At 41.6% G+C, this 72,089-nt stretch overlaps 2 protein-coding genes across 5 annotated transcripts; one reads left to right on the top strand and one right to left on the bottom strand.

The window, feature by feature from the left end:
* Positions 1-32,375: 32,375 nt before the first annotated feature.
* LOC145050425 (Bromo-adjacent homology (BAH) domain-containing protein) lies at positions 32,376-35,578 on the top strand. The gene is made up of 5 exons (XM_078998682.1): positions 32,376-32,639; positions 33,388-33,730; positions 34,580-34,648; positions 34,906-35,041; positions 35,369-35,578. The coding sequence occupies exons 1-5, from the start codon at positions 32,567-32,569 to the stop codon at positions 35,393-35,395; spliced, it is 648 nt and encodes a 215-aa protein (XP_078854808.1). The 5' UTR covers positions 32,376-32,566; the 3' UTR covers positions 35,396-35,578.
* A 419-nt stretch (positions 35,579-35,997) lies between these two features.
* Positions 35,998-41,723, bottom strand: LOC145050407 (protein STRUBBELIG-RECEPTOR FAMILY 8-like). 4 transcript variants are annotated; one of them, XM_078998664.1, is made up of 16 exons: positions 41,389-41,722; positions 40,780-40,912; positions 40,389-40,460; positions 40,080-40,145; positions 39,919-39,990; positions 39,771-39,842; positions 39,447-39,518; positions 39,293-39,358; positions 39,146-39,211; positions 38,746-39,047; positions 38,162-38,385; positions 37,774-38,045; positions 37,305-37,440; positions 36,677-36,819; positions 36,429-36,585; positions 35,998-36,305 (listed from the first exon to the last, which is right to left on the bottom strand). In XM_078998664.1, exons 1-16 carry the CDS (start codon positions 41,486-41,488, stop codon positions 36,162-36,164), a joined length of 2,097 nt encoding a protein of 698 aa, XP_078854790.1. In that variant the 5' UTR covers positions 41,489-41,722; the 3' UTR covers positions 35,998-36,161. The 4 variants fall into 4 exon arrangements, with proteins under 4 accessions (XP_078854790.1, XP_078854799.1, XP_078854794.1 ...); XM_078998673.1 differs by having other exon boundaries at positions 40,780-40,865; XM_078998668.1 differs by lacking the exon at positions 39,293-39,358 and having other exon boundaries at positions 41,389-41,723.
* Between the last annotated feature and the right edge of the window lie 30,366 nt (positions 41,724-72,089).

Genomic DNA, 72,089 nt, shown 5'->3' with positions numbered 1-72,089 from the left:
GGCGTACCATCATCTTCTCAGTTCCGAGAGACCTTGAAAGAGCTACGATTGCCGGTCGGTTCCTGAAGTACTGAAGTTATAGTTATCAGACTTATCCAAGTGGGAGACTGTTGGATAAGGTGTCTAAGTCCATAACTATTTCGGGTCAGTACTTGACCCGACCCGGCATGATCCATTTCGGTTGCATGGCACCATGCAATTGGATAGACTAAATGAGAGTAATAACACTTGGAGATTATTAATATATTATAAGTTCTAATATATTAGTAATATTATTTGATTAGTTTGATGAAGAATTAATTAAGTGATCAAAGTATAACTAATTAAATATATGGGTTGATTATGTAAATCATTCATATCTTGTATAGTGGGCTAAGAGGCTCCATGGATTATCAAGTTGGGTTCCACCCATAGGATGATCCATGGATGCTTCATGGGAGTTACAAACCCATGGGTCATGGAAATGAAGAGTCATGACACATTAGGGTTTACATGGTGTAACCCTAGATGTGTCAACACTATATAAGAGTCCCATTCTCCACAAAATCACACAAATAAGAAACTAGAGGGCTTGGCCGATTTTAAGAAGTTTGTATTCTCTCAAAAGTCTTTCCAAGATCATTTGGTGTTGTGTGAAGCATTTGAGGCATCACACTTGGGGTGCTAGGCTCACAAGGTTTCAAGGAACATAAGCTACAATAAGGTAAGTTATTCTATCTTTCATTCTAGTTAAAATTGTTCCCCATGTATGCTAGATAGGAATATAACCTTGGAAATTCAACTTTGCATGATAATTAGACAAACATAGATCCAAGGTTATTAGGGTTGCATGTACACTTAGGAAGTGTTAGAATGCTCAAAACCCATCAACCCCATGTACCCTGATTCCTCCGCGACTACAATCATGCAGTACGCTAAGCGTACTCTTAAGTACCCCCATTGTACTTAAGGTACCAATTATGAAAAATTATCATTCCTTAGGGTTTTCAAGGCATGCCAGAATTTTGGATGTTACACATATGGGCCCAAAACAAGTCCAAGTCCATCAGGGGTGCGTACGTCATGCGTACCACCATGATACGCGCAGTGTACGGGGCTTCTGCACATTACGTGTGGCGCTCTTTATGCAATGTCGAACGTAGGAACAGATTGACCACTCTTTCCATTAAGTGCTTATTACTCGATGTTTTAACGTCCCAAAATCAGATCTGAGCACATCTTAACGACCTAGGTCATAAAGTTGGCAACTTTATGACCTTGCATGCTATGAAGGACCTCAAAAGCTAATTTCTCACTCTAAAACCTTAAGTAAGAGCTCTCAAATCATGCATGGAGTCTTAGCACCCACCAAGCTAGTACCTTTATGCACTTAGCATGCTTACAAAGCTCAGATATGGACATCTCAGTCTCTGGAGTTGCTTCACATCCTAGAGAAGGTCTAGATCCAACTAAAGGGGCAAAATGGAAACCCTAACTAGATCTAAAAAACAAGATGGAAAGGTCACGACTTTATACCTCCAGAAGCCTTCCAAGGTGAACTAAGTGCAGAATCTTGAAACTCCAAGCCACTCCAAGCTTGCTAAGGATCTCCTTCTTCTTGAATGAACTCGACAAAGACCACAAAACCCTCCCCTTAGGCTCAAACTCTTTCTCATAATGATTCTAAGGTGATGAGGGACGAAAATGAGGCTCTAGGGGCGAATAAGGTTGGGTCCAAAGGATTAGAGGTGTTTAAATAGGTGGCAAGACCGCACATTAGAGTTTTGGTCCTCTGTTGCGTACGACCTGCGTATCTTTTGCGTATGCCCCGTGTACGTACAGTTCCTTCGCGATCCTTCCATCTTAGTACACTAAGTGTACCCTTAGGTACGCCCAGCGTACCCAAAGGAAACCATTAGCTAATTAGTTCCATTTTGAGGGTTTAAAATTAATACCTAACTAGGAGTGTTACAACTCTCCCCCACTTGAACTAGACTTCGTCCTTGAAGTCCGTAGCTGAAAACAGATCGGGATAATGCTCCCGCATCTCCTCTTCTGGCTCCCACGTCCATTCGGAGCCCTTCCGGTGCTGCTATTGTACCTTTACCAACTTTACATCTTTTTTGCGAAGACCCTTCGTGTTCCTATCTAAGATGGCGACTGGCATTTTGACATAATTCAAGCTCCCATCCACCTAAATGTCGTCCAAGGAAACAACTGCAGTCTCGTCCGCAACACACTTCCAAAGCTGAGACACATGGAAGGTGTTGTGAATATGACTAAGTTCCTCTGGTAGCACTAAATGATATGCCACTTTGCCCAATCGGGCTATATGAGGCATCCCCATTTTTCACGGCCAGAAAAGACCAATTTTGTTTATGCTTTATAAAAATCAGAGTACTTCTCTTCATAAAAATGTTGCGGAATTTGTTCCCTGATAAACATGTTAAATACGTTATCAAAACATTTTCGAAGAAACGTATTTTATTCATTTTAAAACGTTTGGGATGTCATCGTCAATACAAAAACATAAGCATAAACAGAACTTACATTTATTTACACTAGTGATCTACATCTCTTTACTCTCTCAGTGTAATGTGACTTCATAAAAACACCTGTGATATAAATAAACTGAGTGGGTCAGGTTGGGAAACCTGGTGAGTACATAGGGTTTTCAACCCACAATAATATAATTATTATGTTTAATCGTCAAACAGTTAACCCAATTACCCCTCCCCTTTATCTTCTTTACTCTTAAGGGTTTTCCCTAAGAATCAGCTACTCCTCGTTAATTCATTCCTAAGGATCATCCTAAGGAATCGGCACGAAATCCATCGTTGCCAGGGTTTACTCAATGGGCACTAAATCTATAGCTGCCAGTGTCTGCTCAACAGGCACTAAATCCATAACTGCCAAGGCTATTTCGTTTATCGACAGTATCCACTCGCAATACGTGTCAATGGGTTTTTAGAGTACACCGGTGAGCACATCGTTCACAACACCTACAGGTTGCGAGCCTGCTAGTGTTCCACTGGACTGTCTAGAATAATTTGTGGTTTTCATCCATACTTTGCTGAATGACGAGGCCATCATTTGGGAAAAACGCTTCTCACATCGTCCACCTCTCAACTCATCATCCAACTCATACTCTATCTATTACATCTACCCATGTTTTACCCCAACATTATCGTAGATATAAAATACATATACAGTGTAAATCATTAAAAACATGTATAAAATCGTTCATCTAGCATAGACAGCAAGTACTCAGATAATATGCACACATAGCACGTAATTTATATAAAATACTTCATATCTATGTGTAAGATGAAAGTAACTATGCACTCACTTGATAAAGTGATGACTTGGTACCCGGACAGCACTTCGTTACTGTTAAAACAATTTCCCTCGGACAAAACCTAGTATCATTACTACTAGAGTTTAGTCTAACGACAACCGCGACAAATTAATTGTCTAGCTATTATTATTATTATATAAGCGTTAAATAACACTCAATATAACTCATAATAATAGCCCAAATAATTATTTGAAGGACCTAATAACATTACTATAATTATTTGAAAGCTATATTAAAAATTGCGTAAGCGTAGCTCACTTACAACGGATTTTAAAGAAAACCGGGCTTTGTTGGAGCAGCATTTCTGAGCCGAAAGGCTCTTTTCTCGGGGCTTCGGGAGCCTCGGGGCTTCCTTCGGGTGCTAGGGGGTTTACCTAGGCTTTTAGGGGGGTTAGGGGGCTAGATAGAGAGTCTAGAGAGAGAAAGAATAGTTTTGGAAGGTGTGAAGAATGAAGGAACCCGACACCTCTATTTATAGGCTGAATTCCTGATGGACTCGCCGAGTCAGTGCCACTTGTCGTCACCTGATGGCTTTTCTCGGGGAGACAGCCTTGGCCCATATTCATCCACGTCACCCCTTTTGCAGCAGCACCCTGCCGACTTCTCACTGACTCGCCGAGTCAGTGCCACGTGTCGTCACCTGATGGCTTTTCTTGGGGAGAAAGCCTTGGCCAATATTCAGCCACGTCACCCCTTTTGCAGCAACACCCTGCTGATTTCTAAACCCCGTAACTTTTGCATACAAGATCCGTTTTCGATGTTCCTTTTTTCCACGCATAGGTAAAATCAATATCTACAACTTTCATTTAGACTCCATCGGCTAATTCTCGACCGATCTTAAATTTAACCGTAGGATGCGTTTAGACTGTTAAATGACCGCGAAGAATTCGTAACTCCTTCTTACGGACTCTGTTTTCGTCTATATTTTTACCGTTGAGTTCCTATTAATGAGATCTTCAACTCTCATTTAGGTCACGTAAGCCAAAAACCACTCGAACTAAAATTCGAGTTTCGGTTCGTGCACTGCTAAGCCGAATCTTCGAAAAATCATAACTTCCTCATACGAAATCAGATTTGGGCGTTCTTTTTATGGACACTCTCAGTTTAATGTATTCTACGACTTCTGTTTGGATCGCTAAGGCTAAATCACGCTCTATCGTAAATTCACTATTTACGCTTCCTGGTATCGTGTCGGTGCCGTCACAAAACTTCGACGGGTCATAACTTCTTCGTTATAACTCAGATTTTGGTGTTCTTTATATGTACGGAAACCTTGTGACATATTCTACAACTTGGTTAAGATTATTTATTCTAAATAATCTTTTGTCAAAAAGTCGTTTTCGACCCCTATTGCCTCTAAATTGACAAGCCCGGATCTGCGGGCGTTACACTATAATCCTAAACGGGCCTATGAACCGAGGCCCCAACTTGCCCCTCTTAAGAAACCTGATAATCCCTTTCCAGGGTAACACCTTCAGCAGTACAAAATCCCCCATCTGAAACTCAAGATCTGAGTGCCATCGGTCAGCATAACTTTTCTGACGGCTTTGTACAACTCGCAACCGGTCGCGCACCTGCTGAATCAAGTCGGTGGTCTTGAGCACCACCTCCGTGCTCCCCATGACTCGATGCTCAACCTCGTCCCAACACACCGGGGTCCTGAACCTCCGTCCATATAACATCTCGAATGCAGTTCGGTCGATACTGGCATGATAACGGTTATTTTATGAAAACTCAGCTAGTGGGAGGTACGTATCCCAACTCCCTCCAAAATCTAGCACATACGCTCACAGCGTGTCCTTCAGTGTCTAGATCGTTCTCTCACTCTGACCATCATTCTGAGGGTGATATGCTGTGCTGAAATGCAGCTGAGTACCCAGTTCCTCGTGGAATTTTTTCCAAAACCTGGATGTAAACCGAACATCCCTATCCAAAATCACCGACACTGGCACCCCGTGCCTAGCCACCACTTCTCGAACATAGATGTCTACCAACTTTTCTATGGATATACTCTCGGAGATCGAAATGAAGTGGGCACTCTTCATCAGTCTGTCCATGATGACCCATATGGCCTCTACTCCCCTCGCCGTCCTCGATAGCTTCGTAATAAAGTCCATAGTGATCTCTTCTCACTTCCACATGGGAATGGGTAACAGCTGAACCTTGCCATGAGGTCACTGATGCTCGACCTTGACCTTCCTTCAGGTCAAGCACCGCTCCACAAACCAGGCGATCTCCCGCTTCATGCAGGGCCACCAATAAATCAGCCTCAAGTCCCTATACATTTTTGTTGCACCTAGATGTATAGAAAACTTGGACTTGTAGGCCTCCTCTAATAACCTCTACCTCACACCTCCTGATACCGGCACCCATACTCGGCCACATTGCGTCAATAGGTCGCGGCTATCCTTCACAAACAAAGGATACTGCCCCCGAATTTTCTCCATTTTCCAATTCTCTGTCTACGCTCCCTCAACCTGGGCCTCTCTGATCATGTCCAACATAGGCAAAATTACAGTCACCCTCATACAAATATCGCTAATCGGGGACCCCGCCGCCTTGTGGCTTAATGCATTGGCCACCACGTTGGCCTTCCCTGGATGGTATAAGATTTTGCAATAATAATCCTTCAAAACATCCAACCATCTCCTCTGCCGCATATTGAGGTTCTGCTGATCCATCAAATACTTTAGACTTTTGTGATCGATATAAATGGTGAACTGCACACCATACAAATAGTGCCTCCAAATCTTGAGGGCGAACACCACCGCCCCCAGCTCCAAGTCATGTGTGGGGTAATTCACCTCATGAGGCTTCAACTGCCTTGAGGCGTAGGAAATCACATGCCCCTGTTGCATCAACACTGCACCCAACCCTGAAATCGATGCATCACAATACACCACTAAATCATCCAACCCCTCACGTAGTACTAGAATCAGAGCCTCGCATAACCTCCGTCTCAGGGTCTCAAACGCCATCTACTGATCCTCATCCCACCGAAAGGTCACATTCTTCTTGGTCAAGCGGGTCAATGGCACAACAATCTTGGAGAAATCCTGGATAAATCTCTGATAGTAGCTCGCTAAACCCAAGAAGCTACGAATTTCTGAGGCATTCCTCGGTACCTCCCATCGCATCACAGCCTCCACCTTGGCTGGGTCAACCAAAATTCTTTTCTGATTGATGACATGCCCTAAAAACTGCACTTCCCACAGCCAGAAATCACATTTGGAGAACTTCGCATAAAGCTTCTCCGCCCTCAGGGTCTCCAATACCTCCCTCAAATGTTGATCGTGCTGCTCCTTGGTCTTAGAGTAGACCAGAATATCATAAAAAAACGATCACTGGCCGATCCAACATCGGCCTACACACCCAGTTCATGAGGTCCATGAACACTGACGGGGCCTTGGTGAGCCCAAACGACATCACCACAAACTCATAATGCCAATATCTAGTCCTGAAAGTCGTCTTCGGTACATCTTCCTCCTGAATCCTTATCTGATGATACCCGGACCGAAGATCGATCTTGGAGAACCAAGACGCACCCTACAGCTAATCAAATAAATCATCGATCCTTGGCAAAGGATATCGGTTCTTCACTGTTACTTTGTTCATCTCCTTATAATCAATGCACATCCTGTGTGATCCATCATTCTTTTTCATGAAAAGGATCGGTGCTCCCCATGGAGAACTATTCGGACGGATGAACCCTTAGTCTAGCAGCTCCTGGAGTTGCATAGATAACTCCGGCATCTCAGGTGGTGTCAACCGATACGGTGCCTTGGCTATCGGAGTCACGCTTGGCACTAAATCAATGTGAAACTCCACCTGTCTCTCCAGAGGTAGTCGTGGCAACTCTTTAGAAAAAACATCTCGGAAATCCTATACCACCGGCATACTACTCACATCTGACACGGTCTCTACTCTCTCGTCCAAAACATAAGCCAAAAATCCCATGCAACCCTGCTGCAAAAACCTCCTAGCCCTCGCAGCCGAACAGAGGGTCGGTCCCTGCGAGACCCTCTCACCGTGAATAATCAGTTCTCCCCCCGTTGGGGTTCGAACTCGGACCAACTGATGCTCACAATCAATCATGGCCCCGTTGGCCCCTAACCAGTCCATCCCAACAATCACCTTCAATCCTCGCAACGTTATGGGGACTAAATCAACATGAAACCTCTCGCCATGCACATTCAGGAAACAATCCTGATATACCCTCGTACCACTCACGGTGCGATCATCTGCAATCTCCACCTCAATCGGGGTATCCATGGTCCCCGGCACGTCCCAGAATTTTTTGCTAAGCACAAGGGGCATGAAAGATCGGGTAGCACCCGAATCAAACAAAACATGTACCGACATACCATTGACCAAAAAGTTCCCTATACAGCATAATACATACATATATATAAGCATTTCAAATAAATAAATATAAAGCTGAGAATAATGTACACATACCAGCCACAACATCTGGCGCGGCCCGAGCCTCCTCGGTAGTCAGCTGAAACGCGCGGCTCTTCACCGCTGTGGCTTCCGCCTTTGTAGGGCGGCCGTCAGTGATCCTCGGTATGGCGGGCGCAGGTGCCACCACTGCTCCTCCTCCTCCCTGAAACCTAAGACAGTCAGCCTTTTTATGGCCAGTCTGGTTGCAGTGAAAGCATATCAGGCCATTCTTGGGGCAATCCCTACTCACGTGGCCCTGCTACCCACAAGAGTAACTCCCAATATCCCAGCTGTCTGACACGCCCCACCATGAAATCTCCCACACTTGGCACACCGGCCTCAGCCCTGCTAGCCCCTACTCAATGAATCTGAGGTCTTAGGCTTTTTAGCCTGTCCTACCGTTATCTGTGCCTGCTTGGCCTTCTGCTTGGTGTAGGAATCCAACTCCATATCCCCCTCACGGGCCTTCTCCATCATCTCATTTAGGGTTTTTCACCATGTAAAGCTCAAAAATTCCCGAATATCATCCCTCAGCATGGAATGATATCGGGTACGTATCATCTCCTCATTAGTGGCATACTGTAGGATCAACAAGGCTTGCTCTCGAAACTTGGCGGTCATCTCCGCCTCAGTCTCAGTGATCTGCTGCAAATCATGAAACTCTCGTACTAGCCGTTGCACCTAAGTGGGTGGTGCAAACTCTGAATCAAATCGTCGTACAAACTCGGCCCATGTCATTTCAGCCCCTCCGGCTGGGTCCACCTGGCTAGTAACCTCACCCCACCAATCTCGGTCTCTATCCCTCAGCATGAAAGAAGCAAACCCAACCTTTACTGAATCCAGGCAGGAACTCGTGCTCTAGGTGTTTTCGATATCTGCCACCCAGCATCGGCTGACAATGGGGTCCCTGACCCGGAAAAACTCCAGCGCCCCACATGCCTTGAACTCCCGAAACGAGGGAGTTCGGGTCCCGACCCGACCTACCGCTAGCTCAGCCCTAAAGGATCTAAGTCTCTCCTCCATAATATCCATAATGCCTTCCTTGACCTTCCTAAAAATGATTGGGGCCGCATCAAGGATGCCCCTGGTTACCTCGGCTGCAATGAGCTCGCACAACCTCTCATCGATGACATCAGTAGTGTCTCCTGACCCTGCCCCGGATCCAGACCCCGATCCTGATCCCCCTACTCCAAATTGTGTCACCACCATGCTGGACTGAAATATCACAAATTACAATGATTAGGATTTCCATATAAGGGGCCTTCACACACCGGTCCTCCTCGAAGTTATCAGATCTAGCAGTGCTTCGGGTACAGGTCCTGTGCTTCCAGTAGTACGGGCCTAATATGTAACATCCCGTTTTAAATAGACTAATTAAAATAATAAACTCGGGACCTCGAGAAGTAATCTTATTATTATTTTATATTATTATAGCTCAAAATCGAATAATTAGTGGGGTGTTGGTTTCGGGAAGCCAAATGACAAGAACTAAATCTCCGAGGGTTAAACTGAAATTTTAGTATTTATTTTGTAAAGATTTTCAGTAGTCAGGGGGTGTTTGGTATCATTTAGACTTAAAATAAAAGGATCTTGGATGGCTAAGGAAAAAAGGGGTAAATTATGTGCCTAAGTTGAAAATAATTAGTCATGGAGGAGCCATATGGTAAGTATTCGGACTTGATAGGTAATGATTTTCAAAAGGGAGGGTTTAGATTGTAAATTAAGGACTTGATTTGGAAGAAAAAAGGAGAATGATGGACCATTTGCGCCATTATAAGCCAACCTTTTCATGAGGCGGGTATATAACCTCACCAACCGGTAACCTTAACCCTAAACCTCTAAACACCAGTCGCCATCTCCTTCTTCATTCCTGGTAGCCGCCTCCACCATTGAAGCCACCTCAGCTGTTGTTGGCATTGCTGAGTCCGAAAGCCATCGTTCCACCTTGCTGCTATCGTCGATGTCGTTTCAAATGAGTACAGAAGTCGAGAAGTGTTGGAGCATCCAACGACGTTGCTGCTCCAAACTGCCGACGAGAAGACATTGAGGAAATGTCCCAGTCTCTGCTGCCATCTGTCGTCGTTGTTTCTGTTGCGGCGGAAGAGGAAAATCGACGGTGGGACGTCGAGTATGAGGAGGGGTTGGCCATGGCCGCCATTAACTGATGTTGTTGCCCGCTGTTTCGTTTAATGCCATCTACCGCCATGGCTGTCGCCACTGCCAGTTTTCTTGTGTTGCAGCCTTATGCCACCAGGTGGGTGGCTATGTTTATTTGGTGTATTTCATCGAGGGTTGCTGTTGCTATTTGTTCTTTTAGCTCGTTATTATCGGCCGGAAGTGTAAGGGACCACCATCGCCGCCAGCCATGGTGGCTGCCACCACCAACCACCACAACGGTGGCTCTGTGTGTGTGTGTGTGTTTAGTTAGCGTGTGTGTGTGTAGCTTAGTGTGTGTTTGTGTGTGTTTGTTTTTGGTGTTGTAAACTGTAATTAGTGACTAAATAACAATAAAAACTTAAAAAACCCACCACCGTAAGGTGGTGGCTGCCGCCACCGGCTGCCGTGTCGGGTGGCGGTGTGATTTAATTGCTTTTGGACCTTGTTTGGGATGATTGGACAGGATGGGCCAAATGAAACCCTAGTGGGCCCAATGAAGCCCCAAAGTGACCTTAAGCCCAGCCAATTGATTAATGGGCTAATATTGGGTAGGAAACCTTAATTAGGGTTTGGAAAACCCTGATGGCTTACAACCCTAATTTTTGAGAATTAATCGAGACCTGCACGTGAATTAATTATTAAACCTAAAACATTAAATTATAAGCATTGGAAAATTAACTTAAGGCAATAATGGACTTGATGAATTAAGTCCTTAATGGATTAAGTCCTTAATTGGTTAACTGAGAAACAATTAACCCTGATCGTCATTTTATGAGAAACCCTAATTTTACTTGGGTTTATTGTTGGGCATTCTTTTGGGCCTTGATGATTAGATTACTAACAGACCATCAAGACCAAGCAAATGGACTAGAATAATTAATGGGTTTTAGGATAAGGCCCATATGAGAGACTTGGGCCCAATTTGGAAAATTGGGCTATAGATGGGCAAAATTGGGCCTTTCTGATTATGTGATACTAGGCCTTAAGGAAAGACAATTTAGACGTCTGGGCCCAATTTGGAAAATTGTGCCACATGTTGGGCTTTGGCCCATTACTTGACTTTTGGGCTTTTGGTGTGTGAGTTGCACCTTGGGCTTGGAACCCAATTATTAATTGGGTGTTGTTTGATGTTGACAGTTTGGGAAGCTGTCAACCAGCAGTTGGAGTTTTATCCACAGGAGTTTTATCACATAGGGTCTAAGGCACCAATGTCGACCCTTTATGGATTGTATTCGGATTATTGTATGTTATGCTTACTGATTTACATCCTGGTAGTTAGGATGGTGATATGCTATGCTTTAGTGACCCGGTTGGGTCGGCATCATGGTATATAGGACGATGCTATGGTAGTAACCTGTTAGGTCGATATCCTGGTTATGGATTGTTGCTATGCTTTGTGATCTATTAGATTGGTTTCACTGTTATATATATATATATATATATATATATATATATATATATATATATATATATATATATATATATATATATATATATATATATATATATACACACATGCTGGTGTTATATGATATCTATGTGCACATGATTGTCCTGGTTATAGGATGATGCTATCTATGTTAGTGATCGGTTAGGTCTATATCCCAGTTATTGGGATGTTGCAATGATTAGTGGTTTGTTAGATCGATTTGACTGTTATATGATATGTGCTAGCGTATGATATTTATGTGCACGTGTTTGTTTGATTGGGGGTTGGGTTTAGGCGGTCCTGCTTTGTGTTGTAGGCCAACATACCCGGTGAGCGGTCCGGATAGGCTGTAGGCCCTGCGAGGCGGTCCAGTCAGGCCGAAGGCTCGATAGCGATCCAGATATGTTGTAGGCCCTGCGAGGCGGTCCAGTCAGGCTGAAGGCTCATTATGCATGTTGTTCTATATTTGTTATATGATATGGCTATATTTGTATGGCGTTGGTATTTTGGGGAAACTCACTAAGCTTTGGTCTTATAGTTGTTGATTTTATTTCAAGTATTTCTGATGATCGTGGGAAGGCGAAGGCGTGATCGTGCTCCTCCTCGTATTTTCATGATTGATTCTGGGTATACTCTGATGCTTAAACTATTTTGAAAACAAACTGTAATAACTTAATGGTTTTAAATGTTTTAAAAAGTTTTAATTTGGCTTGAATTTTATGGGTGTTACAAGTTGGTATCAAAGCCTTGGTTTGAGTGAATTGGAGGAACATTCGTGTGAATCCAGTCTCAAATCAAGGAAAGATTTTCAAAATGATTTTAAATGGTTTTCAAAATAAGTAAAAGAGGATGTGAAGTGTACGATCATCTGAAAACAGTAAGTAGAGTGCAAAATACCATACAGTTAATTGATATTGTGATATGTTAGAGCAACATGCTAGTACTAGGCTATGAATCTTCAGGAATCGCATGATAGAATTGCCTGAGTACATGATGCCTGCTAGCCTAGAATTTTCCTTATATGAGATTGACATCATTACTGTAGGTGCTTGTGTATGCATCACGGCTGTATATAATTAAGATCTTATAGCCTGAGAATGTTTGATTTAGCCTTATGTTCTATTCTTATTGATTAGGGCTTAGGGTAGGATTGAATATTCGAAAGTCTATAGAGTCCAGCGTTATGTATCGCTAGTTTAACATCCCAAAAATACAGGCCAAAAATTTCATTTTTAAATATGTCATTATAAAACCAACAGTGTAATAAAACATCTGTAATATCATGTCATGTCAAAACCAAAGTAGAAACAATCAAACATGTTATCATAAAACAATATCAGAGTGTAATCCCAAAGATCTCATGTGCGGAAAACCATAGTGTGATGCGTTGTGATCAAGCCGACTCATTTCCTTTAAAATGAGTACCTGAAACCAAAACTGTAAACCGTAAGCACGAAGCTTAGTGAGTTCCCCCATCATACCACATACCACATAACACCGTCGATATCTCACGACCGGTATCTGCCATCGGTATCTTTCAACCGGTAACCGGGGACTATTTCACCCTTACCACTATCACATAATAATATGTCATAAGCATATTGATGCTCAGCCCCCCCCCCCCAGTAAAAGGGCACCGAATTCTTGGTCAGTCGGGTCAAAAGGAAGCTCAATCTCAAAGAATTCCCATATAAATCTTCGGTAATAACCCGCTAGACCCAGGGAACTCCGAATCTCTGATGGAGAACCCAGAATCTCCCACTGCATCACGGCCTCTATCTTGGCCGGATCAGCTAGAATACCCTTTTGGTTGACAAGGTGCCCAAGAGATCGCACTTTGCGCAACCAAAACTCACATTTGGAGAACTTTATAAAAAGTATCTCCCCCACTTAGATCTGACTAAGTCTTCACAGTGCATGAGAATGGTAGGATTCCCAATCCTTCTCGCTTTCTAATATCCCACTGATGACAACCCGTGCCTGCCAATGCTAGCGTTTAATCACCGATTAAACCTTGAGATCTCCGACCCTCAGAAATCTTGATGAGTACTCTTGAAATCTGATCCAGTCTGACACCTCAATCCATCTCACATGCTGTCAATTGAAGACCTTAATCTTCACTCTAACTGACGAGTCCTCATTTCCACTTCCAATCTCATAGTACCACTAAACACTAACTCTACTGGAGAACTATCGCTCCAACCCTGACCGAGGATCTTCCAACAATACTCCTGCAAAGATCTCAACAAAGATCCGGAATGATAACGGTACACGTGGAACCCACTCTGCAAGGTACGTCCCTCTGTGGGTTCATGAAGGACCTTTCGGCATGCTGGATGGCATATATGATCCTTGATAACCCAAACACTAGCAGAAAACCAACCTGAGATCTAACTTACCCAAACTCGTTCACAATCCCAAAGCGATACGTATTCCCTTCATCCATTTATTAGTAGTAGAATATGACATACCCACAACATATGGAGGAATACTGATCACCCTCAACTGTCATGATCAACCCTGCCACACCCGTAGCAGCCTAAACCCTTGGAGTGACAAACTCCCTTGTGCACTTTCCTATACGTGTTGCACTGACTCCGGCCCTGCTGGCCTTTCACCCGATGATCAGAAGTCATGGATCTCTTCCCAGGACCCTCTACTATACGCACCTGGCACAACCGTCTCTTTCCAGGGTGCTCCAAATCGATCTCGCATCTCTAACTTCCTGGGAATCATATCTTTCAAGGTCTGACACCCTGCCACGCTCACTAACTCACTTGCCAATGGCTAAGCTACAACAACTAGAACATCCTTTGTCCCTAAATTGGGTCACAAACTTCTCCCCGAAGCTTCTCAGATTCTCCAAGACTCTCACTGATTTGAGTATGGATCATGTGCTTTCAGTAGTACGGGCCCAATACCACCTTCCACACCTATCCATACTTTCCTCAGCAATCCTCCTGAATCCTCTAAGTCACCTCCTCAAACTGGTACACCCAAGTCTCACTGAGCCTGACTACTAACTCACTGAAACATATCCCAGGCCTTCCTAGGTTTCGTACTCACCCAGTCCTCAGCTGTTGAAAGATTCCCAGTAATGTCAACTAGCTACCTCATGAATATAGCCACTCACGATTTAGCATATTCACTTAGTAGCTAGCTCACATTACCAAGAGTCCCTTAAAGCACAAAGCAAGAAGCATTCAGACAATGGGAAATCTAACCAACACATTCCAATCAAATCAGTTTATCATCCTATCAGGAATCTATACTAGCATGTAACTCCAAAGGCTCATACAATCAGGCATAACCTAAACAGGCTATCCTATCACTGACTGATCATTACTATCATGCAGCTCAACAAGCACATACCGCAGGCATATAAGGCATCTTCCTAGATCCTTAGCCCTAATATAGCATGCAGTCTCATCATCATATCATATCATATCATATCATAACATAACATGTATGGGTATCTTGGGGAAAACTTACTTGAGCTCGGTTGATTGCACACATCACACACCTTGTCCTTTTCAAAGTTCTTTTCTCATTTAAAAATTTTTTCGAACTTCTTTTAAAAAAAGAGGGTTTTACTTATGAAAATTTTCATACCAAGTCCTTAGTTTGAGTTCAGACACACCCAGGAGTGTGCCTGAATCCCTCAAACCAAGGCTCTGATACCAACTTGTAACATCCTAAAAATATAGGCCAAAACTTTCATTTTTAAATACGTCATTATAAAACCAACAGTGTAATAAAACATCTGTAATATCATGTCATGTCAAAACCAAAGTAGAAACAATCAAACATGTTATCAGAAAACAATATCAGAGTGTAATCCCAAAGATCTCATGTGCGGAAAACCATAGTGTGATGCGCTGCGATCAAGCCGACTCCTTTCCTTTAAAATGAGTACATGAAACCAAAACTGTAAACCGTAAGCACGAAGCTTAGTGAGTTCCCCCATCATACCACATACCACATAACACCATCGATATCTCTCGACCGGTATCTGCCATCGGTATCTTTCAACCGGTAACCGGGGACTATTTCACCCCTACCACTATCACATAATAATATGTCATAAGCATATTGATCACATACTAACATCATGAACATGCTGATCACATACTAACATATCATAAACAGACAGATAAGCATTACGTGGGTTCTGTATACCCCTTCAGTATCTTTCAACCGGTAACTGGCATCGGTATCTTTCAACCGGTATCTGCCATCTGTATATTTCAACCAGTAACCAGGGACTATTTCACACCTTACAACTATCACATAATAAGATATCATAACGCTAGGCATGCATGGGTACTATCTTACCCTTCAGTATCTTTCAACCGGTAACTAGGGGCTATATCACCCCTACCACTACTAACATATATGTTATAGCGTTCTAGCACATAAAGCATATCAGATAACAACACACCAGATAATTATCACAAAGACAATCATCTAACAAACAACTCCTACTAGTGGGCTGGCATTGTGGCCGTAGACTCACTCCTACTGGAAGGTAACTCACCTCACACTGCTGAAGTCCCGTAGACACAATCCCACACTACTGTAGTTCTGCAGACTCAACCCCAGCTGCTGGATGACAGGTTCCCGAACTGTCAATACCAAAATAACACCCAATTAATAATTGGGTCCCAACACATAACCATAATACATACTTGGATAATTACTAAATTACCCCAATCTTGGCCTATTCAAGCCCAAGGCCCAATCCATAGGCCCAAAGTGAACTAAGAATCAAAGCCCAGCACATGGCCTAATTTTCCAAATTGGGCCCAAACCTTTATAAGGTCTTACCATAAGGCCCAACCAAAAGTCCAGTCGAACATTTGACCTTCTAATGGCCCAATGTCATGTGATCATTAAGGACCAAACCATGGCCCATTTATGACCCAATTTTCCAAATTGGGCCCAACTCCTCATATAAGCCTTACCTCAAAGCCCATTAATTATTCTAGTCCATTTGCTTGATCTTGGATGGACCATTTAACAACCCAATCATCAGGCCCAATAATAAACCTAAGTGAAATTAGGGTTTCACATAAAATGACGATTAGGGTTAAGTTTCCTACTTAACCCATTAAGGACTTAATCCTTTAAGGACTTAATCCAATAAGTCCACTGACGCTTAGATTAATCTTGTCAATGATTGTTATTTAATATCCCTAGTTATTAAATAATTCCCGTGTGTCCTGATTAATTTCCCAAAATTAGGGTTTTGATTGCATTAGGGTTTTTCAAACCCTAATTAGGGTTTCCAACCCAAGTACTGGCCCATTTATTAATTTGTTGTACTTTTAGGTTATTTAGGGCTTTATTGGGCCTATCAAGCCCACTAGAATGTCATCAAGCCCATTAGGGTCTTATTGGGTCAATTAGAGTCCAGACTCATTAGGGTTTTCACTAAGCCCATTTGGCTCATTGGGCCCATTAGGCTAACAAGGCCCATTAGGGTTTCAAGCATCCCCAATCGAGTCAACTCACAAGACAAGCACACCGCCACCCGACACGGCGGCCGGTGGCGGCGGGAGGCGGCAGCCACCACCTCACGGTGGTGGTTAAGGTTTCTTTCTCATTATTCCATTTTCTTTTACAATTTACAATGAAATACCAAAACTCACACACACCCTAACTAACGTAAACACACATACATGGTGGCACAAGGTGGCAGCCACCACCTCACGGTGGTGGTGGTGGCCATTCTCGGTTTTTCGGCCAAATAACACCACACCTAACAACAGTGGTTGGCGGCGACAGAATTGGGAGGCGGCAGCTGCAACGGTTTTGTGATGGCAATCACCACCCTTCTAGGGGTGGCAGTGGTTTTTGGTGGTTCCCAGTCAAACAGCCACACCACACGAATCTGAAACATCAGCGTCCTTGAACCCACGAGACACGAACTCGGCCACCTCTCGGGTGGCATACGATGACTGAAGCAGCAACGCGTTGCACAGGCGGCGGCGACGGACCTGTGACAACGTAACAGAAGAAGAACGAGGAAGGAAAGGGAGTCACAACTCCCACTGGTGAACGGAAACAGCAACAACTCACGTCCCCCAACTGCCCACGACCCCGATGACCAAGGAGCAGTCTTCGTCGGCAAAGGAAGGAGTGCATTGGCGGCGTTTTCTGGTGGTTCTTGGCGAATGAAATGGATATGTCGTTCTCACCAACGGAATGTAACAACGGCGGTTCACAGCCTCAACGCCGGTGATGCAACAGCGGAGATGGTGGCGACCGGAGGTGAAGGAGTGGGAGTGGCGGCCGGTGGTTAGGGGATATAAGATGGAGAGATGGCGGCTGCTGAGAGCCGCTAGGGTTAGGGTTAAAACCGGGGGTGATGGGTTTATATACCCCGATCCCCCAAACTTGTTTCCATAATGGCAAGTTCAGCCCCTCTTTTCCATTTTCTTTAAAAATGTGATCCAATATTTACACTTTCAACCCAATTAATGGAGATTCCTTACAATTTAAGTCCTATAAATTATCAAACAGCCCCCAATATCTTAATTACGACATAATCAGCCCTTCCACCTCATTTCCTATTAAACTAAATTCAAATAATTACCACGGAGCCCCTGTCTTCATAAATATTTATAAAATGAGTCCCAAACTCACGCTTTTAATCCCCGACTTCTAAAAATGTGGCAATTAACTCCTCGAACCCAACACCCTGCATATATAATTATTTATTTTAGGCTAACATTCGTTCATTAACTTATTTATTTAACTAATAAATAAACGGGTGTTACAGCTAGCATACATTAGTGCAACATGGTTGGTGGAAATTTCATGGATGGGTAGGTTGTGTGGGGTCGTGAGGCCGGTTACGAGATATTTAGCATTCCTCTAGGGGTGAGGATCGAGCGCTCGACATGTTTATGTATATTGTTAGGGTGTTGTGGTGATACTTGAGACAAATATGGGTAGGTGTGGAAGGTAGTATGGGCCCGTACTACTAAAAGCACAGGACCCATACGCGTATCAAGGAAGTCACAACCCCTAAGGTTTAGTTGTGAGTTGGCCCCCTATCGTTATATGGAGTATTAGAGATCTTTCTGGTGTCTTACCAGAATGGTGGTTACGAGATGTCTAGATTGTTAGAGGACCGTGTCAGTGAGACCATCTGGGAGGAGGTGATCGAGTTTGTCTGGGGATAGTTACCGGAGATGTGTGGGTCTATTAAGACTGCCGTGGTTGAGTATTTTGACGAGCACTATGCAGCCATTGTTGAGACGGCTGCCGCAACAGCTTCAACAACTGTAACGTCGACAGGAGGACGAGCCAGTCGAGCTTTCTAGTATCGGGACTTCGATAATGCGAAGCCCCGACCTTCGGTAGGGTTTAGGACCTGGTTATAGCCATGAGGTGGCCATATGATGTGGAGGGATGTTGCTTCACATGTTCATGTCCTACTGACCAGAAGTTCAGGCACGTTCTGAACCTGCTGAGGTTCGAGGCAAAGAAATGGTAGGAACTTGTTACTAGGACGTATTTGATGAGCAGAGGGCTGCAGTTATTTGGGATCAGGAAGATTATCTGTACTCGTTATATTTCCGTGGGTTAAGTAGGAGATGCTAGTACATGAGTTTCTAGATTTTAGGCTCGGGGGTTTGCTCGAGGCCGAAATGAGAGTCGTGTGGACTCCGGAAAGGAGTGATTACTATGTTCAGCTGGGGTTTTACAGCTGGAAGTGGAATGGTTAATTGATGGATTAGATTGTCATTTTGTAGGTCAAGGACTGTGTCCTCTCAGTTTTTCAAGCTCAAAAGAGTGAGCAGACTTGTGACCCCATGATCAGGTTGTATTACAGCTCGGGGTTAGTTGGTTGTAGGGATAGACAACATTATTTCAGCGCCGGTGAGCGCAGGTGGATCAATGTGGCATAAGTGTGTTGTGTGGTCCGGTTCACCTTGGATCTCTTGTATCGGGTGGTAAGGATTGGTTGTGCGATCTATTGTACTTTTGGGATTGTAGACTATGTCTCGGGAATAGTTGTAGCCCGATTTAGGGCAAAGGTTGTTTGCAGTTTAGTTGTGGATGATTGAGCTGTTGAGTGAGACAAGGTGCGAGGCCCTGAATGATATGATTTCTAGAGCTGAGAGTGGGAGGATTGTTGGAACGCTTTGGGAAGAAGGGTATTATGTGGGAGGTCTGCGGACAGGTTCCCACAAGATGGTTATTTAACATTGGCAGGATTCGGTGGTTTTAGTAACCGTTATTGGCTGGCGAGGGAAAGCGCCAAGGGGAGTAGCTCTTTGTTGAGACATTAGTTGGAGCATCTATTTTTGGTCTTCAAGATTTGGGTGTGGGATCATTAGAGCTTTAGGGACGTTTGGTTTCCCTGGGATTCAAGAAGTGCTCATCTAGTTATTAGAAGCATGTGATCATTCAGGATTGGCTAGTAAAGAAGTACTACCTGGAAAGGTCTGGTTGTCATTAGATCGATCGTTGGAAGTAAAAAGGATTGGGAAGTCTCAAATTTCCATGTATTGTGAAGACTTAGTTGAATCTAAGTGGGGAAGAATCATACTGAAATGCATAAGAAGGATCGGTTTTGAAATTGGGATAAGTTTTGCATCGTTGTCAAGAAAGAAGACACCCCACGTGGTTGTTTGGTTTAAGGGTTGTGTGAGTTGGGAGTTTGGTAAAACTCCCCAGTATGTGAATCACATCTTCTCGGTGCTTGATAACAGAAATTGGGAAATCAGGTTAGGATTCTAGCCACGCATTGAGTTTAGTTGTATGTTAGGTCGAGTGCGTGTTCGACCGATATGGGAAGTGTTGTAAGACTGTGGGGGTAGCCGTAGCATTCACTAGCGATTAGATAGTGTGAGAGGTGTTGTAAGTCTGCGGGTGTAGCCGTAGCATTCACAAGGTTAGCTGATGGTACTTGAGTGATCTAAGTTTGTGGGTGTAGACACAGCCTTCACTTGGTTGGTAGATAACATGAGCACGTTATTAGGACGTGGAAGGGTTTATGGGTTTCCCCAGAGGGATTAGATCTGGTTAAGCCAACGATAAGACTGTAGGAACGTCACTACAGTTAAGAGGTCAAGGAAGCAAGGAATTGCTTAAGGTCGTTTAAGATATAAGTCTACCATTGGTCAGGTAGCAATCACTTTTAGCCTTGGATTTGGTGACGTCAGGATTTGATGCATGGGTCCGATTGGTTGGATCAGGAAGTTGTTAGAGTCGCAGTGGCATGATAACTAGTGACAACTAGTTCCAAGGAAGGATTTCGTTTGGAAGTCGTGTGAGGCAACTATGTGGGAGTCCTTTAGCTCCGCGACCGGGCCGGAGCCCGGTGTTTCAGATTAGTGTTACTTGGTTGTGACGAATCATAGGATTTTGGAAGAGATGCTAGGATAGGTCCTTGGATTTCAAGTTATTCGTTCCCCGAGTTATGTATATAGCGGTATTCCAATCTAGGGTATTGCATCGTAAGGATGACCGGACCCTACGATTGAGTGGAACTGACGTGTTTGGTATTCTAACCCGAGGGTTGATTGGACCAAAAATGTGTGTGATACGAGGGTATTCCATCCTGGGGATGACTGGACCCGTCGTAGGCATGCCTAGTATTCTGGCCCAATGTTGATTCGGCCAGGTATGAGTATTTGTGCTTATGAGCCGGTTATTATATGTATGTGGGTCGAGAACTAAAGGAAACTTTGTCTTGTTGATCCAGAAGGGGTTCATCTCCTAGTTTCCATCCCGTTGTTCATTATCTGGGAATTAGTTATCGAAACGAGTTTATCTTTAAGGAGTATCTAATCTCTGTCAAGAAGAGAATTAGAAATTGTAGTGTGGAATTTGTGATTCTGTTTTTGGGTGAGGACCCCATGTTATTAGCGGTTGAGTGGCCAATTGGGAGATAAGTGTAATAAATTCAAAAATAATGATCTAGTATGGGCAATTTGTCAGGGTGTCAGACCATCTTGAGACTTCAGAATTTAGATTGAGTAAATGTGATCATATATTAGAACCCTACGAGAGTTGGTTACGGTTGCCTTGGAAAGGATAGAGTTATGCTCGTGATTATATCCATGTAGTTCGAGTTGTTCGGCGTGTAAGGAATGATAAGAAATGATTTCGGGGACGAAATCAAATTTAAGTGGGGTAGAGCTGTAACATCCTGTTTTAAATAGACTAATTAAAATAATAAACTCAGGACCCCGAGAAGTAATCTTATTATTATTTTATATTATTATAGCTCAAAATCGAATAATTAGTGGGGTGTTGGTTTTGGGAAGCCAAATGACAAGAATTAAATCTCCGAGGGTTAAAGTGAAATTTTAGGATTTATTTTGTAAAGATTTTCAGTAGTCAGGGGGTGTTTGGTATCATTTGGACTTAAAATAAAAGGATCTTGGACGGCTGTGGCAAAAAGGGTAAATTATGTGCCTAAGTTGAAAATAATTAGTCATGGAGGGGCCATATGGTAAGTATTCAGACTTGATAGGTAATGATTTTCAAAAGGGAGGGTTTAGATTGTAAATTAAGGACGAAGAAAAAAGGAGAATGAGGGACCATTTGCGTCATTATGAGCCAACCTTTTCATGAGGCGGGTATATAACCTCACTAACCGGTAACCCTAACCCTAAACCTCTAGCCTCCATCTCCTTTTTCATTCCCGGTAGCCACCTCCACCATTAAAGCCTCCTCATCTGCTGTTGGCATCGCCGAGTCCGGCAACCATCGTTCCATCTTGCTGCTGTCGTCGACGTTGTTTCAGACGAGTAGAGAAGCCGAGAAGCGCTGGAGCATCCAGCGACGTTGCTGCTCCAAACTGCCGACAAGGAGACGTTGAGGAAATGTCCCAGTCTCCGCTGCCATCTGTCGTCGTTGTTTCTGTTGCAAAAGAAGAGGAAAATCGACGATGGGACGTCGAGTGTGAGGAGGGGTTGTCCATGGCCGCCGTTAACTGATGATGTTGCCCGCTGTTTCGTTCAACGCCATCTGCCGACATGGCTATCGCTGCTGCCAGTTTTCTTGTGCTGCTGCCTTATGCCACCAGGTGGGTGGCTACGTTCGTTTGGTGTATTTCATTGAGGGTTGTTGTTTATATTTGTTTTTTTTAGCTTGTTATTGTTGGCCGGAAGTGTAAGGGACCACAATGGCCGCCAGCCATGGTGGCTGCCACCATCTATCACCACCAGCCACCACAAGGGTGGTTGTGTGTGTGTTTAATTAGTGTGTGTTTGGTTTTGGTGTTGTAAACTATAATCAGTGACAGAATAATAATAAAAACTCAAAAAAAAACCCACCACCGTGAGGTGGTGGCTACCGCCACCGTGTCGGGTGGCGGTGTGCTTTGATTGCTTTTGGACCTCGTTTGGGATGATTGGACAGGATGGGCCAAATGAAACCCTAGTGGGCCCAATGAAGCCCAAAGTGACCTAAAGCCCAACCAATTGATTAATGGCCTAATATTGGGTAGGAAACCTTAATTAGGGTTTGGAAAACCCTAAGGGATTACACCCCTAATTTTTGAGAATTAATCGAGACCCGCACGTGAATTAATTATTAAACCTAAAACATTAAATTATAAGCATTGGCAAATTAAGCTAAGACAATAATGGACTTAATGAATTAAGTCCTTAATGGATTAAGTCCTTAATGGGTTAAGTGAGAAACACTTAACCCTGATCGTCATTTTATGAGAAACCCTAATTTTACTTGGGTTTATTATTGGGCCTTCTTTTGGGCCTTGATGATTAGATTATTAATGGGCCATCAAGATCAAGCAAATGAACTAGAATAATTAATAGGTTTTAGGATAAGGCCCATGTGAGATACTTGAGCCCAATTTGGAAAATTGGGCCATAGATGGGCCATAATTGGGCCTTTGTGATTATGTGATACTGGGCCTTAAGGAAAGACCATTTAGAGGTATGGGCCCAATTTGGAAAATTGGGCCACATGTTGGGCTTTGGCCCATTACTTGACTTTTGGGCTTTTGGTGTGTGAGTTGGACCTTGGGCTTGGAACCCAATTATTAATTAGGTGTTGTTTGATGTTGATAGTTCAGGAAGCTGTCAACCAGCAGTTGGAGTTTTATCCGCGGGACTTCAACAGTGCCAGGTGAGTTATCCTCACTATATCAATAGGGTCTAAGGCACCAATGCCGGCCCTTTATGGATTGTATTCGGATTATTGCATGTTATGCTTACTGATTTACATCCTGGTAGTTAGGATGGTGATATGCTATGCTTTAGTGAGCCGGTTGGGTCGGCATCCTGGTATATATGATGATGCTATGGTAGTGACCTGTTAGGTCGATATCCTGGTTATGGATTGTTGTTATGCTTTGAGATCTGTTAGATCGGTTTGACTGTTTTATATATACATGATGGTGTTATATGATATCTATGTGTACTTGATTGTCCTGGTTATAGGATGATGCTATTTAAGTGATCGGTTAGGTCTGTATCCCAGCTATTGGGATGTTGCAATGATTAGAGATTTGTTAGATCGGTTTGACTGTTATATGATATGTGCTAGTGTATGATATTTATGTGTACATGTTTGTTTGATTGGGGGTTGGGTTGAGGCGGTCCTGCTTTGTGCTGTAGGCCAACATACCCGGTGAGCGGTCCGAATAGGCTGTAGGCCCTACGAGGCGGTCCAGATAGGTTGTAGGCCCTGTGAGGCGGTCCAGTCAGGATGAAGGCTCATTATGCATGTTGTTCTATATTTGTTATATGATATGGCTATATTTGTATGACGTTGGTATTTTGGGAAAACTCACTAAGCTTTGGGCTTACAGTTGTTGATTTTATTTCAGGTATTTCTGATGATCGCGGGAAGGCGAAGGCGTGATCGTGCACCTCCTCATATTTTCATGATTGATTCCGGGGATACTCTGATGCTTAAACTATTTTGAAAACAAATTGTAATAACTTAATGGTTTTAAATGATTTAAAAAGTTTTAATTTGGCTTGAATTTTATGGTTGTTACACAATACTACCTTCTACACCTACCAGTACCTTTCCCAACTGCTCTACCTGATAGCTCCAATTCATCCCATAACCAAACATAATCCACAATTCCCGAGTACATCGACCTCAGGCTGTCTTAGGATTCATTCTACTTATATCAGTCAAACCAATCATGACAGGTTGCCTTTATGCATGCAATTTGTACACATAAAAAGGATCAAATAGACTTTCGAATAAAAGACTCTACCCTAGAACCACAACCAAACAAGGAACAGGAAATAAGGCCAAATCAATCATTCTGAGGCTATAAGCTCCTAACCGTATACAATTTTAAAATCATACACATAGCAAGTTCCATATAATCAACAAAGCTCAAATATCAGTATAACATGGCTAACATGTTGGGGAACTACTTACTTGGCTCTGCTGATCGCGCGCGTTGCACTCTCATCTTTCACTTCCTTTTGAAAAAAAAAATTTAAGTTACTTTTGAAAACAATTTTGCCATTTCCTTAGTTTGAGTCCTGACACACCTGAGAGTGTGTCTGAATGCCTCAAACCAAGGCTCTGATACCAACTTGTAACGACCCAAATTTTTAAAGAAAATTTTCACTTTTTAATTAATATAACATAACTGCTTAAACCATAAAATTCCAACATAATTGTTTTCAAATCATCGATTCATTACAACTTGTTCAAATCATCAAAGTGTCCCAAATCCTAACAATTAAAGAGAGCGCTAGAGTGCACGTCGTGCCATCACGCCTTGCCCTTGCCCTTGGGCTCAGATGTACCTGAAACAATCAAAAACATGTAAGTGAAATACTTAGTGAGTTCCCTAGAGCATATCACACACCACACATACACATATCCTGTTAGCTAGTTAAAGCTACACACATATCACATAAACCATGCATACATAAAATCTGTAATAGTGTCATGGGCTACCCCTCATGGTCTTTACCTAGGACTACCATGGGCTCCCCCACATGGTCTTACATCCAATGCCATGTGCTACTCCACATGGTCTTTACTTAGGACTGCCACGGGCTACCCCACGTGGTCTTACATCCAATGCCACAGGCTCCCCCGGGGTCTTCATGAAAAACCTACAATCACATATCACATCAATACACATAAGGACTAACACATGTAACATAATCACATAATAAGCCGGCCTTGGTGCCTAAGACCCATAGGTATGGTAAGAAGACTCACCTCCAACTGTTGAGTACAATAGCTGCTCTCTTAACAGTCCGAAACCACTAGTGCTGAACAATAACAATATTAACCCAAGATTAGATTTTGATCATGGCCAAACTGAAAACTCAACCCCAAAGTCCTTTCCTAATGGTCCAAGAGTCTTCCTTGGCTAATGGGCCCCAAGGTCCATGTTCAAAATTTATTAATGGGCCACATGGCCTATTAAGGCACAACTATAATACTTCTAGCCCAAGACTGATCAGTTGGCCCATTAACTCGAATTGTGGTCAGGCCCAATAGATAGATTAAGGTCCAAAATGCTTATGGGCCCAAAACAAGTCCAAGTCCATCAGGGGTGCGTACGCTATGCGTACCACCATGGTACGCACAGCGTACCGGGCTTATGCACATTACGCGCGACGTTCTCTATGATGCGCCCAACGTAGGAACATATTAAGCACTCTTTCCATTAAGTGCTTATTACTTGATGGTTCAACGTCCCAAAATCATATATGAACACATCTTAACGACCTAGGTCATAAAGTTGGCAACTTTATGACCTTGCATGCTATCAAGGACATCAAAACCTCATTTCTCACTCTAAGACCTTAAGTAAGATCTCTCAAATCATGCATGGAGTCTTAGCACCCACCAAGCTCGTAACTTTATGCACTTAGCATGCTTACAAAGCTCGGATCTGGACATCTTGTTGGGGCATGTAAATGCTCCACAAATAATGAGTGATAGTTAGGTTATATTTTCCCTTTATTGTATTTATCGTGTAAATACTCTCCCTCCTATATAAAGGGAGAGTTGGTCATTTTTTAAAATAAGCTAGCTCATTTTCTTTTTCTAAGTTAGAGTTACACTTCTCAAATGTAATTCTAGAGAGAGAGAAAGTTGGTGGGTTCTCCCCACCTAGGGAGAGTTTCTCTCCCACCATGTTCTTCATGAAATACATTAATATTCTCTCTTGTTCTTACCTTTTTCTTAAGAACTCATATTATGTTCTTCGTGTTCATACTTCCAAAAACACGATTAATCTCGAGATATTTTTCTTCCGCATTGACCGTTCGTTATAAAAATGGGTCTCTACAATTGGTATCAGAGCCGTACCTTGAAGATCTCACGATTAGTTCAAGGGAACGACTCTCGTTCGGTGATTATCTTGTGATTTTTCCATGTTTCTACAAGAAAAAAATTTCGGGTTGCAAACTGGAATTTTTTTTTATGAAGTTCTTTCTTAGTTCTATCTTTTGGGTGATTCTATCTCAATAAAATAAATTGTTGTTGCTGCTGCTCGTTCTATTATTGCTGGAAAAATGATGTTCTTCATGTTCTTATTATTTTTCTGTTGAAGAAATGAAGCAAATGGGAAGAGAAATTATTTTTGTGGTCTCCAATTTGTTAAAGAATTTGCTACAGGAAGTTTATTTTTCTTGGATGAGAAGACACAACAGTTATGGGCTTATTATTCTTGAAGATAGTGGAGTAAAGCACTTTTTTCTAGAAGATTTTTTTCTCTACAACATGTTTATTATGATCATCAAAAGGTATGATATTCATATATTCTACTTTTTGCTTGTTGCTGTGAATCTTCAAATTAGTGCTAATGGATTTGTTTAAGTGTTTGCATAAAGCATCTTGTCCTTTTTACTCTTTTGGGTAAAGAGTATTCCACTTATATTTGCCTTCCCAAGCAAAAACCATGTGGCTATGACAAATCCCATCACCTTTTGTCCCCTAAAAAACCCCTATATACTCTTTCTTTTGCATTCCCAAGACCCACTTGTTGACTTAAATGCTTTATAAAAAGATTCCCTTATTAAAATATGAATAAATGACCTTTGCAGTACCATTTTTCATGAAAAAATAGCATTTTTCGTCACCAGTTCAGTCCTTTCCAGACCCCCGAACCGCAACCAAAAACTGCCTACCGGAGTCCCCTGAGAAGCCTCTCAGCAGCCCTTCTTAGCCTTTGATCCGAGGTCATCAATGTCCCATCAGCAGTCGAGGTCAGCAGCCAAGAGACCGCAACCCACTCTTACCTTATCCTGCTGACCGAAGCCTCTCTTGACCGCAACTTCGGATCACTGCTGGCTCGGACCGCAGCCTCGGACCGAACCCTGATCCGCATGCAAATACTCACCTCGGTTCGGATCGCAAGGCGCCTACTACAGGTCGCACCGCAGTCATTCGCATCCGAAGTCCCTTGCACCAGGTCGCCTATCCGCAGTCAGCCTAGCCACTTAGCCCGTCCACACCCAAGACAACCCTTCCATCTGCAACCACCTCCCACCCTTGTCACCCTCTCTCATCCGCAATACCCTCACCTCGAATGATCCTCTCTCCAGCGCCACCTCCTCCCTCCTCCTCCTTCTTCTCCTTCAGCCCTTCCTCCTCCTCCTCCCCCTCCTTCTTCCTTCTCCTTCCTTTTTCCTCCTCCCCCACCTTTTTCCTCCCCTCCCCTTTTTTTTTAAACCATTTTTTTTCTAGACTTTTTTTTTAATTCAGATTTTTTTTCTACATTTTTTTAATTAATTTATTTTTATTTTTTTTTTCAGCCAAATTTTTTTATTTAGCCATTTTTTTAACACCAATTTTTTTATTTAGCCAATTATTTTTTTTAACACCAATTTTTTTATTTAGCCATTTTTTATTATAACCAATTTTTTTAACACCAATTTTTGCCACCACCTACCTATGGATTGTCACATTGGTTATTAATTTCATGCTGATTATTATTATTGGAAGAATATTCCCACCGCAGTCGGACTTCATATTATCTTTTTGTGACGCTTGCACCGCAACGACGATTGATCAACAAAGTTGTTTTGCATTCTGCACTTTATGGGATATTATGACTTGGCGCTCTTGATTTTTGGTTGACGAATCATGTATCTTGAGCATGTGGACTTTATTCTCTATTGAAAACCACTTCAAGTGTTCCGGCACCGCAGTTTGGATATTTGGATATATTTTTGGCACAACAGATTTCTCTCAGCATAGTTTCAGCAACTATGTCACCCGCTTTCTCATGACCGCAAGAGTATTTATTTTACTTTTTCTCGTTTCTTATCGAGACCCTTCATACATCTAGGGAGATCTTATCTTAGCTCTTGGTATCCGACACTCTCCATCCGATGATTTGTTGATTTTTGATATCCGGTCATTGGTTATCAAAAATAGGGAGAGAATATCATCCGGATTAGGTTATTATGATTGTTTGAGTTTGGATTTTGAAGACTTCTGAAGACGATTATTTATTTAGTGATACGATGTGGCACTTATTTTTGGTCTTCACGGATAAAATTTTTGGCATTACTCGATGATTTGTGATTCAGATTATTTATTATTCGGACTCTACTACTGGATGATTTTGTGTTCGCATCCAGTTCAGATCTTATGGTTTCACGAGTTTAGATTTGTGATATGTTGAAGACGAAGATTATTTTTTTATCGATGTGACGTGGCACTTATTTTTTATCATTAGATCAAATTTTTGGCATCGCTGAACCATGTTTTTGGACTCACATTATTTTTATCCGGACTTCATTTTATGGATGCTTCACATTTTTAGCAGGTTATTCTTTGAAGAATTTTGGTATATTATGATTCGAGAACTCGAGATGTTTTTCAGACTTTTGAAGACGAAGTGTTTATTTTATTGGATCTTCTACTTGCTCATGGTGACCTCCTTCTTCGGGTGATTATGACTGGTTTGAAGATTTGGATCTTATTTTTCTGCTTCATTGGTTGTGCTTTGAAGCCGAAGACCTTCATTTCAGAGATTCATGGCCAGTTTCAGACTTCACAGACACTTCAGAGTTTCAGAGATATTTCAGCACTTGATTTCATTTTATTACCACACTTGCTAGTCGGATTACTGTATTATAGCCTTGTATCACTTATTGTATCTCTCATAATTTGTAGGCATTTAGGGAGAGAATGTTGGGGCATGTAAATGCTCCACAAATAATTAGTGATAGTTAGGTTATATTTTCCTTTTATTGTATTTATGGTGTAAATACTCTCCCTCCTATATAAAGGGAGAGTTGGTCATTTTTTAAAATAAGCTAGCTCATTTTCTTTTTCTAAGTTAGAGTTACGCTTCTCAAATGTAATTCTAAAGAGAAAGTTGGTGGGTTCTCCCCACCTAGGGAGGGTTTCTCTCCCACCATGTTCTTCATGAAATACATTAATATTCTCTCTTGTTCTTACCTTTTTCTTATGAACTCATATTATGTTCTTCGTGTTCATACTTCCAAAAACACGATTAATCTCGAGATATTTTTCTTTCGCATTCACCGTTCTTTATAAAAATGGGTCTCTACACATCTCAGTCTCTGGAGTTGCTTCACAACCAAGAGAAGGTCTAGATCCAACTAAAGGGGACAAAATGGAAACCCTAACTAGATCTAAAGAACAAGATGGAAAGGTCACGACTTTATACCTCCAGGAGCCTTCCAAGGTGAACTAAGTGCAGAATCTTGAAACTCCAAGCCACTCCAAGCTTGCTTAGGATCTCCTTCTTCTTGAATAAACTTTACAAAGACCACAAAACCCACTCCTTAGGCTCAAACTCTTTCTCACAATGATTCTCAGGTGACGAGGGACTAAAATGAGGCTCTAGGGGCGAATAAGGTTGGGTCCAAAGGCTTAGAAGTGTTTAAATAGGTGGCAAGACCGCACATTAGGGTTTTGGTCCTCTGTTGCGTACGCCCCGCGTATCTTCTGCATACGCCCCACACGCGCATAGTTCCTTCATGATCCTTCCATCTTAGTACGCTCAGCGTACCCTTAGGTACGCCCAACGTACCCAAAGGAAACCATTAGCTAATTAGTTCCATTTTGAGGGTTTAAAATTAATATCTGACTAGGAGTGTTACAACATTTAAGGCTCATTATGCCAAAACAAAACTCTTCAAGGGTTTTATGCATGAAAGTTGGCCAATAGCTTGATAAAGCTCGAATCTTTAGGCCAAAGAGACCTCATATTGTCCAGATCTGAAGTCTCAACTTCATGGCATGCTCAAACAACTTGGGGACTCAAGGAGAAAATGGAAATGACCATTTACTCCCTAATGAAGATATCTAACCATGCAAATGATCAAGGTGATAGCTTTTTACCTTTAAGTAGCAGCTAGCACTGAAAGAACACTAAATCCAAGGGCTCCTTCTCGTTCCAAGCCTTTTGCTCCTCAATTTCCTTCCAAAAATGCACTGGAACATACAATCTTAGTCTCTCTCTCTCTCTCTCTCTCTCTCTCTTTCTCTCTCTCTCTCTCTCTCTCTCTCTCTCTCTTTCTCCCTCCCTCCTTCTCTCTTTCACAGATGAATATAGCTCGATTAGAGTTTTCACACTCAACTCCTACTCATCGAGTTGGGATCTTCCAACTCGTCAAGTAGACTTTAAAAATCACGCGGCCATTTTAAATCTCTACTCGACGAGTTGGGGCCTCCAACTCGTCGAGTTGCCCTTACAAAATGAATATAAATGAATTAAATATTATACCTGGGAGTCGGGATGTTACAACCCCTAGTTTGTTGCCAGTTTACTGTCTATGTAAAACTTTTATGTTTTAATGAAAATGAAAATTATTAATAATTTGGTAAAACATATAATCCTCTCTAATAAATGAAGATTTTTCCCACTTGTTACACTTTTATTTAATTTGTCAAATGTTATTTTGTAGTTATTTTGAATTAATTATTTTTCCACATGTTATTTTATGAAAATTTTTATTTTATTAATTTTTATATAATATTTTAATATAATAATTGCAATAAATATAGTAATAAATAGATATCAATTTATTAATGAACTTATCTTTTAATTTAAAATTTTTAAAATTAAAGCTCATTAGTTTCTTTTATTTATTTAAATTATTTGTTTAAATTTAAAAGACAAAAAAATTCCATTATAATAATTTATTATTTTTCTTATTTTCTTATAAATTTAAAGTTTTCAAATATTTAGACATTTATATTTAATTTTTTTAAATTAATACATATAATATATGATTTTCACAACTAATTTGTTAAACACATCCATAAAAATACGAATAAATTAAAAATAATTATTTGAAATAATAAAACATATATTTAGGGGGCGTTTGACTTGTCTTTGAGGCAAAAGTTTTTTTTGGAAAAGTTACAAAAAATCAGATTTTCCTAACTTTTTTAAAAAGTCAGTTTTCCTTCTATCTAAAATCCAAAAATAGATTTTAAAATGTTTCTACCAAACATCTTTTACCTTTTATCTTTTCCAAAAAGTACTTTTGCTTCTAAAAAGGACAAACCATACACCCTTAGGTGTTGTTTGTTTTTTTGAAGCCAAAATGTCTGCACTCTGTGGACCACATCTGCAAGCCTCTGCGGCAGAAGAGATAGACCAAATGTCTGCAGTCTGCAATAAGAAGATTGTTTGTTTTTAACGTCTGCAGCTGTTGAAATAAATTAATTTTTCAAACTTAATTTCATGTCATAAAGATTAAAAATGCATTTTCTGCAAAAAGAGATAGAAAAAAAACAGATGGTCTTTTTTTTTGTTAAAATGAGGTCTGAAGACCTTTGAAGACAGTGACCCATGTCTGCGTCAGGAAGACCTCATGCAGATGTTTTTTGGTCTGTGCACTTCCAAAAAACAAACAATCTGCGAGAGCATATGTCTGCGCGGCACAAACAAAAATGGTTACACAACTCCTCATAAAAAAAAAAAAAAAACAAACAAACAACCCCTTTAGTTGCATAAATTTAGTCGATAAAGACTTGTATTTTGGTATATGTATCATGTATGAATACATGAAAATTAGGTCGGGCTATAAATAACAAATTGCATTTTCATACACCTATCGGCAGAAACTTTGTTTGAGCCCTCGAAGAATCTCGAAAATACACACAAAAATGACGTTACATTTTCGATTCCACCGTTGATATAACGCTTAAAATCCGTCATTAGAAGCATAAACATCGCAACCGGAATCTTTTCCAGTTCAAAGATCTCAGATTTATTGTTAGCAATGGCGAAAACTCGACCAGGCAAGAGAGACTTGGAATTCTACACCATCAGAGGCACCAATAAAGTAGTCCGAGGTAATACATACAAACATACAACGCGCGAAAGCATTTACTTGCTGAAATAGATTTCCTTTTCAGATTTTGAAATTGTCCTTCAGATTTTGTTTTAGGAACAAATGTTTGAGACTAATTGAATCATGAGATACCGATGTACTTTCAAACCCTAGTGTAGTAGTTGATTTGAATACCCTATGTTTATGTGAGACTTTATAATGTAAAATTTGTGTGTGGTTTGCATGTTCCCATCTGTAGTTGCTAGGGTAATGTAAGTAGGGCACTGGAATTACCAGATATGCGTGGTTTTGATTTTTTTTTTTTCTCTTCAAAATAGTCTTGAAAAGAGCCAGATTTATTTTTTGAGTTTTTCTTTCCAAAAGAGCGCACATGTGGCCCCACATCTAGCTGGTGTAGGACACCAACAAGAACTTCAAATGATTAGATTACAGTATGGTCTTTTTCTTTTCTTTTGGTTTGAGACTTTGAGTGTGTAAAATTCAGTTACAACTCTTTAGAAGCTGAAGTAGATCATTTATGCATATACACACACATTGTAGCTATATTAAACCATACATATCCACAAATTTGTGACTAGAGTTGCAAGCTTTGGGTACTTGAGCTGGAACTGAATAGAAACACTTGTTTGTTTTATGAGTTTCTAGGGTAAAGAAAAAGGAAATGTAATAATAATATTTTATGCCCTAGTACAAAACAAAGCTTTATGTAAGGGGTTGTGATTCTAGTTTATTGTTTTTTGATGATAAAGCTGGAGATTCTGTGTTGATGAGATCTTCTGAGAATGAGAAGAACCCGTATGTAGCTCGTGTGGAGAACATAGAAGCGGATGTCAAAGGAAACGTGAAGGTTAAAGTTCGATGGTATTATCGTCCAGAGGAATCAATGGGAGGGAGAAGACAATTTCATGGGATAAAAGAGTTGTTTTTATCCGACCACTTTGATATCCAAAGTGCTCATACAATTGAAGACAAATGTATTGTCCATTCCTTCAAGAATTACACCAAGCTTGAGGATGTGGGACCCGAGGACTACTTTTGTAGATTTGAGTACAAGGCTGCCACCGGAGGGTTCACGCCTGACCGTGTTGCAGTGTAAGTTTTGAACAGGTTGTACTGTGTTTGATGTGTATTGGACTGGAACTGAGACTGATGCCATTAGGTATTTTTTTGTCCATCCCAAAGACGAAAATGCCATCCTCATCTACATCATTGAAAATAGCCGTAGAAAGTTATTAATAGAAAAAAAGTCATGGAAAATGTATTTCAAGCTTTTAAGGGGACAATACACGAAGAGCATATTACTTTTATCATTTTATGGAATTTGTCATGTAACAATTTATGGTAGTGATTACACCATTATACTTTTTGACCATTTAAGAAAAACAATTTTCCATGTTATTCGGGAAAAACACAGAAAAGCGCAACGTACTTTTACCATGTTATCGATTTAGCCACCGAACTATTATTGTAATAAATTAATAATCATAAGAAAATGATACTTTCATGATAAAAAGGTGAAAGTATGTTGTGCTTTTCTGCTATTTCTGCCTTTTTTAAAACCTCCTAACTAGGAAAAAGAAATATAAAGCAGTCAAAAGTTAAATGGTAGAAGTACAAGGCATTTTTTTGTGTTAACCGAAAACTAGTTATTAACCTTAAGTTATTCCTAAGTTGATAGATGAGACTTCACTATGACAAAAAATGAGTTCCAAAAATTGCAATTTTTTATTTGATATCTCATCTGTGCAAAAGACGTACATGCCCTCCCCACCTTCATTATCAAAATTAGCCCTAGAAAGTTTGTCCAGTCCAATCCAGCTCATTCAATCTTGTCCCGTGTAACAAATGCATGGAGCCTCACCTTTTTTTTTTTTTTTAATTGATTAAATCATTTTTCCAATTTGAAGTTTCAAATTACTATTTTATGATTTTGTTTTGAAGGTATTGCAAATGTGAAATGCCATATAATCCTGATGACTTAATGGTGCAATGTGAAGCTTGCAAAGACTGGTATGTATGTCATATACAACCAAAAATCACGACTTCACAATTGCTTTGTCTTCTGTTTCTTCCATATTCTTGTTACAATATATATATATATATATATATATATATATATATATATATATATATATATATATATATATATATTCTTTCATTTCTTTGATGGAAACAAGTATTTCAAGCATTAACATCAACTATTTTGAGTAGTAATTAAAGTAACTATTATACCATTTTATTGTGTGTTATTATGTTTGAAATTGTAGGTATCATCCAACTTGTTTGAATATGACTACTGAGCAGGCAAAGCAATTAGATAGCTTTACATGTTCTGATTGCTCATCTGAAGATGTCAAGAGACCTCCAAATAGAAATTCTTCATCATCTCTGGTCAATGGCAAGGTCAAACCACTCTCCCCTCAAAAATATTTAATCCATTTAAATATTGTTTCTTTTTTACTTTATTCAGAAAATAGCAATGTTCTTTAATTGATTTGCTCATTATAGCATCCTACTTTTATCTAAATATATCCGGTTATATATATATATATATATATATATATATATATATATATATATATATATATATATATATATATATATATAATGTAAAGTACGTTGCTATTTCTCAATTATTTTTTTAAACACCATTTATTCAAAAAGCATGGATTGGGTGATGATCATTTTTCATGCGTCTGATTTGGTTTTCTTGGATTTTTAATTTTGCAGGGTGAACACAAGCGACAAAAGAGGTGATTTCAGTTGGTGTGGTTGAAGAGAGAGGGTTGTACCATGTGTTATGTGTGTTGTACAGTGCAGAAAAAAAAACTAACTCAAGAGTCTTTTGGTTGGAAAACAGTTAGTGATGAGAAAATTGTAGGTTGAACTTTAAATTGTATTTCCGGATTTCTCCTTTCAAATTTGGTTGTTTTCTAGGCATGTGTGTTCCTTTCAAGGTTTTTTTTTTTTTTTTTTTTTTTTCCTACATGAAATGTTTTTTTGATAAATCATATTTAAAAATCACAGACACACTTGGAGAAATGGTAGGAAAACAATAAGCAAGGACAATTTTGTAAAAAGTTATATAACTAAAACCGGAACCCAAGTCATTCTTTTTGTATTTTAAGTAAATAAAAACATACGTTTGTAACAAAAAATTACACCTTATCGGACAAAGAAAAAATTACAAATGTTATTTTAGGTTTAATTCTAGTTCAATATGTGTTGTAAAAGCTTAGCTTTTGTACTTTGTGCCATAGAGATTCATAGTTGTACTACCCCATTCATGTATACTTGTACCTCAAGATACAACCAAAACCAAACATGCAGACAAAACAGCACATAACAAACGCAAACAATGATACAATAATAAACCATCATGACCATATATATGCATAAAGTGGTTATACTATGTGTTACAAAATTTGTACCCCGTTGTACTTGAAGCAACTAGCTTTTGATGTATATGAATTGTATCTATACAAATATTATAGACATCACATTTAGAAATGAGGTTTATATGTTAATATAACATGTCGTGATCAGGGGTTTTGTATATGAATCCTGAGTCCCCATTAGATCGTTTGTTGGCCATGCTTGCCCTTTGCATCAAACGAACTAATGCTTGCACAACTTCAGACATGGGAGGCCGAAACTCTGGTTCGGGCTGCACACCAAAAAAATAGCAATTTCACTTTTATGTTTTCAAATTACAACATTAGCCTTTAAAAAAAACGTAACATGTATAAACGTGTGTGTGTGTAGAATGATTTGATTTGAAGAAGTTTACCTGAACACAAAGGGCAATGACGTCAGCAAACCTAGACAAAGACTTGGCAGGATACATGCCATTGAGTGAAGGATCAACCATTTTAGCCAATAAGTCTATATCATGAAGTTGAGGGGTCGCCCATCTCACAAGTGATTGCTCAGATCTCACTCTTGAGCTACACATTTATTTTTTTTTTTAAAAAAATTATTGCAATTTAAAAAATGGCTGAGAATATTTTTTAATTGGTTGAGAGTTTGTTTGTTTACCTGTCGAGTGGCTTTCGACCAGTCAAAAGCTCCAACATCACGACTCCAAAGCTATAAACATCACTTTTTGTAGTATAAATACCCGACAATGCAAATTCAGGGGCACTATAACCAAATGAACCCACTGTCTGTGTTGTTGATGTCTGTACAAAAGTCCTTCTTATTAGGATATTCTACTTTCATTTTTTTCTTCTTATTAGGACATTATACTTTGAAAACTCTATCTAATTAGTAATTATAACTTGCTACTTTTTAAAAGCAATAATTTCAAAGTAAAATGAAAATACATTGATTGCTATATGTAATTGTTAACTAAATATTTATTTTTGTAATATCTTAAGAAATGACCAAATTTTAATTGTACAAACTAAACCCTTGAACTTTCTAATTTTGTCCCAATCAGCCAACTTTTTGACTCCTTTGACCGGTCACTATGCAGATTGGGACGCCATGTCAGCATCTAAGCGGTCAAAGTTTGGCCGAGTGACTTGATTGTGACAGAATTAGAAAGTGAGTGGCATGGCTTAATAAGTTTGGCATAGTTAGTTTGCTATTTTATGACATTAACCCTTCTTTTATAACTAAAAGTAGAAAACAGAAACGTGTGGTGTGGGGTCCACCAATTTACCTCCCGCTGTGTGTTTGGTGTAAGAGCGGCTAAACCACAGTCTGATAAATGAGGGTTGAGCTCTTCATCGAGTAAAATGTTTGATGACTTGAAGTTTTTATGTACAACACATGGCATGCAAACTTCATGCAAATACCTATCAGACATACCAACCATTTAGAAGGTGGAAACAGAGATATCTTTAATTTTTTAGACAAAATTACATTTTTGTTCCTAACTTTATAGTCATTTTTTGGATTTGGTCCAAAAATAAATATGTTTTGCTTTTTTGGTCCCTATGGTGCCATTTCTTAACCTTTTTGGTCCTTGAGCCGTCTAAATTAACATCCCAACTGTTAATATAAGTAAATGAACATTATACTGTGTCTCTTTCATAGGGACCCAAATCGAATTCCTTTTTGGACCAAATCCAACAGAAATGACCATAACACACAGGGACGAAATTGTCATTTACTCGTTAGGGACATACTCTAGGGCTCGAGCTGTGCCAAGTGCTACTTTAACACGTGCATTCCATGTGAGGGATTTGTTGTGCTCATCACCAAAATGCAACAAATCATGCAAACTCCCATTTGCAATGTATTCATAAACCAAAAGGCGTTGCCCATGCTCTACACAATATCCTTCTAACAGAACTATGTTTGGATGCCTTAGTCGTGACATATTTGAAACATTTGCTACAAAATTATCTTCATCTTGTAGTGATAATGCTGAATTATCTATCTTCTTGATGACCATTATCTATGAGACAATTAAATTTACCAACAAAAAAAAAAAGAATTATGTTATAGACATAAAAAAAGAAGCTCAAGAAAGATCTGAAACACCAGAATAAATAAATAAATAAATAAATATACCTTCCCTCTGGGGAACTCTGCTTTGTAAACACGACCCAAAGAGCCTTCACCAATTATGTTTTCTTGACTGAAACTGTTGGTTGCTGTTTGTAAAGCTGCAACTGTGTATGAGATTGATGTTATAGGAGACTCAACACTCTTTGTAGTTGTAGACCCATAATTTTGTATCTCAAACATGTTTTCTTCTGTTGGTTTTACCCACTGCTCTTGCATTTCTGTATTAACTGCAAACAAACAGTGAACGCGTTTTACTCCATGAATGTTTTTCAAATATTCCTCTTTCGGAGGAGGGTATTCATGTCTTTTTGCAGGTCTGGACAGGCTTTCTAGTTTCTACAACTATTTTCAATCATGAGGATCAGGAGGGTATTTATGTCTTTTCCACTATTTTCAATGATGAGGATGGGGAGGATATTTATGTCTTTTCCACAAACGAAAGAGATCCATATCGAGTTTCTCTCCCACCTTTTTGGGTAGGACAAAAAATTGCAATTTTTGTCGCATTGACACATGTTGTAGTTGTATCATGTCGTTTCATGCATAAAAAAACAAGGCTTAAAGAAGATGGTAAGAATATTTCTCACCACTGAGTGGATGGCTTTCTGAAGAAGTTTTATGACCCTTTTCCGTTTTTACCCCTTTTCGAAGGCAGAAGACGAGTAAAAGAAGCCCTAAAAAGAGCAAGAGCGCAGAACACAAACTTATGCCTAAAATAGCTCCAATCCTCAGCTTTTTCTGATTACTAGTTCTTGATAATTGACCATTAGAGCCTGTAGGCACACTTGGAAGAGAATGGCTTCTATTGTTATTGATTATAAGGGGTGAAGGTGGGGTGGATGGAGGTGGAAGAGGAGTGGGAGCATTCTCAAATGAATTTCCATCATATCTGTTTCATTTCAACAAAAAGATAAATCTCATAATAACAAAAATAAAAAAATGGGGTAAGGGGACAAGTTATTACACGTATGAAGTTTAATAGCTTACATGAAAGTAGGTATGGAGAGAAGCTCCTTTGGTATCCATCCAGTGAAATTGTTGTTTGCTATATTTCTGTTAAGGAGAAAACATATAAAAGATAATTGGAACAAATTGAGAACACAACAAAACAATATGAGAGTTTGTGAAACTTACATATTTGTCAAAGGGAGACTAGAAAGGGAACTTAAAGAACCAGTTAATTGATTGTTCTGTGCATGACTGAAATTTTTTTTAAAAGTATCATTAGAATTTTTTGGACATATTAAGCCAATAATTAAGCAATGGGTAGTGATAAATATAGGCTCACAATGTAGAAATGTTCGACAATGAACTGATGGAATTCGGTAGATCTCCAGTGAAGTTGTTATGTGAAAGATCCCTGCATTTACACGTAAATGTATCAGATCTAGTCATAAAGAATAGTGTATTATTGGGTAGATTTTTCAAATTATATAAGAGGCCTTAATAAGAAAAAAAGTGAAATGAAAACACTGTAATACAAAGATATGAAAGTAAGATGCTATAAGACATAAATATATGAAAGTATGTTTCTATTTCTTGCATTTAGCCCATAAATATAGATGCATATATAAAATGTAGTCTGTTTGTAAGTATTGCAGTTTGAACTTACAAAGTTGCAAGGCTAGTGAGATTATAAAAAATATTGCCAATATTCTGAGAGAGCATATTGCTACTAAGATTCCTGAAACCAAGATTAATTGGATTAAACATTGTGGAAAATAACATTAGATCATGTATATGTGTGTTATGGTGCTCACATGTAATTCAGATTAAACATCACAGCAATGGAATAAGGAAGACTTCCACTTATATTGTTGTTTGCAAAATTCCTGTATTGGCATAAAATTAATGAATATTTTTAATAAAAACTGGTAAATATTGAAAATAAAAAAGGATCCGAAAAATGATTAAATATTACAGGCTGGTAAGATTTGGTGGTAACTGGTATGGAAGTGTGTCATGAATGTTGTTCCCACTTAAATCCCTTCAAAAAAACACCCAAAATGAAACTTAAATTAGCAACATATAGGCTCTTTTTGTTACACAAGACAAGACATCACATGACAGAACAGACTGTACTGTGTTTATCCCATCAAAAAAGTTGGGACAAGGGCGCACTCTTGATCTATTGTCTGTGTAAAAGACAAGAATGCCCTCCTCATCTGTATCATAGAATATAGCCCTAGAAAGATTGGCAAGTATGGTGAATTTAAAGATGTGTTCTCACAATGTTTTGAGTGACATGAAGCTTGATAACAAGTATCCCAATGTACCATCAAGTCCTAACCCAGGAAGTTCACTGTGTCAAGGCAACAATGATGAATCTTATTAGTTGAATGAGTGTTAAAGAAATAGCAATGCACTTCCATTTATTTCATTTCTTTCTATTGCAACATTGTACTTTCTAATTTCTTTTTTCTTATTAGGACATTATACTTTGAAAAATATATATTTTTTAAAATTTAAATTATAATGATGTGATGGAAAGAAAGGAAAGTAGCATGCTATGATTTAAAAAAAAAAAAAAAAAAACATAAATGAAAGTACATTGCTATTTCTTGCATCTGATGCATCTGAGCCTTTCAAAATAACTCTATTGTGGAAAAAAATTAACTCACATGGAAACAACAGATGTACCCTGACAGGTAACCCCTCTCCATGACTCTCCACATGGATCACCAGCATTATTTTTCCAGTTAGTTAGCTGGGCAGAATTGTTTAAAGATGAGTACAAAACCCCAAGTGCTTGAACTGCAACCACACAACTTTTTTTACATGAAAAGATTCTAAATGAAAGAAATTACTCTCTTTTTCATGGAGATGATTTCAATAGTGATGAAGTTAGTCGTAAACTTGGTTTTAATCCGATTTAGCTTGGATACCAGGTTTTGATGAAAACGAACCATTATATCATAAAAACATTGAATCGATCATCAATGGCTTGGCTATACATCCGCATAGGCCCAAGGTTCCATATGAATCACAAACAAACACACGCAAACTCTGTAAAACACATTTTATTTACCCAAAACCCTCAAGTTCGAGTTTGAACGAATCAAAAGTTCAAAACCCAATTGAAGCATCAAAACTCGTTGTGAAAAACAGAATTTTAATGCAAACTAACCACAATTCGAATTAAAACAACTCAAAAGTACCAAATCAGTCGAGATCAAACCAAAAAAAGAACAACAAAATGAAAATGAAACTAGTGTTAGTAGTGCAAATACCATCAGTTGGATCAGTAATGGCTTCAACACAGCTCAAGAACATGAAGATCACCGAAACGAACTTCAACATCAAAACGCGTTGGAAGCTGATTTTAGCCATTTTTGAACTGTACTGATCAAAGCATGCAATAACAGAGCCGTTGAAGCGAAGAGAAAGATGCAGGTTTTGCCATTGTTATGACCACTGGCATATTAATGGCATTGTGAGAAAGAAACGGAAGAGAGATTTTGGAATAATGGCGAAAGAGAGAGAGAGAGAGAGAGAAGCGTTAGCAGCAGGCAGTTGAATTAATATGAAGAGAGGGAGAAGTGTCGGCGAACAAAAATGGGAACTAATAAATATTGCGATTTGTTTGTTATATTTGGAGGCAATGTTAGATCCGATTTTATAGCCGGGTATCTATCACGTGTAAACGGGTCGGATCATAAAAGTGTGTTTATTTAAATTTGATTTATCAAACTTTATTAAATTCAAGTTTTAATCATCATCATCATACATTAATAAAATAGAGAGTCAATTGAGTTTGATATGATATAGCTGTCGGCTCGACTTGGACAACGAACCAAAATAGGTAAATTTGTGTATGTCGGATCGGGTTGGGTTAAAACTCTTAAATAGTGTAATAAATATGACTATAAAAACGATATTACTTAGAGTCATAATTTATTTTAATAATAAAATTATTATAAATGTCACGAGCATTAAAAAAAATATATTTTATACTATTTCGGGTACATGTGATTCCTTTCATATTTAGTGAATTTTTATTTATGTATTTAAACCTTATCCATGTTGAACTGTTCATAAGTAATTTTTCAAAATTGCTACATTTAATTAATATGTTTGGATTGAGTTTCAAGTTAAACTTTATATTATCATATACAATTTTAATAGAAAATTATAAGTTTAAAACAACCCTTTGAGATCAAGTTTGAATCTTGGTCGAGTTGAGTTAGAACATACATAGAAAATTTAATCATTTAAATATCATATGGATTTAACATGTACCCGGGTTACCAACATATCTTTTATCACAAAATGATCATCTACATCACTTAGGACTATAAACGAACCAAACGAATACGAACGAGAGTTTGTTCATGTTCGTTCGTTTAAATTAGCTGAACAAATGAATGAACACGAACATATAAACGAACGAGTTTTATTGTTTATGTTCGTTCGTTTAACAAATTATATTGTTCATATTCATTCATTTATGTTCGTAAACATGTTAAACGAACATATACGAACGAACATGACCGAACAAATATAAACAAATATGATTGAACATATATAAACATATAATAATGCAACGTAATCAAACCAAATTAAACATAGATGAACATGAGAGGAACTTATATGAATGAACATAAATGAACGTTCACAAACATATCTAAGTGTACGGGACCGCAGTTCATGTTCGTTCGTTTAACTAAACAAACAAGAATTTGTGTTCATTTTTGTTCATTTATTAAATAAACAAATATAAACGAACATTCCACCGAACGAAACATTTTAATAACAAAAACCTTGTGAATATAATATATTTCTCTAATATGTAGCTTCCTCTCATGAGTATTTGTATATTTTCGCTAATTTTTCATGTATAAACGTTTGCTACCTAAAACCGTCTTCGTGAGGATATCACATTCGTTCATTGAAAAATTCGTAGATTCTTTTCATGTTAATTTATAATGGGTGCAAGAAAGAATGAGCCAATAGGTCGGGAAAGGAGTAAAGAAAATAAGCTTGTGCCATTGTTGCGGTTTTTTGATCTTGCCCAAAAAAAACAACATTCATTTCATGTTAATTAATAAAAGGGATAACGGAAATGAAGTAAAACGTTTTAAAAAATGGTTTTCTATAAATAGAGGCCGAGACATGTAAGTTTTCTGATGCCAAAAGCTTGGCCACAATGGGTTCCATTCCTATGGAGAGGCCGGAAAGAACCGAGTATCTGACGATATTCGCGAAGCCAAGGGCGAGTGAACCTCTAGCAAAAGAAAACTCAGAGGTGGCCAAGGAAAAGCATGAAGATCAAGGAACGTGAATATAGTAACATACTTGTGTGGTCTTGATCTTCTGGATTGTTACAGTTGTTATTGTTCATGTACTTCCCCATTAATATGAATGTACATATATAGTTTATAAGAAGTCCCTTTATTTTTGTCTTCTTTTCTTTCTTAGTTATGAGCTTTATATATGAAAAGTAAACTCGTGATTTGCGATTATGAATTAGTGAAGATGATGGTCATTCGTTAGTAAAAGGAAAGAAAAGTCATATAGGTATATGTATCCAAATAATTTGATAATTTTAATGAATAACTTACCTATGTTGAAAGAAAAGTCATGTACGTATATCAAAACTATGGAATCAGTTGGAAGTTTAGCTTAACTATGTTAAGCATTTTTATTCAACTAGTTTGAAGTTGTATGTTTATGGATGAAGCAATAAATTTGTATTTACTATAGAAGTGAATAAAAATAATTGATGTACATAACGTTCAACCCAACTATTATTTTGACATTTCAACGGGAAACGTATATTGACATTTTGCATAATATCCATCGAGGATGAGGACACATCACCAAATATTAATACACATTCAATGTTCAATATTTGTAGCACAAATATTTTGTTTGTTTTTGAAAGATTATACTTGAACTTCTTAATGCTGCCGGATATTATTGTTCATTACATTTTTATAGGAAAAAAAATCGTTTGATTCGACTATATGTGGCAATAACTTGGATTTTGCGGACTTAATCGATAAATGCATACAAAATTACCAAAAAACTAATCGATAAATGCATACAAAATTACCAAAAAACTATTAATAACAGCATACTTTTCTAAAAAGTTAATATTACGTATCTAGAAAAAGGTTAAATACATAGCTATGCAATCATGTTTTGCTATATCAATTATGCAACAAAAATATATCTTTTAAATAAATTAGGTAGCCACGTTTTAACATATTACTACAAATTGACAAGTTATTCATAGATAAATTGGTAAAAGAACAATTTAATTGCATAAATTGGTGAAAAGAAGTTGGTATAACAACCTCAAACATTGTTTCATAAATGGATAACAAGTCATTTTAATTGAAAATTTGGTAAAAATAACAAATAATTAAATACATATGCATTTAACCCTACCTTGTGCTTTAGATATCTCACCATGACACCATCATCACCTCAATCACCGTCACAGTCGCCTTCTTTGGCCCCCTGCCACCACCATCGTTATTCGTTGCCCATTGGCCCATCACCACTTTCATGTCAAAATTAGGTACATTAACAAATAACATTATCATTATCATATCTACAATAAAGTGACACCACGAATCTTGTCCATTCATATTTGTAATGCCTTTGTTTTCAAACTAATGGTCACGTCGATTATGATATAGAGTTCATGAAAAGAGTTTTAATGATATTAAGCTAATATTGTTATTGTTATTGTATATATTTAATTCTTTGTTATAATATTAATATGATTTTGATTTTTAACACATGTGAATTCATATATTTTTTATTAGGGAGGATGAATTATTGAAATAAAGTTCATCATCTTGTGAACGCACAGAAAAAAGTTGGTCGGCAAAGCAAAGTAGATTTGAATTCTTTTGTATTTTCTATTTCGATGTAAAACAAAAGACTATGTTTTGTCGACAGGGATTAGGGATATGTATTTTGTAAAAGGTTTATAAACACAAACAATAACAAAATATTTTAGAAAAAAATCATATGTTAAGAAATATATTTTTATGCAGAACGATAATATTCTAATTTCCATTTATTAAAGGAATGTATTTACACCATTAGCCCATTTCTTTTACACCGAATTCTTTCTTTAAAGGTAATAAATAAAAAGGAAAAAAGACAGCTATAAATATTTTTCGGGGGTTGATTTCAAATTTTAGTCATAAAAATCCAAAATTCAGGCTGTAGACATGCATTCTGCGGAGCACCCTCTACGGGCTCCATGGATAGAAGAAATTTCCGTGTAATTAGGGTATTTTCGTAATTTTGTCCCTCTCCTCTTTGTAAAAACGGGTCTCCTCTTTGGTCCCCCTACTGTCCACTGTCTCCTTCGACTTTAATCTCTTCTTCGTGTCTCCGCATCGCCTTCAACCCCAATTTTCCGGCGACATCGACTTCAACCCCAACATTTTTCGGTGACATCAACTTCAACCTTGATTTTCCAGTGACAACAGACGGAGAGAAATTTCCCCAACATTTTCGCTGATGGATACGACTCCCAGGTAATTTTCATGTTTCCCTCTTTAGATTAATGTTTCCATTTTTCGTATTGTTTAGATTTAAGATTAAAATGGTATCAATATGCAATTCATAACTTGCAAAATGTTTAGATTTTGATTTAGGATTAAAATGGGTTTGAAATAGCAAAGATCCATTCCGCGGAGGGATAGGTCACTCCACAGAGGGACCTCCGCGGAGTGACATATACTCTTTGCAGAATGGATTAAAATGGGTTTGAAATGGCTAAAATTCATTCCGCAGAGGGGATAGGTCTGTGCGCATAGGGGTCTCCACGGAATGACCTATAACCTCTGCGGAATGACCTAAAATGCCATTCCTCCCCTTTTTTTCTTCCCTTTTATATCAATTAATTTCAAAATGAACCCTTTATAACAATTAATTTGAAAATATGTTGCTATTTAATACTAACCCGAATTGCATCCGTCTTATCAGTTACAAATGTCAAATCTTGACAGTCACCAATGCATTCATACAACTTTTCAAGAAACTATGTCCAAGTAAGACCACTCTTTTTTTGCATATTCTATGCGTAATGGGCACTATCTGGTTGTTCTCATCCATAGCTACTGCATGCAATATGGTTCCCTTAAATCCCCCCTTCAAATGGGCACTATCCATAATTATGACTTTACGTAAAAAAAAAACGTTTGAATGCTCGTATCTGCAATATATTTGTATGGAACATATAAACACTCTACATTTTTTTTACAAATTAGTATATATTAAATAATAACAAGTTTTTTGTATTTACTATGCTCCTAATAGCATAAAAACAACACTCGAAGAAATCTTCAGAATCTGTTTGTATATAGGCTACTGTACCGGGATTATGCTTCTTCAAATTATGAAAATAAATAGGAAGTTTGGAAAAACATTCTTTAGAGGATCCTAATAACAATTTCATAGTATATTGTTTTGCACACCAAACTTGTTTGTAACTTACATTGATTTCTAACAAAGCATTCAAATCCATTGATATTTCATTAGGCCTCCAAACCTTCGAACGAGTTTTTCCCATAATCCCATGCAATATAGTACCCGTGACTTTTTTATTTGCGTGCTTATGATTTGGGTGTGTCTGTAATTGACGAACATGTGTGCACATTGTTGAAAGTCCTGATTTCAAATTCGCCAGTCGGATCAAGGCATTTTGCATATAAACGCCAACTACAGTTCTCAATTTCACAATATACCTCGTAACGGTTTTTGTTAGAATGTTTGGTCTTAAACTGAAACTTTTCTTTGGTTGCTTTAAGACTCAAAGCAAATATTAGTTGTTGTTTGTGATCATACTTTTGACGAACAAACATATCATAATTTGGACCTAAACTGTGAAATGGTCCAAGTTCAAGAATTGGATCAGGACAATTAGGTATGGGAGGCATACCGTAAAAGATGTCTGAAGCTTTTTTTCGTGTGTGAACTCATGTAACAACGTAAATTTTCAAAATATTTTTTCATTTCTTTAAAATATAATTCCATTCAAGACAAACCATAAAATCCAAAGTAACATGGTCATAATACAAAACAAATCAATCCCAAGATCAATCATATCCAAATCCGCCTGTGTGTGTGTACAAGTCATGCCGGCGCCTTCCCACGGTCCTCACTAGTACCTGAAACACATTACACATAAACACTGTAAGCAAAAAGCTTAGTGAGTTCCCCAAAATACCACTTATATACATACGACTTTCCAGGCCATACTCCACACATCCTTTCGGTCCATGTGTCTCAGGGGACTTCCGTCCTAACCCGGTAAACCTTCCGGTCCTACCCGTGTCGACCTTCCGGTCCATAACTCCCTGACCTTCCGGTCCACATCATATTGCCTTCAGGCCCATATCATAATGCCTTCCGGCCCATATCAAGCATAGCATACATATCACACACATAGCGTATACGAAATACATAACTCATAGCATACAATGCATATACCTCATAGCATACCAGACCTTCCGGTCACACATAGGTACCCTTCCAGGTACAGTATAGTGAGAAGACACACCTCAGGTATCTCGGATGATCTCGCACATGAATCTACTGGTCTAGCCCCCGCCTAAACACATGAAAAATATCCTCAATAAGTAACGGCTCTCAAATGCTAGATTAAACCCCTTTCTATGATCCTTCAGAAGGGTAAAAGACCATTTTACCCCTCCTTGACTCAAAAGTCCAACTGTTGACCGAAATCCCAAAGGTCAACGAAAGTCAACGATCACAGCTGACCCTACTCGCCGAGTGCACTAAGGTGACTCGACGAGTACACGCCTGACCTCTTCGCCCCTAGTTCTCCCTTGACTCACTGTGTCAACCCTAACTTCCACGAGTCGACACAGATTGCGAGTCGCGGGGCAACCTGACTCAACTCGTCGAGTCCTCCCATGGACTCGGCGAGTACATACCATGCATTCACTCAAACGACCTTCTGAGGTCAGATCTGTTCCTCTAATCCATAGATCTGACCTTTCCAAGCACTATAATCACGTAAACTCTCAAACTTGATGCACATGTAACAACCATATGACCAAATATGATGATTTAGCCCCAAATACCTTAACCCAAGGTCATGACCTCCATTGTTCTTCATAAAGCTTGAAGAATAAGGCTCTCTGGACCTCTATGGATCCAGATCTAAAGTCTCATCACCAGAAGGGACTATTTGGACCTCCAATCGACTTAGACAAAAGCACAAGAAACCCTAAAACCATAAATCCTTCCCAAAACAGAAGAAGAGTCGAAGTAATACCTCAAATGAAATGGTCTTAGCTTCAAATCTTCAGATTAGCAACCTCCTTTGCTTTCCCTTGACTAGAACCTCCTTCTTCTTGCTAACAACACCATAAAGGTCAATAATGGCTTTTTCTCTCTCTCAAAACGCTCCAGCACTCTAGGGTTTCTCTCATTGGATTGGTGGCCACAAATGACGGCCATAAGGGCCATTAAATAGGGCACAAACCCGAGAAATTAGGGTTTCATTAAACAGCGTGGACTCGCCAAGTCCCTCATTAATCAGACCACTCCAATCGCGATCCAACTCGGTGAGTCGGGGCTCCTACTCGCCGAGTTTCTCTCCAAAAATTTAATATAAAAGAATAACATAATATACCTGGGAATCCGGATGTTACAATTCTCCCCCACTAGAATCAGACTTCGCCCTCAAAGTCTCTCTCAGCAAATAACTTTGAGTACTGCTCACGCATCTCTAACTCTGTCTCCCACGTCAGCTCGGACCCCTTCCGATGTTGCCACTGGACCTAAACCAATGACACCTCCTTGTTTCTCAAAATCTTGATCCTCCGATCCCGGATCGCGATCGGCCTCTCAACATAGTTTGGGCTCGCATCCACCTGAATGTCCTCTAGGGGAACCACTGCCGACTCATCGACGATACACTTCCTCAACTGAGATACGTGGAAGGTATCATGAATCTGACTCAATTCCGCAGGTAGCTCCAAACGATACGCTGCTCTGCCCACCCTGGCGGTCACCCTGAACGGACCAATATACTGAGGCCCCAACTTGCCTCTCTTCCTAAATCGGACCACTCCTTTCCAAGGAGATACCTTAAGGAGTACGAAGTCACCGACTTGAAACTCGAACTCGGATCGTCGCCTGTCAGCATAACTTTTCTGACGACTCTGAGCGGTCAACAACCTTTGTCTGACCTGTTGTATCTGCTCCGTCGTCTGAAGCACGATCTCTGTACTACCCATCACACGCTGCCCTACCCCTCCCCAGCAAATGGGGGTCCGGCACCTCCTCCCATACAACAGCTCAAAAGGTGGCATACTAATGCTCGAGTGATGGCTGTTGTTGTAGGAAAAATCAGCCAAGGGAAAATATGTGTCCCAACTCCCGCCGAAATCCAACACACATACCCGGAGCATGTCCTCGAGCGTCTGAATCGTCAGCTCACTCTGCCCATCAGTCTGTGGGTGGTATGCGGTACTGAAGTGCAGCCTCGTACCTAATTCCTTGTGAAATTCTTCCAAAACCTGGAAGTAAAACGCACATCGCGATCTGAAACAATCGAGATCGAAACTCCATGCTGCGATACCACCTCCCTCAATACAACTATGCCAACCTCTCAGCAGAAGAGCTCTCACTAATAGCAAGAAAGTGAGCGCTCTTCGTCAACCTGTCCACGATCACCCAAATCGCGTCGACGCCCCTGGCAGTCCTCGGCAATTTGGTGATAAAATCCATGGAGATTTGTTCCCACTTCCACTCGGGAATCTCCAATGGTTGCAACTTACCATGTGGACGCTGGTGCTCGGCCTTAACCCTGCGACAGGTCAAGCACCTCTCCACGAACCATGCGACATCTCTCTTCATACAGGGCCACCAATAATCCCTTTTTAGGTCCAAAAAACATCTTAGTGGCCCCGGGATGGATCGAGAACCTCGACTTATGGGCCTCCTCCAACAAGATGGTACGCGCCCTGCCCACAAACGGTACCCAAATCCGGCCCTGAAAAGTCATGAGTCCCCGACTATCGGTAACGAACTCCGATGCCTGACCAATAACCCGCTCTCTCTTCGATTCTCCGGTCTAATGGCCTCAGTCTGGGCCCTCGAATGGTGTCCAACACCGGAGTCATCACCGTCAACCTCATACAAACGTCTCGTATCGGGGCGCTTTCCGCCCTACGGCTCAAAGCGTCGGCTACCACATTAGCCTTGCCCGAGTGATACAGGATCTCACAATCATAATCCTTTACCACGTCCAACAATTTCCTCTGGCGCATATTCAGGTTGGGCCGATCCATCAAATACTTCAAGCTCTTGTGGTCCGTGTATATTGTACACCGAACTCCATACAAATAGTGACGCCAAATCTTGAGGGCGAACACTATAGCCCCCAATTCCAGATCATGAGTGGGATACCTCGACTCATGGGGCTTAAGCTGCCTCGATGCATATGCTATCACATGCCCCCTCTGCATAAGCACCGCTCCCAATCCGGATATCGATGCATCACAAAAAACCACGAAATCCTCCATCCCTTCCGGAAGGGCTAACACCGGGGCTTCGCATAATCTCTGGCGAAGTGTCTCGAATGAGGTCTGTTGCTCCGGACCCCAAGAAAATGCAACACCCTTCCGGGTCAAATTGGTAAGTGGCACGACGATCTTGGAGAAATCCTTAATAAATCTCCAATAATAACCGACCAATCCCATAAAGCTCCTAATCTCAGTGGGCGATCTCGGCACCTCCCACCTCATGACTACCTCAATCTTGGCCGAATCGACCAATATCCCATTCTGTTTGACGAGATGTCCCAAGAACTGAACCTCTCGTAACCAGAAATCACACTTGGAGAATTTGGCATAAAGCCTTTCCGACCTCAATATCCCGAGAATCTCTCTCAGATGCTCCTCGTGCTGCTCTCTAGATCTTGAATACACCAAAATATCATCAATGAATACGATCACCGACCGATCCAGCATCGGCCTGCACACCCGATTCATGAGATCCATGAACGCAGCTAGTGCATTGGTGAGCCCAAAAGGCATCACCGCGAACTCGTAATGCCCATAACAAGTTCTGAACGCTGTCTTCTGGATATCTTCATCCCAAACCCTCATCTGATGATAAACCGATCTCAAGTCTATCTTGGAGAACCAAGACGCCCCCTGCAACTGATCGAATAAATCATCAATCCTTGGCAACGGATAACGGTTCTTGACCGTCAACTTGTTCAACTCCCGGTAATCAATGCACATCCGGTGCGAACCATCCTTTTTCTTGACAAAAAGGATCGATGCTCCCCAAGGCGAGCTACTTGGTCGAATAAACCCCTTTCCTAGCAGCTCCTGAAGCTGCGAGGATAACTCCTGCATCTCTGGCGGTGCGAGGCGATAAGGCGCCTTGGCGATAGGTGCTGCTCCTGGAACCAAATCGATACGGAACTCCACTTGACTCTCGGGAGGCACTCCCGACAATTCCTCGAGAAAAACATCCTAGAACTTGCACACTATCGAAACCTCGTCAATCGAAACTGGCCTCCCAGCGGCCATTCGCGTGTCCAACACATAGGCTACGAACCCACTGCAGCCCTAGTGCAAACTCTGCCTCGCCCTGGCAGCCGAGCAAAACGCTGACCCATATCGGGTTCTGTAATGCCCCATTCCTGGTACGTTGCTTCTGTGGCATTTATTTAGAAGTTTGAGAGGGACTCAGCGAGTCTATGGCCCGACTCGTCGAGTGGGGACGAGATTTCGAGCACGTGTTAGTCGGCGACTCGGCGAGTCCATATTCGGGACTCGGCGAGTCTGCCTGCCAGGTAGAAACCCTAAATCCCCGGGTTTACACCCTATTTAAACCACCTTATGAGCCCCCAAACTCGTCCCCTTCACCCTCAGAGCATCATTTAGCAAACCCTAATTGTTTCCTTGGTTATTTGTGCATTTCTTGTGTGAATCTTGAAGTTTTGAAGAGAAGAAGGAGGCTAGATCCAAAGGAGAAGAAGAAGATCCAAAGTCTTGCTCCCATTTCAGAGTTCATTGAGGTATTAGCCGAATTCCTTCTGTTTCTATGATTGATTTCTCTTTAGCAAGCATATTTAGCCTCTTTTAGCCATTTCTTAGCTTGTTCTTGGTAGAGGGATCACATTAGATTGATTAGCCTTCGGACCTAGCCATGTTTCAGTTCCAAAATCGTAGATCTATCACCTTTATGGAGCCATTTTGCATGATAACCCTAGATATACTCTTCTAAGTGCCTTTTTAGCCTTTATCTCCTTTTTCATGGGGATGTACACGTAAAGTTGGAAACTTTACGTAGTAAATCAGCCTTAGGAACTCAGATCTATATTTTGTATGCGGTGGTGTTGAGCAGAATCGAGTTTTTAGGATCTGCATGCATGTGACTCGGCGAGTCGTTCTTCGGAATCGGCGAGTCCGGTCGCGAGTCCCCGATCTTTACCCCTTTGAGTGATTCCGAGTGGAGGTCAGTGAGCAGTAGGATGGACTCAGTGAGTCGGAGGGTGGACTCAGTAATGGTGGGACTCGACGAGTTGTTCATACAACTCGGTGAGTCCAAGGAAATCTTCTTAGATTGAAGAACAACTCGTCGAGTTGTTCATATGACTCGGCGAGTGGGATGAAGATTGTCTGAGTTCGTGGATCGAGAGGGTACTCGTCGAGTCGATGCCATACTCGACGAGTAGCCACGAGTAGGGTTGAGAAGTGAGACTAGAGACTCGGCGAGTTGGCGGCCCAACTCGGCGAGTCAGGTCAACTGTGGGTTGACTTTGACCGAGAGAGTTGACTTTGACCAAGGGTAAAAGAGTCATTTTACCCCAGTGCACTGTTTAGCATTTGATTGAGTGTGTTTATGGACTTGTAGTCGGGGAGATACCGGAGCAGTAGCAGTTAGCTTCCAGAGCCATTCACACAGCAGCTAGTTCACGAGGTGAGTTTCCCTTCAGTAGGAACGAGTCTAAGGCCACAATGCCGGCCCGTTCAGTTAGCCGTAGTTTCTGGACTTCGGTCCAATGCAGTAGCTAGTATGTTTGACGCCTCCGTGGCTCAGACAAGATTTATGTGTTTATGCTAGTTGATATGTTTATGTTATGTTCAGTCAGCTTCGGACTTCGGTCCGATGTAGGGGACAGAGGTCCCAGTCAGCTTCGGACTTCGGTCCGATGTAGGGGACGGAGATCCCAGTCAGCTTCGGACTTCGGTCTGATGTAGGGGACGAAGGTCCCATTTAGCTTCGGACTTCGGTCCGATGTAGGGGACAGAGGTCCCAGTCAGCTTCAGACTTCGGTCCGATGTAGGGGGCAAGGCCCCAGTTAGCCCAGACTTTGGTCCGATGCAGTCGGCAAGGCCTAGTATGTGCTTATATGTTGTTATGTGGTATGTGGTAGTTTGGGGGAGCTCACTAAGCTTCGTGCTTACAGTTTCAGTTTTGGTTTCAGGTACTTCCGCAAGCAAAGGGAAGAGCTTGGGATGATGGCATCGCACACACCAGAACTTCAGTTTTGTCCTGGGAGTTGATTTAGTTTTCTTGATATGTTTGGATACAGTTGTGATACAGTTTTTCTCACAGTACTTTATTATGGTTTTTGAAACACGCAACATATGGTTTTATTATGTGATACTCAGTCTCGTGGTTTTTGTTATAATAAAAATCGAAATTTTTGGGTGGTATTTTTGGGATGTTTCAAGTTGGTATCAAAGCCCTGATTTGAGGGATTCGGATATACCTCCGGGTGCATCTGAACTCAAACTAAGGGAAAGATAAAAAGATTTTCAAAAAGAAAAATGTTTTCGAATGAGATTTTGAAAAGCACTTAGAAAGAAAATAATTTTTAAACAAGATAAGGGTGTGGTGCATGCGATCAGCCGAGCTCAAGTAAGTACTCCCAAATTACCAGTACATGTTTTATTATATTGATTAATTGTTCCAGTTTCAGTAGAACAGCATGCTAGTATAGGACTAAGGATCTAGGAGGATGCCTTATGTGCCTGCTATATGTGTTACAGCTTTATGAGAATTGCATGCTAGTATTGAGTAGACAGGAGTAGGATAGCCTGTTTAGGTTATGCCTGGTAGCGCGAGCTTAGCATTGTATGCTAGAGTAGCTTCTCGTTATGAGAATAGTTTTGCCTGAGTATGTTTCCTTTATCCGAATGTTGTTTGCTTTGTGCTTTGTGGGACTCTGAGTGGTGGGAGTTAGCCATTAGGTGAATACGTCACATCACATGTGATCAGGGTTGAATAATCTCAGAGTGCTGGATTTGGCCCTATTGCGCATCTCTTGTCTGAGTCCAACCGTTGTAGGGACGAGTCTTTTACTCGAAGGATTATCCGAGCCTCATTGCATGTGATGGTATTCAGGTGGTGGCTAATTAGCATTACAAGGAGGCCTTCAGCAGCTGAGGACTGGTTTGAGTGGAGTCAGATATTTCCCTAGGGCAAGCCTAGGATGAGAGTAGCAGAGATCAGTAGTAGTAGAAGTGTCTTGGTGGAGTCAAGGCAGTTCTTGAGGAAAGTACGGATAGATGTGGAAGGTAGTATGGGCCCGTACTACTGGAAGCAGAGGATCTGTACTCGAATCAAGGAAGGCCGAGACAAGACCAGGAAGCTAGTAGTAATATCAATGATCCCTTGAGATATTTCAGTTTTCTGATGTTGCTATGATGTGTTTCAGAATGGTGGTTTTGCGTCTGAGGACAACAGCCGGCAGTGGAGGTGCCGGGGAGGGATCAGGATCAGGCTCGGGGGACGAGCGCATGGATGAGCAGACCAAAGAGTTTCTTTCTTCAGAGATTACTCGTATCATTTTAGAGCAGACTCCTGTGATCTTCGGTTCGATCAAGGAGGGTATCCTAGAGCTGATGGATGAGAGATTGGGCACCTTCCGTGCCAAGGTGGCGGCCATGATGGGGTCGCGTACACTTACATTCAGGGAGTTCAGGGCATGTGGAGCTCCAGACTATCACGGGGCGCGGGACCCCATAGCGAGTACTAGATGGTTGGCGGATGTGGCCAACGCGTTCCGCACTAGCAGGTGTCCCGAGGGGGACAAGGTCAGATTGGCGTCCTGTCTTCTGAAGGACATGGCACACCATTGGAGATGATGCAACGTTGGATGCCATGACCTGGGCTGATTTCTATACCAGGTTCAGGGTGGAGTTTGCACCAGTCATTGAGGTGCAGTAGTTAGCTAGAGAGTTTCAGGACCTCACCCAGACTACAGAGACCGCAGCGGAGATCACCGCCAAGTTCAGGGAGAGGGCTCTTCTTGTTCCTCAGTATGCAGCCGATGAGGAGATGAAGAAGGCCCGCTATCATGAGATGTTGCGGAGCGATATTCGCCAGTTTGTGAGCCGGTCCAGCTGTAAAACGTTGGGCGACATGATTGCTAGGGCTCGAGAGAGGGAGATTGATCTTGAGATGGAGAAGAAGAGGAAACCGGAGACGGTTTCGGGTTCAGGAGGTTCTGGCAAAAAGCCCAAGGTTTCAGATCACAGATCCAGGGTTCAACCGAGCCACAGTCGATGTGGCAGGTGTGGGAAGATGCACGATGGGGTGTGCAAGGCAGGGAGTTCCGGCTGCTTCAGGTGCGGTCGGACTGGGCACTTGAGCAGGGATTGTCCGGCCCCTGCTACTGCCGTTGCAGCATCAGATCTGATTTGCTTTCAGTGCAATCAGAGGGTACATAAAAAGTCCCAGTGTCCGAGTTTAGCTTCAGTAGGGAAGGTGGCTGCACTTGCCCCTGCTACTTTGAGGATTACAGATGGCCGGTAGGGCCGAGCCGAGGCGCCAGTGGCAAAGAGTAGGGCATTTCAGATGACAACAGAGGAGGCGCGAGCGACTCCTGATGTGGTGACGGGTATGTATCTTCCCTTCATCTCTATATTATTAATTATTGATTATTGCTTATGATTGTATGTTTTATATAGGGTCGTTCTCTGTGAACGGCATTTCTGCTATGCTATTATTCGATTCGGGGGCTACCCGATCATTCGTATCGCTTGCGCTTAGCAAGAGATTTAGCAGAGCTCCAGGGGAGCTGGATTGTCCACTAGAGGTTGAGATAGCAGATGACAGGACCGTGAGGGTTGCCAGAGTGCATAGAGGGTGTTCTCTTCAGTTGTTTGATGAGCAGTTTTCGGTGGACCTGGTTCCTATTCCCCTGCGAGGGAATAAGGTTATTGTGGGCATGGATTGGCTAAGCCCCAATGGGGCGGTGATTGATTGTGAGCTTCAGCTAGTGAGGGTTCGCACTCCCAGTGGGGGAGATTTAGTGATTCAGGGCGAGAGGCCACAGCGCGGACCGACCTTTTGTTCCGCCGCAAGGGCGAGGCGCTATTTTCAGCAGGGTTGCACTGGTTATGTAGCTTATGTCTTGGATGCCCGAGAGAAGGGCAAGATGACAGTTGATGATGTTCCGATAGTGTGAGACTTTCCGGATGTATTTCCCAAGGATTTACCGGAAATGCCTCCTGAGAGGCAGGTTGAGTTTGGGATCGACCTGATTCCTGGTGCGGCTCCGATAGCCAAGGCACCGTATCGCCTAGCTCCCCCTGAGATGCAGGAGTTGTCTACACAACTGCAGGAGCTGCTAGACAAGGGTTTCATTCGGCCGAGCAGTTCGCCTTGGGGAGCGCCGATCCTGTTTGTGAGGAAGAAGGATGGGTCGCATCGTATGTGTATAGATTACCGGGAGTTGAATAAGGTAACAGTGAAGAACCGTTACCCACTTCCGAGGATAGATGATTTGTTTGACCAGCTTCAGGGAGCGTCTTGGTTCTCCAAGATTGATCTACGCTCCGGGTATCATCAGATGCGGGTTAGGGATGAAGATGTGCAGAAGACTGCTTTCAGGACCAGGTATGGTCATTATGAGTTTGTGGTGATGCCATTTGGGCTCACCAATGCCCCAGCCGCGTTCATGGATCTCATGAATCGCGTGTGTAGGCCGATGTTGGATCGGTCAGTGATAATATTCATAGATGATATCTTGGTATATTCCAAGACGCAGGAGCAGAACGAGGAGCACCTGAGGGAGGTGCTGGAAGTTTTGAGGAGGGAGAGACTTTTCGCAAAGTTCTCCAAGTGTGAGTTTTGGTTGCGCGAGGTGCAGTTCCTTGGTCACCTCGTCAACCAGAAGGATATTTTGGTGGATCCGGCGAAGATAGAGGCCGTGATGCATTGGGAGGTCCCGAAGTCTCCATCCGAGATTCGGAGCTTCCTAGGGCTGGCAGGGTATTACTGGAGGTTCATTCAGGATTTCTCCAAGATAGCAGTGCTGCTCACCCGAATGACCAAGAAGTCGGTGGTATTTCGTTGGGGGCGTGAGCAGCAGGCAACGTTCGAGACCCTCAGGCAGAGATTGTGCGAGGCTCCGATCCTTACCTTGCCAGAGGGAGTAGAGGACTTTGTAGTCTACTGTGATGCCTCAATCACAGGTATGGGAGCAGTGTTGATGCAGCGAGGCCATGTGATAGCTTACGCCTCGAGACAGTTGAAGCCTCACGAGGCTAACTATCCTACCCATGATTTAGAGCTGGGGGCGGTTGTGTTTGTCCTCAAGATTTGGAGGCATTATCTTTATGGGGTCCGTTGTACTATCTACACGGATCACAAGAGTTTGAGGTACCTTATAGATCAGCCGAGTCTGAACATGAGGCAACGGAGGTGGTTGGATGTGCTGAAGGATTATGATTGTGAGATCCTTTACCATCCAGGGAAGGCCAACGTGGTGGCCGACTCCCTGAGCCGCAAAGTGTCGGCAGCCCCTATCAAAGATTTGTGTTTGAGGATGACAGTGATTACTCCGTTGTTGGAGCGGATCAAGGAGGCTCAGGGTGAGGGCCTCAAGGAGGAGAGGCAAAAGTGTGAGAGGATAGTGGGCTGAGTAGCTTCGTTTGATTACAACAGTCGGGGATTGCTGACACTTCATGGGAGAGTGTGGGTACCGTACTGGGGAGGAGTACGGCAGGTGTTGATGGATGAGGCTCATAAGTCCCGATTTTCTATCCACCCAGGGGCGACGAAGATGTATAGAGATCTTCGACCCGATTATTGGTGGCCCTGCATGAAGCGGGATGTCGCTTGGTATGTTGAGAGATGCCTGACCTGCAGGAAGGTCAAGGCGGAGCACCAGAGGCCTCACGACAAGATGCAGCCGTTAGACATTCCCGTGTGGAAATGGGAGGACATCACCATGGATTTTGTCACCAAGCTTCCCAGGACCGCACGAGGAGTAGATTCGATATGGGTAGTAGTGGATCGGTTGACGAAGAGTGCCCATTTTATTCCGATCCAGGAGAGCATATCGGCAGAAAAGTTAGCCGATATCTATGTGCGTGAGATCGTGGCACGTCATGGAGTGCCGGTATCAGTGGTGTCAGACCGAGATGTCCGTTTTACATCCAGATTCTGGAAGCGGTTTCACGACGATATGAGTACTCGTCTTCATTTCAGCACCGCTTTCCACCCTCAGACGGACGGGCAGAGCAAGAGGACAATTCAGACTCTCGAGGACATGCTTAGGGCATGTGTTCTAGACTTCGGTGGCAGTTGGGATACGTATCTTCCGTTAGCGGAATTTTCGTATAACAACAGTTATCATGCGAGCATTGATCGACCTCCCTTTGAGATGCTTTACGGAAGGAAGTGTAGGACCCCGATTTGTTGGGGCGAGGTCGGTCAGCAAGTCGTTGGGAGCACAGAGGTGGTGCTCAAGACGACCGAGTTGATTCAGCAGGTCCGTAGTAGACTGCAGACTGCCCAGAGTCGACAGAAGAGCTACGCCGACATGAGGTGTTCAGACTTGGAGTTCCGGGTGGGCGATATGGTCCTTCTGAAGGTCTCACCCTGGAAGGGTGTCATCAGGTTTCGGAAGACGGGCAAGTTGGGCCCCAGGTTCATTGGTCCTTTCAGGGTTTTGGCCTGAGTGGGTCGGGTTGCTTATCGGTTGGATCTTCCTGTAGAGCTTAGCCAGATCCACAACACTTTCCATGTGTCTCAGTTGAGGAAGTGTTTGGTGGATGAGTCAGCAGTTTTTCCCTTAGAGGATATTCAGGTTGATAGCAGCCTGAATTATATTGAGAGGCTGGTCGCGATTCTGGACCGGAAGACAAAGACCTTGAGGAACAAGGCAATTCAGTTAGTGAAGGTGCAGTGGCAGCACCGGAAGGGGTCTGAGTGGACGTGGGAGGCTGAGGAAGAAATGAGAGAGCACTACCCAGAGTTATTTGAAGATTCAGCCGTAGCAGACTTCGAGGAAGAAGTCTGAGACAAGTGGGGGAGAATTGTAACGCCCCATTCCTGGTACGTTGCTTCTGTGGCATTTATTTAGAAGTTTTTGAGAGGGACTCGTCGAGTCTATGGCCCGACTCGTCGAGTGGGGACGAGATTTCGAGCACGTGTACGTTAGTCGGCGACTCGGCGAGTCCATATTCGGGACTCGGCGAGTCTGCCTGCCAGGTAGAAACCCTAAATCCCCGGGTTTGCACCCTATTTAAACCACCTTATGAGCCCCCAAACTCGTCCCCTTCACCCTCAGAGCATCATTTAGCAAACCCTAATTGTTTCCTTGGTTATTTGTGCATTTCTTGTGTGAATCTTGAAGTTTTGAAGAGAAGAAGGAGGCTAGATCCAAAGGAGAAGAAGAATATCCAAGGTCTTGCTCCCATTTCAGAGTTCATTGAGGTATTAGCCGAATTCCTTCTATTTCTATGATTGATTTCTCTTTAGCAAGCATATTTAGCCTCTTTTAGCCATTTCTTAGCTTGTTCTTGGTAGAGGGATCACATTAGATTGATTAGCCTTCGGACCTAGCCATGTTTCAGTTCCAAAATCGTAGATCTATCACCTTTATGGAGCCATTTTGCATGATAACCCTAGATATACTCTTCTAAGTGCCTTTTTAGCCTTTATCTCCTTTTTCATGGGGATGTACACGTAAAGTTGGAAACTTTACGTGGTAAATCAGCCTTAGGAACTCAGATCTATATTTTGTATGCGGTGGTGTTGAGCAGAATCGAGTTTTTAGGATCTGCATGCATGTGACTCGGCGAGTCGTTCTTCGGACTCGGCGAGTCCGGTCGCGAGTCCCCGATCTTTACCCCTTTGAGTGATTCCGAGTGGAGGTCAGTGAGCAGTAGGATGGACTCAGTGAGTCGGAGGGTGGACTCAGTAATGGTGGGACTCGACGAGTTGTTCATACAACTCGGCGAGTCCAAGGAAATCTTCTTAGATCGAAGAACAACTCGTCGAGTTGTTCATATGACTCGGCGAGTCGGATGAAGATTGTCTGAGTTCGTGGATCGAGAGGGTACTCGTCGAGTCGATGCCATACTCGACGAGTAGCCACGAGTAGGGTTGAGAAGTGAGACTAGAGACTCGGCGAGTTGGCGGCCCAACTCGGCGAGTCAGGTCAACTGTGGGTTGACTTTGACCGAGAGAGTTGACTTTGACCAAGGGTAAAAGAGTCATTTTACCCCAGTGCACTGTTTAGCATTTGATTGAGTGTGTTTATGGACTTGTAGTCGGGGAGATACCGGAGCAGTAGCAGTTAGCTTCCAGAGCCATTCACACAGCAGCTAGTTCACGAGGTGAGTTTCCCTTCAGTAGGAACGGGTCTAAGGCCACAATGCCGGCCCGTTCAGTTAGCCGTAGTTTCTGGACTTCGGTCCAATGCAGTAGCTAGTATGTTTCACGCCTCCGTGGCTCAAACAGGATTTATTTGTTTATGCTAGTTGATATGTTTATGTTATGTTCAGTCAGCTTCGGACTTCGGTCCGATGTAGGGGACAGAGGTCCCAGTCAGCTTCGGACTTCGGTCCGATGTAGGGGACAGAGGTCCCAGTCAGCTTCGGACTTCGGACTTGATTTAGTTTTCTTGATATGTTTGGATACAGTTGTGATACAGTTTTTCTCACAGTACTTTATTATGGTTTTTGAAACACGCAGCATATGGTTTTATTATGTGATACTCAGTCTCGTGGTTTTTGTTATAATAAAAATCGAAATTTTTGGGTGGTATTTTTGGGATGTTTCAGGTTCCCTTGCCATACACCGTAAGCACTCCCCCACTGGGGTCTCGTATCGTCACCAATTGACGCTCACAATCTATAACAGCTCCAAATCGACTCAACCGATCCATGCCCACTATAACACACACGCCCCCCATCGCAATCAGGACCAGATCTATCGGGAACTCCACACCGAAGATCTCAAGGATACATCCTCGAATCCCATCTATAACATACACTGCTCGCTCATAAGCTATGGAAACTCGCAGAGGTCGACTCAACGCCTCTCGACGGATACTGATGTGCTGACTAAATGCCAAGGAAACAAATGACCGACTCGCACCCGAGTCAAATAACACCAAAGTAGGTACAGAACTCACAAGAAAAGTACCTACGCATATTAACATATAAAACAATATCTCAAAAGAAAAGATAAATACAGAATACATACCAGCCACGACATCGGGCGCTGCGCGGACCTCCTCTGCAGTCAACTAGAAAGCTCTCCCACGAGCCTTCGGAGCCTCGGCCTTCACCGGTCGAACCTCGGTAACCCTAGCAGTAGGTGCATATCCCTGTGCTGACCCCTGATGCAACTGTGGACACTCGGCCTTCCGATGGCCAGTCTGGTTGCGATGAAAGCAAACCATAAATCCCTTGGGGAAATCCTTGGCGATATGCCCCTCCTTGCCACATTTGTAGCAAGCACCCGGTCGACAGGCCCCCTCGTGTCCGTTGCCGCACTTCCCGCAAGCGCGGCCCTTCTGGCCTCCAGTCCTCGAATCAGCGGACTTGGTCCGCTTGGCTGCCGGATGAGACTGAGCCCGCCGCCGATCTATCCTCTGAGACTCGGCCTCCTCCCTGGCTTGAGTCTCCAACTCAATCTCCCTCTTCTGGGGATTTTACTGGAGCTCAGCAAATGTCCGGTACGTCGAGTTCGACACGAACTCCCAAATGTCCCTCCTCAGAATGCTCAAATATCGACTCATACGTGCCTGCTCTGTAGACACCTGCTCAGGGCAGAACATCGCCCTCTCATGAAACTTCCGGGTCACCACAGTAACTGAATCATTACCCTGCTTGAGGGTCAAAAACTCCTAAACCAACCGTTCCCTCTCCACCGGGGGAACATACTCGTCTCTGAACATGGCGGTGAACCCCTCCCAGGTCACCGCTGAAATCTCTGCAAGAGTGAAGCTCACCGTCACGAACTTTCACCAATCCTTCGCTCCCAAGCGAAGCTGGTTCAAGGTGAACCATACCCTCAGATGCTCCGGACATGAACACATATAGAAGCATCCCTCAATATCAACAATCCATCTCATCGCAGCGATCGGATCCTGCGTCCCATCGAAAGTCTCTATCAGAGTGGTCTTGATAGAACCAAACATCTCCGGAATCTCGGCCCTGATCGCCACAGCCACCTCATCGTGGATCATCTGACGAAGCTCCTGGTCACTCACACCGCTCGCCTCAGGTCTGTGGCGTGTCCCAACCATGATGTCTCTGAAATATAACATAATAATATCAAAGACTCATTCGAGCATGCTCACACTCGATAACTCGACCCTACTTGTTCCTTAGTACCCAAAGGATTCTTACTTAGAGTGCGCACTGATCCGGTGTCTTCGGTAGTACGGGCCCTTATACTACCGCCTACACCATGTAACGCCCGTAGATCCGGGCTAGTCAATTTAGAGGCAATAGGGGTCGAAAACGACTTTTCGACAAAAGATTATTTAGAATAAATAATCTTAACCAATTTGTAGAATATGTCTCAAGGTTTCCGTACATATAAAGAACGCCGAAATCCGAGTTATAACGAAGAAGTTATGGCCCGTCGAAGTTTTACGGCAAAACCGACATGACACCGGGAGACGTAAATAGTGAATTTAAGATAGAGGACTTTTTAGCCTTAGTGATCTAAACCAAAGTTGTAGTATACGTTAAACCGAGAACATCCATAAAAAGAACGCCCAAATCTGACTTCGTATGAGGAAGTTATGATTTTTCTAAGATTCGGCTTAGCAGTGCACGACCCGAAACTCAAATTTTAGTTCGAGCGGTTTTTGGCTTACGCGACCTAACTGAGAGTTGAAGATCTCATTAATAGGAACTCAACGGTAAAAATACATACGAAAACGGAGTCCGTATGAAGGAGTTACGAATTCTTCGCGGTCATTTAACAGTCTAAACTCCTCCTACTATTAAATTTAAGATCAGTCGAGAATTAGCCGACAGAGTCTAAATGAAAGTTGTAGATCTTGATTTTACCTACGTGGATATAAAGAACGTCGAAAATGGAGCTCGTATGCGAGAGTTATGATTTTTCTAAGTTTGAAGGCTGATACGCGATATTGGGTGACGTGGCGCGATCACAGCCATTGCTTTCTCTTCAAGGAAAGCCATCAGATGATGACACGTGGCACCAACTCGGCGAGTAGGTCCTCCTACTCGGCGAGTTCGTCAGGATTTCACCCTATAAATAGAAGTGTCGGGTTTCTCTCATTTCTCACACTTTTCCCCACTTCTTTCTCTCTCTACACTCTCTCTCTAGCCTACCTTAAGCCCCCTAAAGCCTAGGTAAACCCCCTAGCACCCGAAGGAAGCCCCGAGGCTCCTGAATCCCCGAGAAAAGAGCCTTTCGGATCGGAAACGCTGCTCCAGCGAAGCCCGGTTTTCGAGAAAACCCGTTGTAAGTGAGTTGTACCTATCCTATCTTTAGTATAACTTATGTTTCAATATAGTATTGTTATTAGGACCTTATAAGGAGTATTTGAGCTATTATTATGGGTTATATAAGTATTGTTTAACGCTTATATAATAGTAATAATAGCTAGACTATTAAATTAGTCTCGTCAAGCGTTAGACTAAACTCTAGTGGTAATGATACATGGTTTCGTCAAGGGATAATTGTTTTAAGAGTAACGAAGTGCTGTCCGAGTGCCGACTCACCACCTTATCAAGTGAGTGCATGGTCCCTTTCATCTTACACATAGATATGAATTATTTTATATTAATTACATGCTATGTGTGCATATTATCTGAATACTTGCTGTCTATGATGGAGGAATAATTTTATACATGTTTTAAATGATTTAAACTGTATATTTATTCTATATCTACAAATATGTTGGGATAAAACATGGGTAGATGAAATAGTTGGTGTGTGACGAAATAAAATGATGAGAGACAGGTGATGATAATTAGGTGAGGATAGATAGGCGATGATGAATTGGTGATGTAGGATGAAAGATAGTATAACCTTGTCCGACAATTTGGTGATGTAGTCATCTACCAGAGTATAGATGGCGACCACAGACTATTCTAGACAACCCCGTGGAAACACTAGCAGGCTCATAACCTGTAGGTGATGAATTACGAGTTCAGGCGATGTTGTAACTACGTATTCATGCGATGATACTCTAACTCTTACTATGAATTACGAGTTCAGGCGATGTGGTAATTACGTATTCATGCGATGATACTCTAACCCCCTTACTATGAATTACGAGTTCAGGCGATGTTGTAACTACGTATTCATGTGATGATACCCTAACCCTTCGTGGGAACGTATTGAGGGAGTAATCCCTGAATCAATACTATCTAGGCGATGATCCTTAGGGAAAGTCCTTAGGAACAAACATAAAAGGAGATGCGATGTAAGGAGATGAGAGGTAAAATATGATGTAGGAGACGACCCTTAGGATAAATCCTCAAGGAGGGTACTTAGGAATAAAGAAGATAATGGGGATGGGTAATTGGGTTAATTGTTTGATGATTGAACATAATAATTATATTATTGTGGGTTGAAAACCCTATGTACTCACCAGGTTTCCCAACCTGACCCACTCAGTTTATTTATATCACAGGTGTTGTTATGAAGTCACATTACACTGAGAGATCAAAGAGATGTAGATCACTAGTGTAAATAAATGTAAGTTCCGTTTATGCTTATGTTCTTGTATTTACAATGACATCCCAAACGTTTTAAAATGAATAAAATACGTTTCTTCGAAAATGTTTTGATAACGTATTTATCGTATTTTTCTGGGAATAAATTCCGCAACATTTTTATGAAAAGAAGTACTCTGATTTTTATAAAGCATAAACAACATCAGTCTTTTCTGGCCGTGAAAATGGGGATGTCACACACCGCACCAGTATTCACCCTAAGTCCTGCTCCTTGGATCCCAGATCACAAGTACTCTACATCTCACTGGCATAGGCTACCCTTCGGTAGACCTCTTATCAGCCCCTCACTGCTACCTACTCGCTCTCAAGCATCACATAGCAACACAATCCTTCCTAGGCTAAGTCATCATCAAATCAGGCCACTCTAGTCCTAATATGAATACCTAGCCAGCTCTAGCATGCATAATATAACATATCATATCTCATAACACATAACGTAAGGGCATTTTGGGGGTTCACCATTCGGGCCCTGGCTGAGCGTACACACTGCTCCGCTCTGGTTGTCTCAAAATCTCTTGCTTTAGAAAAAAATAGTTTTTTTTATCGTTTGAAAATTTTCTCAAATCCTCAGTTTGAGTTCAGTTACGCCTGAAGGTGCATCCGAATCCCTCAAACCAAGGCTCTGATACCAACTTGTAACAACGTAAATTTTCAAAATAATTTTTCATTTCTTTAAAATATAATTCCATTCAAAACAAACCATAAAATCCAAAGTAACATGGTCATAATACAAAACAAATCAATCCCAAGATCAATCATATCCAAATCCGCCTGTGTGTGTGTACGAGTCATGCCGGCGCCGTCCCACGGTCCTCACTACTACCTGAAACACATTACACATAAACACTGTAAGCAAGAAGCTTAGTGAGTTCCCCAAAATACCACTTATATACATACGCCTTTCCAGGCCATACTCCACACGACCTTCCGGTCCATGTGTCTCAGGGGACTTCCGTCCGAACCCGGTAAACCTTCCGGTCCTACCCGTGTCGACCTTCCGGTCCATAACTCCCTGACCTTCTGGTCCACATCATATTGCATTCAGGCCCATATCATAATGCCTTCCGGCCCATATCAAGCATAGCATACATATCACACACATAGCGTATACGAAATAGATAACTCATAGCATACAATACATATACCTCATAGCATACCAGACCTTCCGGTCACACATAGGTACCCTTCCAGGTACAGTATAGTGAGAAGACTCACCTCAGGTATCTCGGATGATCTCGCACATGAATCTACTGGTCTAGCCCCCGCCTAAACACATGCAAAACATCCTCAATAAGTAATGGCTCTCAAAGGCTAGATTAAACCCCTTTCTATGATCCTTCAGAAGGGTAAAAGACCATTTTACCCCTCCTTGACTCAAAAGTCCAACTGTTGACCGAAATCCCAAAGGTCAACGAAAGTCAACGATCACAGCTGACCCTACTCGCCGAGTGCACTAAGGTGACTCAACGAGTACACGCCTGTCCTCTTCGCTTATGGTTCTCCCTTGACTCACTGAGTCAACCCTAACTTCCACGAGTCGACACAGACTGCAAGTCGCGGGGCAACCCGACTCAACTCGTCGAGTCCTCCCATGGACTCGGTGAGTACATACCATGCATTCACTCAAACGACCTTCTAAGGTCAGATTTGTTTCTCTAATCCATAGATGTGGCCTTTCCAAGCACTATAATCACGTAAAGTCTCAAACTTGATGCACATGCAACAACCATATGACCAAATATGATGATTTAGCCCCAAATACCTTAACCCAAGGTCATGACCTCCATTGTTCTTCATAAAGCTTGAAGAATAAGGCTCTCTGGACCTCTATGGATCGAGATCTAAAGTCTCATCACCAGAAGGGACTATTTGGACCTCCAATCGACTCAGACAAAAGCACAAGAAACCCTAAAACCATAAATCCTCCCCAAAATAGAAGAAGAGTGAAAGTAATACCTCAAATGAAATGGTCTTAGCTTCAAATATTCAAATTAGCAACCTCCTTTGCTTTCCCTTGACTAGAACCTCCTTCTTCTTGCTAACAACACCACAAAGGTCAATAATGGCTTCTTCTCTCTCTCTCAAAACGCTCCATCATTCTAGTGTTTCTCTTACTAGACTGGTGGCCACAAATGACGGCCATAAGGGCCTTTAAACAAGGCGCAAACTCGAGAAATTAGGGTTTCATTAAACAGCGTGGACTCGCCGAGTCCACTCATGGACTCACCGAGTCCGTCATTAATCAGACCACTCCAATCGCGATCCAACTCAGCGAGTCGAGGCTCCTACTCGCCGAGTTTTTCTCCAAAAATTTAATATAAAAGAATAACATAATTGATGGGTTTTAGCCATAAGAACATCCTATGTGCTCGTACAAACCCTAATGCTTGGATCTAGGTTTCTCTATTGTACATGCAATTCATCCGAGACTATAAACCCTAGATCTAATATATGATAATCAATATGACATATGAATTAGGGTTTAGATCATACCTTGATTGTTATGTAGCAATAACAATCTCAAATCCTTCTTGTATTGACTTTAGAAAGCTTAGAGTCACAAATGTCACTCCTCTAATGGTTCACAAAGACCAAGAGCAAGAGGATGAAAAAGTGAAGAGAAGGAGGCTGCCCAAAATGTGTGGAAACCCTAGAGAACAAGTTCTCCACGTTTTTGGGGCATAAGGGTTCTTTAAATAGTGAGGCTATTAGGGTTATCTAACAAGAAAACCCTAATTTGGATGCTTAGGCCCTAAGCAACCCATGGACTCCTTCCTTAAAGGCATAGGACGATTTATAATGGGTTTCCCCATAGAATTCGCCCACCCCTTTAATATGGAGTCCATTAGCTCAATATTCAACTATCATACAATTGACAGTTCTAGTCCCTTAAGTTTAATTAATGTCTTTTAGCCACAAATTTAATTCTTATTAATTCTTGACTAATATTAATTAAACAATATGATTTCTCCTTTAATATATTATTCTCATAATATATTAATAAATCATAGTTAATCCTTTCTCCCCATAATTCATCCTATCAGGTTGCTTTGGTGAAGGCAACCCAAAAGGACCATGCATTATCGGGTCAAGTACATACCAAAATAGTTATGGGCTTAGACACTAATCCAACAATAATATACCTGGGAATCCGGATGTTACAACTTATCTTCTGACCAGCCTTCATTTGATTATTCATAGTCTGACAAAGTTTTGTCACCTAGTCTTCCAAACTCATATAAATTTTCTTCTTCCACCGTATTCACTGCCACAGTTTCTTCTTGTGGGCACTCTTTAGCATTATCAGATACAATGTTGTCAACATTGTATGATACAATCTAGTCAACCACTTATGTATGTTCGACCCATCCCTCAAGCACCTCCAAATACAAATGCACAGTCACCTTCGTTTTAGACATTATGTTTCTATGTTGATGAACATCTGCTTCGTCTATAATATTCATAACATACCCATGAACCGGGTGTTGAAATGACAATAATATATTACTATTGAATGTATTATCCTTATTTTTAACCAAATAAAACAATATTCGACGGTCAAATTAGGCGGAAGTAAGTTGTTAAACTTTGGTCTAACGTAGGTGTTAATTCCATTACTCAATTGCCACCCCCCGGTACATAAAATAACAAAACTCATGTTTTCTTTGAAATTTTTTTTCACCCGTACAAATGATGGATTTTTGAAAATAGATCAAAAAAAGAAAATTCTTTAGATCACAAAAAACCGTCGCTAATACCCATCTAACCACCCATTCTATAACATCCCAAAAATACAGGCCAAAAATTTCATTTTTAAATACGTTATTATAAAACCCTCAGTATAATAAAACATCCATAATATCATGTCATGTCAAAAGCAAAGTAGAAATAATCAAAACATGTTATCATAAAACATTATCAGAGTGTAATCCCAAAGATCTCATGTGTGGAAATATAGTGTGATGCGTTGCGATCAAGCCGGCTCCTTTCCTTTGAAAACAAAGTACCTGAAACCAAAACTGAAAACCATAAGCACAAAGCTTAGTGAGTTCCCCCATCATACCACATACCATACAACACACCTACTGCCAAGTATATCTGGGTGTTGGCCTACCCCTTCAGTATCTTTCAATAGGTATCCGGGGACTGTTTTACCCCTATCACTACCACATAATAACATATCATAACATACATAAATATGCTGTCAGGCCTATCTGGGTGCCCGACCTACCCCTTCGGTATCTTTCAACCGGTAACCGGGAGCTAACCTCCCCTTCGGTATCTTTCAACTGGTAACCGAAGACTATTTCACCCATACCACTACCACATAATAACATAACATAAACCTACTACTAGGCATGCATGGGTTCTGACGACCCCTTCGGTATCTTTCAACCGGTATCCGGGGACCATTTTAGCCCTAATACTACTAACACATATAACAGAGCATCCTAACACATAGAGCATATTAGATAGTTGCAAACCAGAAAATTATCACAAAGACAATGATCTCATATGTAACATCTGGGATTCCAAGTATAATATTTTAAGTATTTATTTTGAGATATGTGGAGTGACTCGATGAGTTGGTCCCTCAACTCGTCGAGTAGAGTCGCGGCTGGTGACGTGGATTAATGAGTGGACTCGACGAGTCCGTGAGCCGACTTCCTGAGTCAGCGCTGTTGAAGGAAACCCTAATTTCTTGGGCATGTGGCCTATTTAAAGGCCCTTATAGCCTCCATATCTCCCACCAGTGCCCATACACCCCCTGAGAGAAACCCTAACATCCATAGTGAGAAATAGAGAGAAGGAAGCTTATTTTGGAGTCATTTTCTTTAAAAAAGAGCAAGGTTCTTCAAGGATCAAGGAGGAAAGTTTGGTGGATCCGATTCTTCTTCTTCTCCAGCTTCAGATCTAGGTAAAAAGCTCTTATCTTCCTTGTTGATGGTCTAGATCCCATGATTGTGAGTTTTAGGGCTTGTATTACCTTCTTAATGGGGTTTTGGGTGCATCAAACCCCCTTGTGAGATTGTGCTATAGATCTGGACCTTATGAGATCCAGAGAGTCCGAAAGTGTGAAGCCATGGTTGAGCAACCATGGAGTTTTGAAGCTAGGAAGCATTAATGGAGTTTTGATGGCATATAGAGCAATACATACCATGCATGGACACCAACATCAGACCTTTACATGACTTTTGGGTACTAGGAGGCTAGATTTATGAGCTAGAGTTGCAGATCTGACCTCAATCGATCAAATGAGAGATCCATTCGAGTTAACTCGCCGAGTCTGTGGGATAACTCGACAAGTCGGATCGGGTTTGACTCAGTACCTTTGACCCAGTAATAACTCATTGAGTTGGGGGTGAACTCGACGAGCTGAGTAAAACCAAGGAAGAACTCTGAGATACGAGTGGACTCGGTGAGTCACATGGGTGCACTCAGCGAGTCAGGTCAATTTTGACTGTTGACTCATATTGACTTCTGTTGACTTTATGAGTGGGTCAATTGGGAGCATTTGGGACCATGGAGGGGTAAAATGGTCTTTTACCCATTCCAAGGGTTAGAAAGAGAATAATAGAACTTTAGGTGTAAATGAGTAAAAGATGGATAATAATTGAGATGCTTGTCTAATGTGTTAGGCGGAGGCTAGTTAAGGATTTCCAAGTGCTTGTCTGTTACCTACTAGCTACGAGGTGAGTCTTCTCATTATACCTTACCTAGAGTGGTGACTATGCATGACCAAAGGTTCTTATGTGCTTACATGAGTTACGTGATATTATGTTTCTATTTATGTGATTTGTATATGCTATATCCTGAGCTTACAAAGCTAGGACCGGAAGGTCAACATGGTTGGGACCGGAAGGTCAACAGAGTTAGGATCGGAAGGTCTACAGAGCTAGGACCGGAAGGTCCATTAGATTTGTGGCACCGGAAGGTCCCACTAAGACACACTGACCGAAAGGTCTTATAGAGCTATAGCCTTGAGTGGCTAATTATTTGTGTGTGGTATTTTGGGGAACTCACTAAGCATTCGTGCTTACCGTGTTATGTGTTTATGTGTTTCAAGTAATTATGAGGATCGCAGAAAGGCACCAGCTTGATTGTACACACAAAGAGTTGGAGTTATATGTTTTATGGATCCTGGATTGGTGGAAGTTTGTGACAGGCAACTTCACTTCTGCAGAGCTCACTGTAGTGTCTTGGGAGAGGTTCACTTCTATGTTTCGAGACGAGTATGTTCCCTAGGTGGAGAGGGAACGGTTGGCCTAGGAGTTTCTGTCCCTCAAGCAGAGGACAAAGTCAGTGACAGTGATTATGAGGATGTTTCATGAGAGGGAGGTGTTCTGTCCTGAGCACATGTCTACCGAGCTGGCGCGTATGAGCCGGTATCTGAGCATTCTGAGGAGAGACATCCGCGAGTTCGTGGCGAACTCGACATATCGGTCAATTGCTGAGCTCCACGAAAATGCCCGAAATTGGGAGATCGAGTTGGAGACTCAGGCCAGGGAGGAGGCAAAGTCTCAGGGGAGGGATCGGCGACCGGTACAATCTCAGCCGGCAGCCAAACGGGCGAAGCCCGCTGATTTGAGATCTGGAGGCCAGAAGGGCCGCACTGTGGGAAGTGCGGCGAGGGTCACGAGGGGGTCTGTGGAGTAGGCGCTTGCTACAAGTGTGGCAAGGAGGGGTACATAGCCAAGGATTGCCCAAAGGGGTTCACAGTCTGTTTTCACTGCAACCAGACTGGCCATCGAAAGGCCGAGTACCCACAACTGCTTCAGGGATCAGCATAGGGGTCTGCCCCTGCTGCTACTCGAGCTACAGAGAGTCGGCCAGTGAAGGCCGAGGTACCGAAGGCTTGCGGGAGAGCTTTCCAACTGACAGCAGAGGAGGTCCACGCAGCACCTGATGTCGTGGCTGGTATGTGTTCTTTTATT

This window comes from Lactuca serriola, chromosome 1, assembly GCF_051521515.1.
Source record: "Lactuca serriola cultivar US96UC23 chromosome 1, Lser_US96UC23_V15, whole genome shotgun sequence".
NCBI classification, from domain to species: domain Eukaryota; kingdom Viridiplantae; phylum Streptophyta; class Magnoliopsida; order Asterales; family Asteraceae; genus Lactuca; species Lactuca serriola.
Note: the sequence above shows the minus strand (reverse complement) of the source record. Positions and strands in the feature narration are given on the sequence as shown.

Bases quoted from the DNA above. Each gene is read 5' to 3' on its own strand.
- LOC145050407 (XM_078998664.1), bottom strand. From the start codon at position 41,488: ATGGCTAAAATCAGCTTCCAACGCGTTTTGATGTTGAAGTTCGTTTCG. The intron at 39,991-40,079 runs GTAATATTTAAT...ATGCCAATACAG, and splicing joins CCACCAAATCTTACCAGCCT to GAATTTTGCAAACAACAATA. The intron at 36,586-36,676 runs GTAAACAAACAA...ATAAATGTGTAG, and splicing joins GGTCGAAAGCCACTCGACAG to CTCAAGAGTGAGATCTGAGC.
- LOC145050425 (XM_078998682.1), top strand. From the start codon at position 32,567: ATGGCGAAAACTCGACCAGGCAAGAGAGACTTGGAATTCTACACCATC. The intron at 32,640-33,387 runs GTAATACATACA...TTGATGATAAAG, and splicing joins CACCAATAAAGTAGTCCGAG to CTGGAGATTCTGTGTTGATG. The intron at 34,649-34,905 runs GTATGTATGTCA...TTGAAATTGTAG, and splicing joins TGTGAAGCTTGCAAAGACTG to GTATCATCCAACTTGTTTGA.